At 45.3% G+C, this 72,089-nt stretch overlaps 1 protein-coding gene across 2 annotated transcripts; it reads left to right on the forward strand.

Annotated features, from left to right (window-relative positions):
* The first annotated feature begins 26,357 nt into the window (after positions 1 to 26,357).
* id4 (inhibitor of DNA binding 4) lies at positions 26,358 to 29,506 on the forward strand. 2 transcript variants are annotated; one of them, XM_054740489.2, is made up of 3 exons: positions 26,358 to 27,044; positions 27,687 to 27,752; positions 29,366 to 29,506. In XM_054740489.2, exons 1-2 carry the CDS (start codon positions 26,643 to 26,645, stop codon positions 27,732 to 27,734), a joined length of 450 nt encoding a protein of 149 aa, XP_054596464.2. In that variant the 5' UTR covers positions 26,358 to 26,642; the 3' UTR covers positions 27,735 to 27,752; positions 29,366 to 29,506. The 2 variants fall into 2 exon arrangements, with proteins under 2 accessions (XP_054596464.2, XP_015804829.3); XM_015949343.3 differs by having other exon boundaries at positions 26,384 to 27,044; positions 28,201 to 29,506.
* The last annotated feature ends 42,583 nt before the right edge of the window (positions 29,507 to 72,089 follow it).

Here is a 72,089-nt window from a genome sequence, read left to right on the forward strand (position 1 = left end):
GTTAAATCAAACACACATTTCTGGACTTTGTAGAAATAAAACTGCTGAAGGAGGTCCTGACAGGATCATAACAACAAGCATCAGCAGAGTAAAGTATGTGGGCCAAAGCTGGAGAGAGAACAACAGTGGGATGTAAAAGCCACTCGTTTCAAAGACGTAACATATTCTTCCATTGTTGTTGTTGTTGTGTGTGTGTGTGTGTGTGTGTGTGTGTGTGTAATAACACTTCATATGCTACATAAATATTGTAGAGGGTTCTTAAACATTCTCTAGAGCTCATTCTTGGCAACAGGAGGTGAATAATGCATGATGGAGATGCTGGAGAGATTGTGCTTTATTACACTGTTGAAGTCTAATATGAGTTGTTTGTCTCTAAAAGCGTTCAGAGGAGAAATGCTGCTATTCAATCTGAACCTTTTATGGGCCACTCCATTTTCTCTCTGCTTTTTGATATTTAACTATTCACTTCATGTCTCTTCCCTGAGCACGCACACACACACACACACACACACACACACACACACACACACACACACACACACACACACACACACACACACACACACTAGGATGAAGGATCACATCAATAAGGGTTGAAGCTCCAATCAAACCAACGTTTTCTTTTTTCTTTATTTCATAAACTTTTGTTTTCTTTATTGTCGTTTCCATGGTGATATAAAGATTTACCTCAACTTCACATCAGATATAATTGAGCTAAATCAAAGGAGCAGCTTATGAATGAACTACAAATTGTGTTTTCATGTAAAATAGAAAGAATGAAACCTGCTCAAAATGAAAGTCTAAAGTTTTACACTCAAAAATCTTTAAATGTATGAATTCAGGCAGCACGAATGAAACTAAATCAAGTGTGTAGCTTCCTCCTTCAGAAAATAATTACTGACGAGATAAATAAATGATTCTAAAATATACAGAATTATTTGTCTATTCAAGTAATCTCATTATCTATGCTCCCATTTATTTATTATGGTTCCACACACACACACACACACACACACACACACACACACACACACACACACACACACACACACACACACACACACACACACACACACACACACACACACACACACACACAAGAAATCACATTAAAAGCATGAAAACAGTTTCTTCTCTAAGACATCAGAAAGTGTGTGTAATGGGAAATGAAGTATTAGCAGGAGGCACAAATAGTTCGTGTAACTTGAAATTGACTGAGGCTGGTTGAGGAAACCCTAAGCAGAGAGGCCCGACCCCCTCTCAGCTCTTACGATGTGCCGGCTCTTTCATCTGGTAAACAAATGTCTTGGATCTAAAGGCTTTCCCATAGTTGTTATGCTAACCTTGGAGAGCCAAGCCACTCCATTAGCATTTGAAGGAGCTAAATATTAGCTAAGAAAGAGAGCGTTCCCATTTAAAGACATGAGAAAAAGACCAATGCCTTTGGTACCTAACCATCTGCGCTGGCGCCTCTCCCTGCACTGCAAATACAACTGCAGTCGCTGCATGGAGCTCAGAGCACTAACGCTGCACACTTTGAGCTCTGCCTCAGAAAATAAGCCATTCCTGGGCCACATCTATTAATTCAGATCGGCTCCGGCGCTTTACTCCAGCCCATTAAAGCTGTTTGGACTTGAGACAAGTAGGCAATTTTCCACGACAAGTCCGCTTTAGAAAATCTCTTGAGGTTCCTGAGTGATTCTTCATGGATGCTCTGCCAAAGCAAAATACCAGAGTGGTGGGATGGAAAACTCAGGTCTGTGATGACCCTAAAGGAGGTTCTGAATAGAAGAAAAGGTAACTGAAATCATTAGACCAGAACTAGGAGCACAGTAGACATCAGTAACAATGATAGCCTCATTATTGTGTTTTATTATAATTCCCTAAATCATTAGACTGCTATCAAACATACAGCATGAACAATGAGAGAAGGTGGAGAAGATTCTTCCATCTTTGTTTATGTCAATGTTCATTTCTGAATTTCGGTCATATTCATAGGTCAGGGTAAGAGAGGGGGAGGGTGCTGTTCCTCGTGTGAATCACACGTTTTCAGTCTTAACCGTAACAGGGCGTGTTTTCATCTGTGCCTGGTCAGCACGGCTCGGCTTGGATCGACTCAACTATACATACATACATACATATATATATATAAAAATGGCGGACGTAGCAGGCAGCGAGGCATCAGCTCCTGGTCCAGTTCCTAAACTATCTCGACTAAAACCAGAGGTGTATAGGACGACAGATGGCAAGGTGATTGTGGAGGATGAACTTCTTAATTTCCTTGCAGTTAAAATTAAAACCTTGAGCCAGGATGAAATTGTGTTGTTGGCCACGAACACATTTGAATCTGAGGGGATTGAAGCTTCAAAAAAAGTTCTGTTTGAGCTCTGCCCGAGTACTTCACAGCGGTGCGTCGGATATAAAGGGCAGCACAAAGACGCCAATAATATCAAGCTCTGCCTTAAAGTGCTGAATGAGTGTGGGGAAAATATCCCTAGATTTGTATCCCATCACTTGGAGGATTTACCACCTGTTACATTCTCCAGCCTGGATGTATGCTGTTTGCTGCGGCGGATGGAGCAATTGTGTACGGAGGTTAGTGCTTTGAAACACGTAGCCAAACTTCAGGCAGATGTCTGTGAGCAAGTTCGGGCTGAAGCTGGAGAAATTAACCAGCGAGTGGCCGCACTGGAGCGTCAGTCAGGCGACCTGGCTGGTTCTGCTATTCTAAAAGGGCAGGGACCAAGGACGGGTCCTTTTCTGCATCCGAGTAATAACTCAGAGGAGCGGCTGGAGAGTAATGGCGGCCTGGCCGAGAGGCAGGGAGTTGGCGTTTTGGCTGACCAGAGGATCGGGATGGGCCCTGTGGAGGCATGCGCCTCTGTGACTTCACGGAGTGGTGAAGATCGGACTCTGTTAGCGGCCTCTGGTTCTGCGTTTACAATGAATATGGTGGAACCGGAGCCTCTCACACGCTCCCCACAGTGGAGTACAGTCGTGAAGAAGGGCAGGCCTCGTCAGAAGCCGGAGAAGGTTGCTGCAGGGATGCATGTTCCTTCCGCGACTAGACATAACAAGAGGCGTGGAGCCGGATCTATTATTGGCACTGGAACTGTGAGTACTATAAAAACTGTAAAGACAAAAGTAGTGACTGTGTTCGCCACTAAATTTGCCCCAGAAGTTGATGCAGAAACGCTCTCATTGTATCTTAAAGAGAAACTTAACAGAGACGTCACCTGTCTGAAAATTGTTAATTTACGGAGCAGATTTGGCTCCTTTAAGGTTACGGCTGAGTGTGATGACATTGGTGAAATGTATAACCCTGAGCTTTGGCCTGAAGGGGCTCTGGTCAGACGGTATTATGAACCACGGAACCCCTGCTCTCTCCGCTCTGCTAATGTGTCTCCAGCAGGGGATGTTCCCCCTGGCCCAAGCACCTCAGCATAAGCATGTCTCTTCGGGTGCTATCCTATAATTGTCGTGGCCTGCGTCTGGGCCATGATGCAGGGGATAGAGCTCGACGTATTGTTGTGGACAGCTTGCTTGAAGAATGTGAAATATTGTGTTTGCAAGAGACTTTTTTACCTAAACAAGATCTGGACAAACTTAACTGCCTTAACTCTAAATTTTTCGGAGTGGGGGAATCAACTACTGATCTCAGCACAGCTATAGTCAGGGGTAGAATATCAGGAGGAGTGGCTGTGCTTTGGAACAAAAGAATTGATGCTGTAATTAAGCCACTTAGACTGGATGTAGATTGGTGTATTGGCATACAATATATCCAGAATAACATTAGTTTTGTTATCCTTAATATTTATACTCCATACGAAATTGCTGGAAATGAAGGGGAATATATTAGTAGGTTGGCTTTTATTAATGCATTTATTCAAAGTCACAGTACTTATAGTATATATGTTGTGGGCGACTTTAATGCTGATCTTTCAGATAAAAAATCTCAATTTGCTAAACACTTAATACAGTTGTGTGAAGACAATGATCTTGTTCTATCTAGCAAAGTGCTGTTGCCAAAAGACAGTTACAAATATATTAGTGAGAGTTGGCATACTACATCATGGCTGGATCATTGTATTAGTACAGCTGATGGTCATGCAGCTTTGGATAGCATGTCTATAAAATATGGGGTAACTGTGTCAGACCATATACCTATTGCTTTCTCTATAAATGTGGAACAACTGCCTAGTACAATGGGAGTTAATTATGTCAATAATTATGATAATATAAAATTAGAATGGGCAGCATTAAGTGACAAAGACATATCGGGTTATAGTTATAATACAGATCAATACCTGAACAATATCTCTGTGGCTAAAGAGGCTATCCTGTGTGAAGATGTCAACTGTAAGATTCTCAAACACAAACGTGATCTATGCTCTATGTATGAGGATATAGTGGACGCTTTGTATGAAAGTGGTAGACCTTTTCATGTCAAAGGTAAGAATAAGCAGAAACCTCATATCAGGCCTGGCTGGAAAGAACATGTTGCCATGTATCAGGATGAAGCGCGGGTAGCTTTTAAATGTTGGGATATGGTTGGGAGACCTAGGCAGGGTGTGGAATTTGAACAGAAAAAACGTGCAAATGCCAGATATAAGTATGCTGTTCGTTTCATATCAAAAAATGAGCAGATCATGAGGGCAGATTCAATGGCCAGGAAATTTATGAGTCATGATGTCAAAGGTTTTTGGAAAGATGTGAAAACAGTTAATAATTGCAAATCATCTCTACCTGGTGCTGTTGAAGGTGTTTCTGGGGAAGATAATATTGCAGCATTATGGAGACATCATTATTATGCATTGTTTAATTGTTTGAAAGGTGACCAGCATGAGGATGGCTCTGTAATTAATGATGAATCTATATGTGTAACGACCCATGAGGTGCATGATGCTATTCACAAACTAGCTGATAATAAGGCTTCTGGTCTGGATCACATTAGTGCAGAACATTTGAAATATGCTAGCCAAAGACTAGCTCCCCTTTTAGCTCTATGTTTTACAGGGTTCATGATTCATGGCATACTACCAGACTCAATGATGGCAATTCTGCTTGTTCCAGTCATTAAGAACAAATCTGGGAAGGTGACCAGTATGGATAATTATAGGCCGATTGCACTAGCCAGTGTTTTATCTAAAGTTCTTGAAAGAATCATATTTGATAGAGTCACTGTGTACCTCAGTTCCTTGGATAATCAGTTTGGCTTTAAGCCAAAACATGGTACTGACATGTGTATATACGCACTTAAAGAAATGGTCAATTGGTACAGAAATAGAAATTCTTCTGTCTTCATGTGTTTTATTGATGCTTCTAAGGCTTTTGATCGTGTAAACCACAGAAAACTTTTTATTAAGTTAAAGCTACGGGGGGTCCCTGGGTTTATTGTGAGAATCCTGTCTTACTGGTATGCTCATCAGAAGATACAGGTTAAATGGGGTGCCAGCATCTCTGCACCATTTGGCGTTAGTAATGGTGTTAGGCAGGGTGGAATTCTGTCTCCTATCTTATTTAATCTGTATGTTGACGATCTGTCTGTGCAGCTCAGAGCCTGTAACACAGGATGTTTGATGGGTACAACTTTGATCAACCATCTGATGTATGCTGATGATCTGGTGGTCTTTAGTCCAAGTAGTGCTGGTTTACAGCAGCTCCTAAATATCTGCTCTGAATATGGTGTGCAGTACGATATTCAGTATAATGCTGTTAAAAGTGCTATCTTGATATGTAGAACCAAGCAGGATAAAAAGCTAAACTTTCCTGTGTTCAAACTGTCTAATAGTGATCTTAATGTGTGTGAGAAGGTGAAATACCTTGGCCATTTTATAACTGATCAAATGCGTGATGATGCTGACATCCACAGACAGTGCTGTAAGCTGTATGCACAAGCTAACACTATAGCTCGTAAGTTTGGTTTTTGTTCACCTCCAGTTAAGGTGGCTTTATTTAAAGCATATTGTACTCCGCTCTACACAGCCCAACTGTGGTCATCCTACAATCAAAGCAGCATGAACAAGCTGCAAGTTGCATACAACGATGCCTTAAGGATCATACTTAAAATACCCAGAGGGGGCAGTGCCAGTCAGATGTTTGTAACAGCAGGCGTTTGTACTTTTAAAGCTCTTTTAAGAAAACTCATATTCACTTTTATAGGCCGACTGGATAGCTCTGCCAACAGTATAATTTTAGCAATCACTGATCCTACTGTGAGCAGTTGTCGCTATTTCTCCAGTATAAGGAAATACTGGTTGAAGTGTTTGTGTGGTTAACCTTGTGTGGAACAGTTTATAGTAAAGCTTTTAATTACATTTAGATTTTTATTCAATTTTATGCTGTTATATTTTTATTCTATTTATCTATTTTGTTTCATTGATCTGTTGTTTTATATGTATTTTATCTGGACCTAAGAGTCTGTCAATAAAGATTATCTATCTATCTATCTATCTATCTATCTATCTATCTATCTATCTATCTATCTATCTATCTATCTATCTATCTATCTATATATATACATATATATATATATATATATATATATATATATATATATATATGGACAAAGGGTTTCCATAGACTCCAATAACACGCTTTTGAGGAAAATTGGGAGGTGGCCACCACTGCCATTTTGACCGTGTCACAGGTTCCATCAAGCCCAGACAATTCCACAAAAGGGAAGAGAGGTGGAGCTGAGGGTGGGGCTGTAAGGCTGGGATCAACTGACGACACCCGGTCAAACTAGCTACAAGCTAACCTGAAGCTAACCCAAAGCTAACGCGGAGGCGGGAGCTAAGCTAATGGAGGTAGCTGCCTAGCTACAACAGGAGCTAACTCTGTGGAACACCAGCGACCTGAAGCTCACACGCAGTTTGTGTGGAGGTTTGCGGCGTTTTTCCATGAAAACTTTCTTTCTGTGAATAAAAAAGTATTAAATCAGTACGTTTACGTTATTTCCTTAATGAAAATATATTTTGCTTTGAGCAAGTTTTCAATATTTTTAACGTACGGTAGTTATTAGTATTTGAGATGAATTAGCAGACTAAATACATTTCATATATTTCTAAAACGTAAAACTTGTTTGTATCTTGTAAAGCCAAGTAGCCTTCATTCTGGACTCAGTACAGTTCTCCAAAAGTAAAGAGACATCATACAGATGAAGTAAGCACAAGATAACTTACTGGAAGAAACAGAATTATCATGAGAACCAGAACAAGAGAGCCTGATAACAGTCATGTGAAAATAATAATTAAAAAGTATGTATAATAGAAATTAAAATATATTAGAATTAGTGTAACTCACTGTGATCCAAACAATAAATCAGCCATTGCTTATTAGCAATCATGAAATGAGGTCTGGGAGTTTTTAAGTTTCATTCTTTTATCACATTTTTTTCCGAGATCTGTTAAAAGTTCACCATGGCAGCCTGTGTGTCTTCAACATCGGCTACACAAAGCAGCAAGTGTAAGTACCAAGTACCTGTCTTGACCACTTCTTGTATGGTTTTGTACTTTAAACAGCTAGGCCAAACCTGTTATTTTTTTTTCCATAGCCATTTGGATCATTGGAGACAGCTATGTGAGGCGTGGTGCCCAGACAGCTGCAGAGAGCCTCGGAGACAACCTTGGCCTCCCTGACCTCTGTGTCTCCTGGTTCGGTTGGGGCGGACTGAGGTGGAAAGACCTTCCCCCCTTCTTTTTCCTCTCCCTGTGAGGAAGAGCAGCTCCTGATGTCCTTCTCATCCACTGTGGCGGCAGTGGCATGGGGGTGGTCAGCAGTGTGAAGCTGGTCAACATGATGAAGGAGGACCTGCACCGGCTTCACCGTCTACAACCTCATATGATGATGATCATGTCATCCATTACCCAAAGGTGTAGCTGGAGGGTAGGTGTAAAACTTGCTAAAATTGAGAAGGCCAGGATGTTTGTCAACAGTGTTATGGCTACATTTATTTCTAGCTTAAATGGTGCAGTTGTTGTGCATCCTCACATCAGACATGACAGTCCAGGGACATTTTTGTCAGACAAAGTTAATTTCACAAATAGGGGAAATGATATTTTTTTAACTAATATTGCTGATTGTCTTAATGGCCAGCTCCAAAAGCAGTGAAAGACTTCCAGGTGGGAGTCTCACTGCTTTTGAATTTGGCCTTTAGGACAGGTTTATTTTCAAGCAAACAGGATAAACATATCCCTGACTGTTATAGCTAATGTGTTGTTGATATAATTTATCTATAGCCATAACACTGTTGACAACTCTGTTCTTCCTTCACAACCCAATGTTCCACTCACTCTGCAGCTCTCTGGGCCCCTTTTATTATTTTACGTTTTTTTAATGTACCAACACTTTGTGTCCTGTTATTTTATGAAATATAATGTAAAAAAAATAAATAAATGTTTTTGCTCAGTTACTGGAATTTCTTTGGTTAGGACAAAAAAGGAGGGAAGAATAATTTATGCCAAGTTATTTCTACAACAGGCCTATTTTAAGTCCAACATTTCCTTAGCAGTCAATAGAAATGGGTTCTTTACTAACTTTACTTGGTTTAAAAATCTTACTAAAATAAACCTTAGAGGCTGCCGTATTGCAAAACCCAATCATACTTGTTATGTAAATATTAGCTTTGTAGATATTTGTAGATATTTTTTACAGATAGATATTTGTGTGCAAAAAACCCCATAAACTTAAATAATTTGTCATTCTTTATTGAAAAACAACAAAATACAGGTATACGGAAAGTGTGGGAAAATGATAATGTGAAATTATTGCTCTATAAATGTAATACTATTCATCTTCAAAAAGAAAAACTATAAAAATGTCCTGTACAGCAACATGACAGACGAATGGTGGGCTGCATGTCACAATGTAGATTAGCTCTATCAAGAGGAGCCTTTTGTGTACGAGTTTATGTTATTGTAATATTGGTTTGGGTTATGTATTGCCACATTAGCATGTAAATGCTGAACCAATCTGGAATAAAAAGAGGACAAACAAGTAAATGAGAGAGAAATATAAAAACAACTAGGAAGCCAACATAAAAAATAGCAACCAGGTGCTGCACCTGTAAAGAAACATTTCTAAGAATCCTCAAGAAAACGTGGGATGAACAACTACAAACATGTAAACCATGAACGACAAACATCAACAAGCATGTGTTCGTGCGTGTGCTGGGATGTGAAGTGTGAGACCTCCAAGGATCAGGTGCACCCTGGAACCGCCCCAAGCACCAGGAAACCAGCAGCCACCACAGAGCACAGAACCAACTCAGACCACCTCCCAGATAGCCGAGCACCTTGCCACAGAGAACTCAGCAAGGCCACATCCAGAACCGGGCTGACACAGGTCATGGGCCACAGGACACAGGACTCACACAGCAACTCCACCTGAAACAGAATAATTAAAATTAGAACCAAATACAACTGTTGTTCAATATGACATAACTGTCATGATTATGAGACAGACTAAACAGACTTTTAGCCAGACTGAAAAAATGTTGCCATTTAGCCAAAGGTGGACAGTTGAGTTCTCTAGCATAGTCATAAGCCTTAGGAGAGTAAAAATGCAGTGTAGTTGCAAATTGCTTCAAGTTTTCAGAAAAGATGATCTTTTCTTCTGATTTCTTTTCTGAAACAACTCTTTTGGAACAACATCCAAACCATCAAGAAGAGAGGCACATTCAGTTGATATTAGAAGTTTCTTCTGAAAAATTTTGGTGACACTTTTCAAAGAAGAAATTCTTGCCTTCAATCCTCTTGTCTTCTGGGATTGCAATCTAAGCTTTGTCTGAACTACATGTACCTTTTCATTTGCTGACAGAACTCTCCTTTTACAGTTTTTCTCAATTGTTTACACACATTTTCTGGTACTTGAGACACAATTACCACAACATGTAACCAATTCACCAACCCCCTTAACCAATTCTGCTAAACTACAAGCACAATTCCTGCTTTGCACTCAAATTGCAAATCCTATACACACTTTTCTCAAAACACTACACACAATTCTCTGCTGTTGGCACAATGTTCATGCAGAAAATATCTTGTTTTCACAAGGAACACACTGCCATACAAATATGCACACTGACACATCACAAGGGCAAACACCTGTCACACAGTTTTTCAATCAGCAATCAGAGCTTTAGCATAAAAGGGCAACAGGTGAGCTCTTCTGTGTTGGAGCAATGGATGCCAACATTGGAAACAGAGGCAGAGCCAGAGGAGTGAGAGGATGAGGATGAGGATGAGGATGAGGATGAGGATGAGGATGAGGATGAGGATGAGAAAGAGGAAGACCAAGGACCGTAATCTCTGATGAGATCCGAGCCACAGGTCAACAGGGTGCAATTTGAAGGAAACTCAGAGTCAAAGAATTGCGATATAACTATGTGCAAGTGAGTCCCGCAATTGATGCATACACTCAACACTGTGTACAGTAAATTATACATATTTCAATATTGTTATCATAATGATTGTGCTTCACACTAGTGACCACTCCATGTTTATTTCTGATATTGTCATATGTGTTGCAGAGAGTCCTTGAGCTTGAGACAGCTGCAGTGGAGCACCAGTTCATCTTCTTTGATGAGGATGGATTCGACCTCACAAAAAGACGAAAGAGGGGAAGGAATATCATTGGCCAGCGTGCCATTGTTGAAGTCCCTGGCCAGCGCGGAGGGAACATCACAATGTGTGCAGCGCTTGGCTACCATGGCATCATCCATCACCATGCTACCCTTGGCCCCTACAACTCCGCCCATCTGATCACATTCCTGGACACCCTACACCACACACTCATTCCACCAGACCAGGTAGATGGTCCAGAACAGCCCAGGTACGTTATCATTTGGGACAACGTAAGTTTCCACAGGGCTGCTGTGGTCCGTAACTGATTCACTGGCCACCCACGCTTTTTAGTTGTTTATCTCCCTCCATATTCTCCATTCCTCAATCCCATTGAGGAATTTTTTCCTGCATGGAGATGGAAGGCGTATGACCAACAGCCACAAACCCGTATACCTCTTCTCCAAGCTATGGAGGATGCATGTGGAGATATAGCAGCTGATTCTTTTCATGGCTGGAATCGCCATGCTAGGAGATATTTCCCCCGCTGCTTGGCCAGGGACAACATTGCTTGTGATGTGGATGAGGCGCTGTGGCCAGACCACAACAGAAGAGAGGATGCAGCATAGTTTTCTTTTTTACTGTAACTGTATACAGTAAATTCTTCTGTTGTATGTAGTTTGTGTGTGCAACTTTGTGTTGGTTGGGAATGGGATAAACATTGTGTACATGTCACGGCTTGAGGTAAATTATTCTCCAGACTAACCTCTTTCCTGCAGGTGAGCGATGTCGGAAAGCTGCCCGGCTGCAGCCATTCAGCTGCAATCACTGTCTGGTATAAAAGGAGCAGTCTGAGACCTACACGACGTTGGATGATTAACTCGTTTGGGTACACGACCAAATCTCGAGCTCTCTTTGTGATTTTTTTGTACTTCTAGTGATCGCTAACTTTCCTCAGCAGATATTCACTCTCACCACCTCTCCAGCCATAACCTAAGGATTTTTACCTACCTCGTCTCGTTCTGCTCTGCCGGCCGGCTCTCCCACTCGCTCTCACCCCCCGCCTGCCTCGCTCAACGTCTTGAGAAATACTATCTCCATTACTCGCCTTCAAGATCTGGACCCTGCTTCAGCTCCCCTCCACCTCAGGCCTGACCCACTCCCTCCTCAGCATCTACGGATCTCCTCTCTAAAGTAAGACCGCTTCAATTTGCATCCATTCCTCTTCCATTACCAGCTCCTCATCTCCCTGATCTTTTTCTCCCATCAGATTCTGCCCTTTAACGTCAGAGCTTCCTCGAGAGTGACTCTCCGTTCTCATCATTATTTAATAAAAATTATTTTTCTTTCTTACCTTCGTCTCCAGCTCTGATTCTGCATGTGGGTTAGAAAACTAAACTCCGACATGACAGTACAATGTTTTGTGGGAAAAATAAAATAATTTCTACCATGTATTTGTGTGTTCAGAGTGTAAAAACAATATTCTGAAATAACAACACATGCATGTATATACTGTCTGTAGTAGGTGTGTAACACTAAACCAAAAAGGCTTTAGTCATTATGATGAATGGAGAAGTGTTTTCCATTCATCACAGTGTTTAACATTGAGCACATGAGTGTTCTGCTGGTTCTTATAAATGTCTATTCATATGATGGTTTGTGTGTCATTTGACAACAAAACCACATTGTGAGGAGAAATAACATTGTTTTGAATGTGAAGTTTAATTTTGCAGGTTAAGTGAGGGGTTTTGCCCATTGTGGTTTTTTTTTGTTTTTTGTTTTTTGTTTTTTTTTTTTATTTGTGTGTAGGGTTCTGAGAATATGGGGCATGCTTTCAGGAAATGTGTGTAAACAATTGAGAAAAACTGTTAGCATTTTGGGAGACTGTGATTTGACAGCAATGGTCACTCAGGATGCTATTTGGCTGTAATGGCACAGTGTTAAACTGACCAGAGTCTGAGTCATTCTGGTGTTGAACACTGTGACCAAAATGAGCATTATCACACTCAATTGCTTGCAGAGGAACAAAGACTCCTTGAGGTGAGTCTTCACACATTATCATTATATTGCTCAGATCAACAGCAACTTTTAAGGCACTGTCTTCCCCTGCTTCTACATCTGCAACCTTCTCAAAACTATTTACAAAACCAATGGGGTTGTCACTTACCTTGTCATTCCTACTTATCTGTACTTTTGGGAAGATGTTTATTGACCTTAAAGGAAGAGAAGATTGTAGGTACAGCTGTGTCCTTCAGGCAAAGTCTCCCCTAAAAAAAATTTTTAAATAAAATATAGAGATTCACATATACACACACACATCAAACAAGGTCAATTTCTGTATCTCAAAAACCCACTGGTACACCAGAGCAAGTACCAGAACCTCAGAAGAACTTGAGAAAGCCTGGAGGGTGAAGACATCGGTGGTACCCGTGGTCATTGGGGCACTCGGGGCAGTAACCCCCAAACTGGAGGAGTGACTAAAGCAGATCCCAGGAAACACATCAGACATCTCAGTCCAGAAAAGAGCAGATCTAGGAGCAGCTGAGATACTCAGGGTTCACCCCTTTTTTGGCATGATTTTCCAGGACTTTTTCAGGACTTTTTTGGGACTTTTTCAGCTGCTGCAGTAAGGATCAAGCTATTACAACTAGGGCTGAGTGGTATTATTTTCATATCAGGATGTATTTTGAAACAGATATGATACTGTACCTATACCGTTATATCGATTTTATAGTTCTGCAAAGACAGTTGTCTTACACTAGATGGGGCCTAAGTCTCTTCCCTCTCCCCAGCTACTTGGGCCACCTCTACCGGGGGAACCCCAAGACGATTCCTGGCTAGCCGAGAGACATAGTCCCTCCAGCATATCCTGGGTCTTCCCTTGGGTCTCCTCCCAGTTGGACTTGCCCAGAAAACCTCACCAGGGAGACATCCCGGATGAATCTTGACCAGATGCTCGAGCCACCTCAACTGGCTCCTCTCAATGTGGAGAAGCAGCGAATCTACTCCGAGTCCCTCCCGGATGACCGGGCTTCTCACCCAATCTCTAAGGGAGAGCCCAGCCGCCCTGCAGAGAAAACTCATTCGGCCGCTTGTATCCGTGATCTCGTTCTTTAGGTCACTACCCAAAATTCGTGACCATAGGTGAGGGTAGGAACGTAGATCGACCGGTAAATCGAGATCTTCAACTTCTGACTCAGCTCTCTCTTCACCATGACAGATTGGTACAACGCCCGCATCACTGCAGATGCAGCACCAATCCGCCTATCGATCTCAAGCTCCAGCTTTCCCTCACTTATGAACAAGACCCCCGAGATCCTCCACTTGAGGCAGGACCTCATCCCTGACCTGGAGAAGGCATTCCACCCTTTTCTGAATCCAGACCATGGTCTCAGATTTAGAGGAACTGATTCTCATCCCAGCTGCTTCGCACTCAGCTGCGAAGTGCTCCAGTGAGAGCTGGAGATGACGTTCTGATGAAGCTAACAGGACCACATCATCTGCAAAAAGCAGAGACCTGATCCTCAGTCCACCAAAACGGATGCCCTCAACACCTTGGCTGCTCCTAGAAATCCTGTCCATAAAGGCTATGAACAGATTCAGTGACAAAAGGCAGCCTTGGCGGAGTCCAACTCTCACTATCGACCGTAGACTTGAATTCATTTGTTCGTTCTTCCGGGGACCCATGGTGTGGAAGGGCGTGGCCCAGGCCCCCTATGTCACCTGCTTTCCTTTATTTGCAATGCAACAAAACTAAAACAGAAGTGATTCTCTACTTTAGTTCTTGCACTCTTATTTTACATACTGATAGTTTAAAAGTCAAAACTCTCACAGTCAAGCTGTATCAGTCACTAACTTTAGAAAATATGACCAAACTTTCTAATTAATTGCATTTGCTCACATCAAGATGCATGGTTTACATAATGGAATGAATTGATGAGTTATGTGTTTGGACAGAATTATTTAAATTTAACAAATCTTTAACTGTTTTTGTGTGTCAGTTATTTTGCTGAAATGGATATTCATTTCTGAATCTGGGTAAAAGTCCCATCTCCTAGTTTGATTGACAGCAACGGGCAGCTTTCTCCACAGAGTTTATGCAAGACTTAGAAACGGGAGACTGTCTATAATGCGGTACATGAGTTTCAATCTAGGGGACGTAAGAAAATTCATAAGAATGTGGGACTATCCTGCTCTGGTCACCATGGTGACGACATACTACAGCTCTCCGTTTGCTCCTCTATCAACAGAGAGAGGGAGAAGGACCTCTCACTCCATACACTGCGATACAGCAGCACTCTTAAACTGAACGTTGCTAGCTTTGGTCCTTCTTTGGAGAAATAAGCCTTTACTTGAGTACGAAAAAATGTGTAAATCTAGCAGCAAGGACAGATGGACTCGCTGGTAAGCAGAACTGTTCTAAGCAATTTGATTGGTTGGTAGCATCACATGAGCACTGTGCCAGCTGGATGCAGAAATGAAGTTCGAATACAGCCCGATACCCACTGAACACAGCTGAAAACAGAAATTCATGCTTAAATGTTTACCCGTTTGTATTTATTCACAAGGAGGGGAAATTATTTTCCAGGACAACGCAAACATTTCCAGGACATTTTCCTTTTTTTTCGCATTTTCCATGTGTTTTCCATGACTGGAAAATTGGTCTACCATTTTCCAGGTTTTCCAGGTTTTAAATGATAAATGACCCGCACTTGTATAGCGCCTCTCAGAGTAAGGACTCCAAAACGCTTCACACTACAGTGTACCATTCATCCATTCACACACTGATGGTGATGAGCTACGATGTAGCCACAGCTGCCCTGGGGCGCACTGACAGAGGCGAGGCTGCTGAGCACAGGCGCCACCGGTCCCTCCGACCACCACCAGCAGGCAAGGTGGGTTAAGTGCCTTGCCCAAGGACACAACAGCAGAATTCTCTGTCCGGAGCCGGGATCGAACCTGCAACCTTCCAATTACTGGACAACCCGCTCAACCTGTTGAGCTACTGCTGCCCCCAAACTGCTGTTTTCCAGGATGCTTGGGAACCCTAGATACTGCAGAGCCCCCAAACTCCCAGGCCTCTGGTAGAGGACCCGAGCTTGGAAGGATGGGACCACCCGCGGAGGGTGAGATTGGAATTTATATATATTTATTTATTTACATGGAAAAAAAGAACTATGAACTAGTTTATTTTTGGAACAGTAAACTTAGTTCAAAACATTTTAATGATGCGTTAGGGTTTGTGTAGAAGCAAACTTTCACAGCACTGGTGGTGATGCTGAACATTCTGCTCAGCCTCTGGGTTTTTGTCAGACTGTGAACCTGAAAACAGTAGCAGGCAGAAAACTCAACAAATGCAGCAACAAGTGACTCCGCCCCCTAGCCAGTCAGTGGCCAACAGTCAGTGACGTCATGTTTTCAGCCTGGCCCGATGCTCAGAACCACATCGAAGCAGGTTCTGAAAGGAGGGCAGCAACCTCGGTCGGACCTGTTGCTGGTAGAAACAGCTTCGAGTCGAGGCACTCTGAGTAGGTGGTCACTGGCCTCAGCCCTGTGTCTGAGGCCACTTTCTGGGCCTGGTAGGATTGTGACCCTCCTGCAGAGAAAAGTGTGTAGCTGGTGATTTTAAGTGAGACCTGAGAAAAGCAAAAACATCTAACAACCAGACTTTTTCATGTTTACCTTAAAGAGGACCACAAAAGCCCACTGACTTTCATCAGCTAGCAGCTTCAGTTATTTCAGTCTTCAAACATTTGACGTTTCCGTGGCCTGACTTTGGCCGGCCCATGTGGCAGAATGCTTCCCAACTGTTTTACGTGATTTTATTTAGCACAAATACATGATTTACGTTTTTAATTTGTTTAAAAATATATTTTAGAAATCGTCAATGAAACATTTAAACAGCTTCTATAGAGTAACATAAACCCTTTGATGTCATTACGCATGTTCTAACCTGACCTATGACCCCGAGCATGTCTGACCTTGCAACAGCAGTAATGGCAGACCAGAGATGTGAGTCCATGCTGCAGATCATACAGACTCTTACCTACACCAAGTCATCCAGCTACTCTGGGTCATAAGTTGTTTTTTTTTTTTTTTTTTTTTTGCAGTTAACGGACGAGATCCCAAACCTGTCAGACATCTTAAACAATAACGCCCCAGACAACACAGCCAGTCGTTTATTCCCAAAAGGCTCATGCATATTTGGGTACCATGGCATTGCTGATCTGATCTCCATTTAAGGCTGGTTCTGGATTTATGATGAAACAGCTTCCACTGCTGGGACATGTGTGTGTGTGCCATGTTTCTGTTACATTGGGATGCAGTTGGAGTACCTGGCTCACACATCTTTGCCCTTTCCTCTCAGAAGTGTCGCTGGAGCCATTTGAAGCTGGAGATCAGACTCTGATTTGACAGACCGATGGATGTTGGGACACAGCACCCGGAGGGACGTCCCTCTGTTCTGTTCTTGGTGCTGCTGTACTGGAAAACACACCTGTTCCTCTCTCCCAGAGGTGTGCAGGTAGAGGGCACAAATGCCCCGAAGCACTAAGATAACATCCTCTGCGTATAAAAGGAGGGGAGAGACAGCAGAACAGAATAGGCACTTCACTATAACAAACTCACACTAAAGTTGCTTTAAGATTTATTTTTTATATGTCACGATTTCACAGTTTTAAACACTTTTTCATCTTGGTCTGGTCCAGAACCGGTACGCAGCACTGGGATCCAGTTTACAGCTTTAGTTGGTTTTAAGGCCTTGACCCTCTCATGTGTCCCAGCTACTGGAGACCCAATCCAGCCAGAACTCCAGTCTACAGGCGTCTCATTTATAGCTTTTTAGAGAGACTTGAGTTTCTGTTATTATTTATTATTCTTTTCGTCCCAAACTACTTTCATTTGTGTTTTATTATTATACTTACTATTTACTTTGTTCTCGGAGTCTAACTTAATGCTGTTCAGATCAGGTGTCTTATTCTGTGATTCACAAGCTGTTGGAAAAGTGCTGTATAACACAAATAAATATGACCTTGATGTTTCACATAACATGGTATGGTAGTGACACATAAAGCTGGGGATCCTGGTCAGGTGACTTCAGGTACCAGCAGCTCCAGCTTCCTTTTGGGAGAATGGCAGCAGAAATATTTTAGGACTTATTGTACGTTTAAAACCAGCGCTCTGGGCTGTGGGATTCGTTATAAAGACACATTTCACTGCTGTCATTATCTGGGATGCCATGGGTAAGTTGTTCATACAAACTATTTAGTAGTTGGTTTTAATATTTATCTTATCTTTCTTACGTTGATGCTTGTGAACTAGTGTGTTTAGTTAAATATCTTAATTTGTTTTCAGTGCTGACAACGGTTTAGTCTGTTCAACAGCAGCTCTGCAGTGACAGATCTGTGCACAGCTCGTGCTCAAACAGAGTGAGAATCATCTAGATAAGATAGAACCTTATTGTCCATCATGGAAGCCTGTCTTGCTGAACCGTTTCCACTGTTACGCATAAAAGCAACAAACACAATAACACACCCTGCTCTAATCAGCGCAGGCAACACCTTAAAAGCTGAATCCTTCCATCATGCTACTGACTGAGTAGACTAATTGAATGTGGGACAAATGAATGTTTATATCTGTTCCTTCTGCACAATGGCACTCTTCGGCGCCTGCCTGGTGGAAGATGCTGCTACTCTCCATGGGGGTCTGCGGTTATTGCCCTTGTCAGTCTCAGGGTTTGTGAGGACCAACCGCTGAAAAAGGACCTCTCCACTTACTGACCCACTACTTTGGAGCAAATGTTCAAAAGTCGTAGAATTCTTGATTTGTCCTGGACATTGAAGTGACAGCGAGTATTTTCCCTGGCGATAGCGAGCAAGCAAGAATTATTTTTATGTTCAGGGAAGACCTTACCAATGGATGGCCATTAGGGTCAAAAACCCCTGGGAGTGCAACCTCCAGCAAAACAACAAGAACATCAGACTCCCTTTCATCACTGGAAACGAGTGAAGAGGTAAACGTTTAAAACAACAACGTTTATTATTGGTAAAAGTTTTGCAACCATTTGTTACGAATCAGTAAAAGTGTTTCATCCTCACGGGCTTCCGTAGAAGGAAACATGGTGTCCAATCAGGAACTGCGCAGCTTTGGGTGGCTGCATGTTGGAGTAGCTCTGTTAACTATATGTAAGTTTTGCCTTTTCTTGGACATTTTTCTTCTAGTTTCTCAAGAAAATTTGTATTTTTTTTTTTCTGATATTTTACTTTTCTGTTTCTGGTGCTGTGAAGCTTGGAGGATTTTTACTGCTATTTTTTCACTTTTTTCACTTTTTGAGCATTTGTTATTATGCATAACCATGGCAACAAGCTGGTTTACAATCGGGAGCAGCTGATTGACATCGGAAAGGCTGAAATAATACCTCAGCTGAAGCCACAAATCCCAAATGAACTTAAACGCAAGAAGCGTGGGTGCAGAGCGGGAGCAAAACGGAGACAGAGAAAGAGGAAATTCAAACCATCTCTTCAATCGATCATAATGGGCAATGTGAGATCACTGGCCAACAAGATGGATGAACTCCAAGCCCTTTCAAGGACTCAGCCAGAGTTTCGGCAGTGCAATGTTATGTGTTTCAGTGAGACGTGGCTGCAGAACCATATCCCCGATTCCAGTGTCTCTCTGCCAGGAATCCTGACTGTACGAGCAGACAGAGATCTGAAGAGGAGCGGGAAAAGAAAAGGAGGTGGAGCGGCAGTGCTTGTCAACAACAGATGGTGCCATCCAGGTCATGTTTCAGTGAAATGTCGTCTCTGCAGCCCAGATGTTGAACTCTTGGCAATGACTCTGCAGTTGTCGGGTGTATCAGAGATGGACAGGAAGCTGAGTACAGAGGGCTGGTGGAGCACTTTGTGGCATGGTGTGGAAACAATCATCTGACCTTGAATGTGAACAAAACAAAGGAGATGATTTTAGACTTCAGAAGAAACAGGGTGGAGTCAAACACTGTTTCCATCATGGGAGAAGAAGTGGAGGTGGTTGAGGAATACAAATTCCTTGGAGTTCACCTGGACAACAGACTGGACTGGAGAAAGAACAGCGAAGCCATTTACAAGAGGGGACACAGCAGACTGCACTTCTTGAGGATGCTTAGGTCCTTCAGTGTCTGTAGCAAGACGCTGCAGATCTTCTACAAGTCTGTTGTTGAGAGTGTAATCTCTTCAGCCATCGTCTGTTGGGGTAGTAGCATCAGAAGCAGGGACCTGAAAAGGCTCAACAGCCTAATAAAAAAGGCTGGTTCTGTTCTGGGGACGACTGTGGAACCACTGGAGGAGATACTGCAAAGAAGGATTCTCCAGAGAATCAAGAAAATTATGGACAACCCTGAGCATTCTCTTCACAAGACTGTTCAACAACGGAAGAGTGTCTTCAGTCAGAGGCTTCTTCAGTTTCGCTGCAACACTGACCGCTACTGGAGATCCTTCCTTCCAACAGTCATTGTAATATACAATAACTCTTTGATGACTTGATTATTATTATTATTCTGAGCTACTACAGCTATCAATTTCCCTCTGGGATTAATAAAGTATTTTTGAATTGAATTGAATTGAAGTTGGCGTCGCCCTGAGACTTAGGGTGTTTCTCAATGTCAAGGAGCCTGGCCTTGCAAAGCGATGTCTTGCGAGGCCAGGCTCCTTGCTTACGAGGACACTGTCCTTACTTGGTCAAAGAAAATGGTTAAATGGAACAGACTTGCATCACGTGACCATGGCTTCCACAGCGGTCACGTAACGTCACGTGACATGGGAGATAACGTTATATTTTTTACGTATTAGTTTCAATATAAATATATAACAAGTTTAACTTTTTAAATTGTGTGTATGTTTATTAAATGAAAAATATAAGCGAGTTACTACCCACTAGCCACCAAAGCTGCAAGTACTAAGCAACTAACCAACAATAGATAACTTCTTTGGATCTTTGGATCTACAAAATATATTTTAAATTAAATGACTTACTTTTAAACTTGAAAATTGTCCCTGAAGTAGCTGTCGGCTTCTGATCTGCTGTCCTTTTGAAAATACTGCAGTGTGTTGTGGGTAATTTTTGGCCAAGGGTAGGCTACAAGACACCTCCCGTGTGTCCTCGCTCAGCTAGCTAAACGGATAACAAACGGAGAACACATGCCTCAGTAGAACATGAACATTGGAACCGACTGGAACACGTCTTGGCGGCTCCTGATGACGCATCTCCTAGGCAACCGGGGCAGGGCCAAGACATCAAGGCGAGGTTCCTTGACATTGAGAAACACCCTTAGACCTGCTCCCGTGTATTTTAGACCAGATTTTTATGGTTATATGTTAAGAAACTGCCAATATTTTTCAACAACTGGGCATCTTTTCATTCATTTACAGCAACATTTGGACTGATTATTCCAGAGCTTAATGGTAAAAACTTCACATTGTCTCCTTAAGGCTGCACAGTCAAACCGGACGTCCATGCTGCAGGATGCTGAGCGTAGCAGCACTGAAGAAGCTCTGAAGAATCTGAAACTGACTCCACTTTTTCTGCAGCTGTGGTGAAACTCAGCCTGATTACATTTGGTTGAAATGCGCTTCTCTGGTGGATTTCTGTACCAACCCTCCTCTGAAGCTGACTTAACTCCACTAAACCAGGATTTTATTTTTGTAACGTTTCAGCAGTTTGTGTAAAATTTGGATGACAGTTTATGTAAAAGAGGAGGAGAGAGAGGCTGGGGGAGGAAAATCTGCACAATAAAGCCTGCTTCATTGTTTCTTTCTTTCTTGTTCAGGTCCTTCATCCTCACATCTTCTCCATGAAAAACATTCCAGTTGGAGTTCTGTAGCTGGATCATAGCAGCGCAGGGTCTGTGCCGGCTTCCAGGGTCGCTGACAAGAGAGACAAGGAGCAGATGGTGGTCTTTGTCATTACCGCTCCCTTTCAGCCTTCTTGTAAGCCCCACCACTCTCCCTCTCCTCTCCACAGCAGCAGTGCAGGCCCTGAATGGGCTGCGAGCATCGCCGTGCCGTGAGTACGGACCTCCACGACCAGATGGTGAGATTATTTGGAGCAATTAATTCTTTGAGGGAATCAGTGGGAACATGTTTGCAGCGTAGATTTGGGGGCGCGTGGTTGAATGTGTTGAAAGGCATTCCTCCTTAAACTTCTCCGAGAGAAAAACTAAAGGTTTAGTGTGGGTGAGAGGCGGGGGGGGGGGGGGGGGGGGGGGGGGGTGGGAGGCTCCAGGAAGGACAGAGTGAAAGGAACGGCTTTTATTCAGTCAGGAGCCAGGCTGGGTATGGGAACGTCGCCTAATGAAAGGGGACAAGGGTCCACTTTGGAATTTCACATTCCTCGGCCCAAAGTAAACAGGAAAACATTTTTAATATCAGCTTCACAGATGACCTTGTTTTATCAGCTCGCTGAAGCAGAATCTGGAGAGGGACTCCAAGTAAAGAAAAGCATTCAGTCATCAAAACAACGAACCAAGCCGTTCATTAGGTGCTGCTTTTTCAGTCAGACAAACAGAACCATCACAGAGCTCCTGGAGGTCAAAGGTCAAGTCTGCCTCTACCATCCCTCCTTTCCCGAGCACTTCCTCAGAGTAATTAGTTCCTTTTCAGTCGGATCCACTGATTTTCTGAAGCATTCGTCCTTTATCAGTCATCTACGCCCCTCCTGACAGTCAAACCTGATCTTTTCCTCTGTTCATGATGATATCCCGTCTACACCCAGGTAAATCCACGCTCAGTAAGCGTCCACCTTCATAGTTCAGTAGTTTCAGCAAGCAGCTCCAGGCTGAGCAGAGCATGCCCAGTCATCGTGTCTCTCTGATGTCATGCATCTTACTGTAAGGCTCAAACGGCCATTATTCTCTACACTCAGCCAAGCCTGGAAACAGCGGCATGGGTTAGAGTGGTGATCTCCTCCATGTTTCGGCTTTTTAGCAGAAAATGAAGAAAAGCCTTTAGAAACGTTTCCACCCTTTAAGAAAGGAACAACAATAATAATCCCAAATGTAGAAACATTTTTTGTTTTGTTCTGCAAATTAACTTTAAACGAACCTTCTTCTTTCAGCTCGTCTTCAGACGACTCGTCATGTGAAGTCGCCTCGGGTCAGGAGGCCCGATGACGGCATGCCGATGGGTTGTTTAGCGGGAAAACGCTAGGCCAATGATTCTTTCCCTCAAGCAGAATCCCGGGCAGCCTGCGAAAGTTTGAGCCACAGTTTTCTCTCGTGAACTCTGACCTATGACCTGTCCTCTCCTCTGTGATCATTAATGACCTAGGTTAGGACCATGTTGTTTAGATTAATAAACAAATTCAACTATGGCAATGAAGAGAACAACTACGGTAGGATAATTGTGCCAGTTTTGACCCTGATCACCATAACAGTCCTAAAGATAATCCTACCAGATATTCCTGCCGTGTGTAGTGTGTTAAGAGTACTCTGGTCTGCTCAGAGCACGTCGGGACCGCTCCGATCATAAATCAAAGGTACTGAACATGTTGGATAAACTTGGACTTATTCTGAGGACAAACAAGCGTGCTGTTCGATGACTGTGACCTTGTAGCCAATCAGAATGCGAGGCATGCTGCACGCTCCTCCTCTACCATGTTTGTTTACTCCCATCTTGGAATCTCTGTGTGAAAGAGGTATGTGTAGGATTTTCCGTCTGGCCGTACACACCACACACGTTTTGGGTCTTCATGCTTTGAAAATCATCCGACCATTTAAAACCGGGCCTGAGAATCTTGCTTCTCTTGTTCTTCTTCGTTGATTTTGTCACCAGCGCTAACCAGAAAATAATAATAACCCAAAGTGTCTGTCTGACGGTGCTGCTGATGAAGCCGGTACCACAATGGAACCAGACGTGGGTTCAGTTTCTGAGGAAAGAAGGAGCAGGGCAGCAGCTGTACAGGTGGATGCAACAAAGCTGCACCTGTTGTCACTCATTCACTCTCTCTCCTATCTCTATCTCTCTCACACACACACACACACACACACATACACACACACACACACACACACATACACACACATCTGCACCTATGTCACCAGTCACCACCGTTTGGAGGACAAACATGAGGATCCCAAACACCGGGTCAGGTGTGTTTGATTTGACATCGGTGGGAAACATGGAAGTGAAAGCAGCAGCTGGTGGTGTTGGGGGGGGGGGGGGGGGGGGGGGAACTCCCATCAGCCACAACCAGACAGTGGTGAATAATGCCTTTGGACTTGACTGAACTGCTGGTGATCTAAATGAGTGTGGCCCAGAACACAGCTCCCACTTTTAGCTCAGGTAATGTGAAAATAGATCACAGCCACTGAACACAACCACCACAGGTGGGCAGGCCCTTGGTGCGCCCGCCTGTGGTCACAATCACACACCAGGAGCTTCTTTAATTCACACACATCCTACTTCCTGTCTGAGAGTCAAAGCTAAAACGAGTCTCTCCTATTTGTTTAATGCCCAGATGTATGTCTTCGGTGGCTCTCGTGATGTTTTTGTGTGTGTTTCCAAGGTGTGTGAGTGTGTAGATGATTACTCAGGTCGCACAGTGTAAACAGTGAATGCACCTGTGTAAATGACACACTGAGCTGTTGTGTTTAGCCCGGAGGCCATCAGGGAATGAGGCATGTTGTGCAAACTGTGTCACCTGGAGAGAGCTTAGGAAAGCTCCGGTTAAGACAGACACATCTATCTCCAGTCAGCTCGTCTTCGCCCAACACAGCAGGTAGAACCCCAGCCCCCCCCCCCCCCCCCCCCCCCCCCCAACCCAACCCACCTGTGGGGGACTCTACTGGTTCAACACAGTCAGCTGGAAAAAGATAAAAAGACAAACGTTTCCCACCAAAACCACAACCTGTCAAGTGTGTTTGGAGACAAAAATATTCCACAGCGAAGCTCTCCTGGAAGATTCTTATCAAGTCATCGCAACCGGGTCAGGAGCACCTGTCAGCACCCAGAGCAACAGCCACAATGGTGGTCATCCTATCTGATGTAAACCCTGTGTGTGTGTGTGTGTGTGTGTGTGTGTGTGTGTGTGTGTGTGTGTGTGTGTGTGTGTGTGTGTGTGTGTGTGTGTGTGTGTGTGTGTGTGTCTGTGTGTGTGTGTGTGTGTGTGTGTGTGTGTGTTTCACCACCCTCAGCCACATCCCTGGCAGACACAAATGTGACCATCTTGTGATTTCCACTTTGTACTTTTTGCTGCACTTTTGTCACCATGACCGGACTCTGGTCCTAACCCACACCTAGTTCCTCTTTATGCTGCACACCTGTTTAGTTTGGTTTGTATTCTGGTTCTCTCTACCTTGTGTAACCACAACAAAGGGAGGCTCACCTGTAACCTGGCAGGTTAATGAGGCTCTAGTCACCAAGCCCCAGTCCCCAGTCAGGGTGACTAGAAACCTTTAGGGAAGTGGAGAGAGGAAAATCTCTAAAACAAATATGATGGCACATGGGTAAAAAGACAACGTTACAGCTGTTCAGAGTAACAGTACATCTACACCCTTACACCAGTAACAGAACATACAAAGGACACTGACCATGAAGAGTCAGAGCATCTGCTACACAGAGGACACAGCAGCCACTCTGGTCTTAACAAGGTTGTTCCTTCAGCCTTAATCAACCTTGAGCCCCTGTACAAATGAAGAGGGTGTGTGTGTGTGTGTGTGTGTGTGTGTGTGTGTGTGTGTGTGTGTGTGTGTGTGTGTGTGTGGAGGGGGGGGGGGCGTACCTGTGTGTCCTTGAATGTTTTACAAGCTCTGGGACATCATTGCAGTCTGAGAGTCATCTAAATGAGAACGGGAGCTAAAATGGTTCGGTTTGACAGGGGTGGTAGATGGTGGTCAACAAACAATATGGCCACACTGTCATGACTAAAGCAGGGGCTTTAATAAGCTAAACACCTTCTCCCAAGTTCACGATGCAAAACCATAAAAGCTCCATTTTACTGGATGAACATGAGCTGAGCATCAGTCAGAACAGCAGCAGCACACTCACCTGTAGGACAAACCTGGGCCTCTTTATGCAGAAGTAGTTCTGGGATCTGGACCTCCCTAAAGGTGATGAGATGATGTCATCCCTCCACAGGTTTGGCAGGAAAAACAGGGCTTGTGCTGATCTGAAGCGAAGGGGAAGCATCGGAGTTGCCTTAGCAACCTGTCAGTAAGAAAGAGAGAAAGGAGTAAAGAAAGAAAGCTGTGTGTGAATGGATGGATGAGGTCTCGGTGGCGCCAGGCTGTCTGGCCTGCGGGGCGGTTCGCCGGGCAGCTGAGGGAGGGAGCAGCGGAGCGGCCCGAGAGCGGAGGAATGTAGGAGGCACAATAACACAGCTGTGAGGAGGAATGCCAAGGAGGTGCTGCCAAAATGACCCATCCGGGCTCCAGTAGACTCACTTCTACTGCTCACAGACCTGTTTCTGAAAACCCAGAGGATGAGTGCAGATGTTTTTTAACTCGTAATTAAAATTAATAAATATTTTTATTTTCATTCATTTAAATATGTTGAATTAACACGACTGTTATTTTTAGAATTTTATTTTCCAAACCGCCAAAATGAATCTTTCGCTCAGGCACGCAGTGCGTAATTACGCATCAGCGTGCCACTGTTATCCAAGCGTTAGCCGCCTGCAGTACCGCCAGAGCCTCTTTATGGGCTTTAATCTGAGTCTGTGACACCCAGCCTGCATCGGCTCAGTGACGGGTTTTCCTTCACGCGCACAGGCAGGCAGCCCACCACCGCGCGCGTACACGGAGGCACGCCTTTTTCCTCGGTGCCGTTGTCGGGTTTGTGGGCAGCGGGCTGTCGGTGATTGACCAGCTTCTCCCTGATCTGTCATCCGGCTGCCTTGGCGCCTCCCCTCTCCTCTATAAATGAACTGGATCTGTTCACCGCGCTCACACGGAGCGGAGCTGTGAGGAAAGGCGGGATGCGCTGACAGACGTTCGGATCGTCTTCTCTCGGTTTAGATTGCGCTGTGGTTCCATCTCTGGTCCCTTCTCGTTAGTGTAACTGATTATTGTTTTTGCCGTTTCGCTGCCTGAGCCGCTGCTTGTCTAAGATGAAGGCTGTTACTCCAGTCCGCCCCCAGGACTCCTCCTCCTCCTCTCCCCTCTCCAGCAGCAGCAGCAGCCAGCTCTCCCTGCACTATCTGTCGAAGCAGAGCCTGAACATCGCCCGGTGCCGGATGGAGGAGGAGGACCTGTTCTGCCTGCAGTACGACATGAACGACTGCTACAGCCGGCTGAAGCGGCTGGTGCCCACCATCCCGCAGGACAAGAAAGTCAGCAAAGTGGAAATCCTCCAGCATGTCATAGACTACATCCTGGACCTGCAGTTGGCCCTGGAGACGCACCCTTCTCATCACAAACAGCAGCCACAGTGGACCGGGACCTGTCCTGCTCCTGCAGCCTCCAACCCCAACAGGACGCCACTGACGGTGCTCAATATCGACCACCACCAGGTAAGCTTCCACCGGAGGCACTTCGTCACCGGAGGGGGGAGGGGGGGTCCCCGGTTCCATGATCCAGACTGCGACCCCCAAAGATGGAGACAAAGCGCGTCATGCCCGTTATGTGTCACTGAAGAAACAAAATGCTGCAACCAGATTATTATTAAATCAACCCGCACGTGCAAAATGCAAGCGCTTTTACTCAGATTGCACATCTGATTGCGTTTTTTTTTTATCATTTGCATGATAATGACAGCGTGTCAGAGGCCCACCTCAGCCCGGATCGGTGAAGTGCCTCAGCCTGCAGTCCACTCCACTCCACTGCGCACAATAGGGCCAATTTATCCTCCAGTAAGAGGATTTATGACTGAGGCCTGCAGAATATCTGGGTTTAGGCCTGATCTCCAACAACTTGACGTTTCCTTCTAGTGCTCATCCAAACCCACCAATGTCTGCAGCTAAACATTTAAATATTGTTTTTAGTTGTGATTCATCCTTTATTATTGCACGTTTATCCTGACTATTCTATTAATTTTCTTCGTTGTGCACATCCTAAGAAACAGTTTGCACACCAGACAAATAATGAATCTCGATTTTTGCTCCTTTAACATCGTTGTTTACATGATGCTTTTCCTCTCTTTTATTGTTTTCCAGAGAACATCAATAGCCAAACAAACGGAAGACTCGATCTTGTGCCGTTGAGATGTCAGCACTGCATTGGTGAGTTGGCCTGAACCCTTTTTGTTTCTCCTGTGATGTGCTCAGAAGAAGCCACGGTTAGCTTCAGCCGGAGGAACCCAGATGAAGCGAGGGTTTAAATGTGTAAAACTAGTAGCTGTCACTGTTGTAGCAAAGTGAGCAGAACAGAGGGTGAACGCCTCAGCCTCTCCCACACACGTGTCCCACGTCTCTCAGGTCCATTCAGGACAGAGTCAGTTTCCTGTCCCTGGACCCAGACCCTGGCCAGGACTAGAGCCTGTAGCGGTGACTCCGGGAGTCTCCTTGAGAGTCTCCCAGCAGCCGGTGGAGCGCCGCCACGGTTGTTGTTTGACCGGGTTTGTTTTGGGTTGTTGATCAAGCATGGCCTCTGTTTTGTCGCTGGCGCCAGTCAGTCTGGAGCTCTGCAGCTCACCCCTCCTCCCTTTGCCTCTATTCATCCCCTCCACAGGTGTGCAGACTGTGCAGAGCCACTCCAAAGCCAGCAGCAAAGCTTCGCCAGGGACTCACACCCAACCGGAGGCACAATCACACGGGGATTTCAAAACCAGTGGGGGGAATTAGACCCAAATGAAACCACTGTTCATAGCAGCTGAACAAGGACGTCTCCCTCTCAATCTGTCACATGTTCTTCTCCTGAAAACATCAAATCTCTGGAAATCCATCTGCAACAGCTATTTAACATAAAAACCAGATTGTGAATTGTACTTAACGAAACAGCTTAAAGCTTTACTAAAACAGTTGTACATGTTACGAACATCTGTTATTTCAAATAGATGCTGTGTTCTGAGCAGAGGCATCAGCCCCGGCACCTCCAGGGCTCTGATCTGTAATTCTGATTTGAGGCTGTAAATATAGAGACAAATGTTCTATGAAGTGAAAAGAAGACGTATATGCTTAAATAGACTATTGCAATTCTAAGATATTTTTATTCAAACCCTCTTGTTGTTTTTATTTTGTTTCTTTCACTAATGTAAATAAATTGTTTCCACTTCAACATGCTAACATCGCCTCGTCACACGTGGATGACGACAAACTAGCAGCATTTTAGTCTGACGTGCAGCATGCTGGCTCGGTGCAGAGATACTGCTGGGTGAGCCCTCTGTGCTGGAGGTCACCTCCTCCCCCGTTATGCTCTACTTATTCACCACAGCTCCGAGGAATGGATCACTTTTGGAAAAGAACAAAAAGACTGTGTTAAACTGCACTTGTGTTAAACATTAAATCTAAGAGCACTTCGGACCGTTCAGCAAAATCACTGCAGCTTTGTTTCGCTGCTGCAGTCTGAGTTCTCCTTGAGAAGTTAATAATTGATGCTAGGAAATGATCAACCCTCCGATTTACTGTGTGTGCACTAACTGGTGGAAATCAGCTGTTATTCATGTAAAGAAAAGACTTTTGTGTCATCCAGCAGCGAGTTTTTCTCACCGCCCTCCCGCCAGTGCCAGAAGGCTCTTGTAGGCTTCTGGTGGACGGGTCCTCTGGTTTGTGAGGAAATGTCAAAACAATTAAAATGTGCAGGAAGAGTTGTGTGGTCGTGACTTCTGTCTCCGATGTGTTGTTGAGTGAGGAGCGGGTAACTCTTGGTTTAGGTAACCCTCAAACCTGCTTTACAGGATCCAGAGATCTTGCAGTAATCCCACGGCACGCACGAGGCCGGCCGCTCCCGCGGACTCAGCACATCTCTGGGATCATTCCCTCCATGTCTGTAACTGCAAGTGATGTCTTTGTGAACAATATTAAATTATTTCAAGGTGCTTTTCTCTTTGATACTTTTTATAAATGTAACTTCAATATTTTTTGTGACTGAGAATTTGAAAATTAAAACCAAAAGAAATATTTTCTTCCTGCAGAAAGAATGATTTCATTCAGGAACAGGAAACGGACTCGTTAGACTGTTTTAGTGTGAGTGAGGCCGAGAGAGCGGGGCTGACCGAAGCATGATTCAGTGTTAGCTTCGGGCTAACGCTAACCCTCTGACTACAATAAAACTAAACTTGAACACAAAAAGTTATTAAGTGTAAAATTAAAAAGTAACATTCCAACTAACAAGGTCAGAATAATGAGCTGTCAGCAATCAGCCAAGTCACACACACACACACACACACACACACACACACACACACACACACACACACACACACACACACACACACACACCACCTGATTCATCCAGTTACTTCGGATGAAACATTCAGACAGAATTTTAAAAAGCAGTTGTTTCATTTAAAAATAAATGCCATAAAAACGTCCACTCGGGTTTTATTGTGTGTGTTGCGGAGTGAAGTTAGAGGGGCTTGGTCCTGTGTAGACGCTCTAAAAGGAAAACACAAACATTTATGTTCATATAAAATTAGATTTTATTTGCTAAAATATGAACTCACCTGTCAAAAGTCACAACTGAAAATCCCGTTCAGCCTTTTCTGTGGCTGATATTAGTGAGTAGCTGATAATTATGATGCTGGAGAAGCAAAAACAAGCTGTTTTCTTTCTGTGATGTAGAGGATGTGATCCATGTTCCTGTAAATCTGCAGCGTTCTCACACACACACACACACACACACACACACACACACACACACACACACACACACACACACACACTTCCAACATGGCTGCCTGAGGAGTAGTGGGCCTAGCTGAGCGGGCCACCTGTGTGTGTTTATAGTCCACAGAGAGAGAGCCTGACCCCGATGACCTTGACGAGTTCTGTCCTTGTGACGTGAAACATGAGCGTGTGCCTTCCTGCATGAGCGGAGAACATTTTAAAAAAGGAGAAGGCGGTAAAACACAGGCGGCTGCCGGCAGGACAGTTAAACCTTCCTGACATGATTAAAGAGGCCCAGCTCAGCCACGGCCACACCACCCTCCTCTTTCACCTCTGAGTGGATCCACTCGGCTGAAGCCGTCCTCCTGTCGATGGCACAAATCCTCTGGAAACCTTCATCTCAAGAATTTTCTCAAAAATCCAGCTGCACTTGCAGAAAATAAAACATCCATTATTCAGATCAGAGGAAAACGGGGTTGGAGCCAGCGAAAATAACAAAACACAAGTGGATGTGTCACATCAAGCCCAACACATATACATCAGACCTCACCCTGACCCTGGCCAAACCCAGAGTCACACCAGAGCCAAACGCAAGCATTTGGTTCTGGTTGGAAATTCCCAGAATTCTGTTGCAGATCAGGAGCAGCAAATATTCCAGATGATCGGGTTTTGCCACCGAGTCTCACACTTGAGACTCGAGACTTCCCACTCTCCTTTGTCCCACCGTAATGAGCCCCTGTACCTGCAGCCTCCGGTTCTCCCTGTGGTCCAGATCGTGGGAAACGATGGCGTCTGTTTTCACCCTGGTCTGAAGGTGTAGGCATGCCGGCCTCGTGGCCAGTCATTTGGAAAGGTCATTGTGAACACAGTATTATTATTTCCACAACAACAGGACTGGTCAGGGTGCAACTGGAGTGTTTGCACAGGTGTGTGTGCGTGGGCACACATCAGTGAGCTTTCCCTCCAACGGTTTTTATTAAATGAAAGAATAAAACAAATTCCACGCGCTAGATAATCCTCCACTCCTCAGCCAACAGTAGCCGTGGATGGAGGAAAAAAACAATCAACAGTTGTTTTTCTTACAAAAACACCCAACCTCTAATTTCTCTCATTTGCACGTCGCACCGTGACACAAACACATAAACGAGGATGCTTGCTGTCGCCTCTGCCTTGAATTAACCTTGTGCATATGTTAAACAGCAATAACAGGTTTAGCTGCGGCGTCTGGCCTCCTTCTCCCCCTGATTTAACTCCACATTACAGCGTTCCGCGGGGGCCTATATCCCTGCGTGCTAATCACTGCTCTTCCCGCCACACACAGAATATATGGCGGGCGCTTGCAGAGGAACAGTGGAGGACAAAAACGTGCTCGCTCTTGGACACTACTTGATTACAGACTAATTGGTCTGGAGTGATTAAATATCTCATGCTTCTGGCTAATTGCAGCTATTTAAAGCAGCTATTAGCTTAAAATCCCTGCCACCAACAGCCGTTTACTCATAAACAAAAGCTGCAGCTCCACCCGTTTGTTTCATACTTAAAACTGATCTTAAATTTTAAGCCTTGTATTTCATCCTTGAATCGCTGCAGAGATGGATTATGGAAATAAGTAGCCATCAATCTTATCATCATCATTATTATGTTTTTATTTTTTCTATCTGAATTCCGACGAACAGATGTACATTTTTACTGTATTAATCACAATTAAACGCCTCACATTCATTTCACTTGTGATAATTGATGAGCAATTATTTTTTCATTTTACTTGTGTGTGTTAGCGATTTAAAATAAAATGTTTTCATATGAGAAAGAAAAAGTATGAATGGGAAAAATCCCTTTGTGAGTCATTTATTTTAATCCGACTCCCTCGTTTGGAGCTTTAGTGACTAAGGCGCTGAAGCACCGGGAGTGTTTCTGTGATCTGAGCCTGGAGCGGCCATCAAACACAGCGGAGTAAATGTGTGTACACCCACCAGTTTAGCTCCAGTCAACAACAACAACAACAACAGGGCTGCCATGAGAGAGGGAGAGCAGGGTTAAAAAGGGGCCGAAGGAGGAGGGAGGACTTGGCATCGCCGGTGCCAACCCCGGATCCCCGGAGACGGGCGATGAATTACACAAATGAGGTCTCAGACGAATGCCAAGCGTGTGTGTGTGTGTGTGTGTGTGTGTGTGTGTGTGTGTGTGTGTGTTTGTGTGTGTGTGTGTGTGTGTGGCACCATGACATGTCACACAACATGACCCTGAGGTGCAGCCATCAGACAGCCAATATGGCAGTAAAATACCGCCGCTGCATCAGAGCGGAAGGGCTCCAACTGGCACCAATCAAACAGGTTTCTGTTCGCCTAACGAGCTTCGTTAAAAACCGTCTGCTTCTACCGAGTTGTGATTGGACACCTTGGGTTAAATCTAGATGAACAAAGAGGGGAAAAGGAAAAGATCCTGTTTGCTAGAGGAACTGTGAGCTGATGTTTGGCTTTTACTCTGTAGGATAAAAAAGATCAGAGCAGTAAAAACAAGAGGATTTGTCTCTAGCAAAAGCAGCATCACAAAGGTTTTGTTTCACACTTTTCTGATAAACGGATGTTGCCTTGAACAGTATAACAGCAGCAACGATGACATCATCAACTGCAAAAGGTTTGAGCGTGGAATTAATAAAATACAGGAAACTCAGTTTGTTTTGGTGTTTATTTCAGAATTATCCAAGTCCACAGGTAAAAATCATTATAGTCCCAATGATTTTACTAATTATTAGTGACTGATTAATAAACATGCAGTTATAAGACACAACACTCCCTACCCTAACACTGATGCAGGCTCGTTTTTATTGAACGTATTAATAACTGGTAACAGCATGTGCGTAAGGTACCTGAAACAGCTATTCTCTGGACAATAGCTTAAGTCCAACTTTGAGTTTTCACAATAAAAGCAGAAATAACATCTCAGAGCTAAATATTGGTACGTTTATAAGGATAAACTCCTGCAATCATCAGGAGGGGAAATGTGTCTGTTCAGTAAAGCTGATTATAAAGAGAAGTTAAAAATGAAATAAAACAAAAATGTTCCCCTCTCATACGTCTTCTAGACCACACAGAAGGGAAAACGTGCCGACGTTAAGGTTGAGTAACAGAGAAAAGCCTGAAGACAGCCCTGCTGAGCTGCTGAAACTGGCTGAAAGTGTTTCAGGTTTTATTATTAATGTGACCGAGGGTTCTAGGTCACTTCCTGCTGATGAAACTACAAAATAAAAGCACATCTGCACCATAAGAGTCTGAAACACACATGCACCTGAAACACATCTGCAGATATTTATTAGTGTGGTTCCTCAGCAGAACTCATCCTGCAGCTCAGACCGAGAGGATTTCCTTCCAGCTGTTTGGGTCCAGATGTTTGTGTTTCTGAGCCTTTAGAGTTTATCAGACTTTAGTTTTAGTTTCTCTTCCTTTCTGGTTTATTCTTTAATTCTCTTTGTTGGTGATCCAATATTCATTTATAATTGAGCCTATTCAAAGATAAATAAAGAACAAAATATCTAACGTAGAACAATATGAACAGAGCATTAAAGAAATACTTGCAGGCAGTTTTATTCCTAACGTGGGCCGATCCGACTAGAAATGTTTTAAATATTTGACCATTTTTCTCATTGTTTCGTTTTATTGGAGATTTTCTGTTATCTATTTCCTCTGTCTCCCTAACCTAGGACCAGATTTATAGACACAGAATAAAACTCTCTGGTCTTTGCACTAATAAAAAAACAACCCTTTTCATTCTTTTGCAAGATTTTTTTAAATAGGTAAATAAAATGAAATAAAATAAAATAAAAACAGAATTAATTTTCTGTACAGATAATAATAACATGAGTGATACTGAGCATGCGTTTAGATTCTTTTATTATTCTAAACTCTTTAATTCTTTAACTATCTAAGGTAGGGATGCGAATTATTGAGTAATTCATTAATCAATAGTTGTTTCATCTTATCGATCGATGATCGATTAATTGATAAGCGGCAATTTTTCTGAAAAGTGGAACTTCCCTCTGAATCGGTTCCATCTACTGTATATGCAACATAAAATGCTATATTCTGTATCATGTAAAGACAAAATGCAAACCATATTCCCTAATCAAAGATCAATTGTCATGGTTGTTCTAGAGGGGATATTGTACCCCAGCTCAATGTACTTTATCACTTCTTGAAATCCCTGTCCATCAACAACATTTATCAGCAGCATGTCTGTAGTAACCATGTTACATATTAGCTGGGTAATGCCCTCTGCTTTCATGGAGTCACACACCCTTCTTCCCAACGCTGTGGTGAATGTAGGCTAAGAACCTCTCGCTGTTTGTAGCACGGCTGAATGTGGCACATTTAGGTGGTAATTCAACGAAGTTGTGGAATTGTTGTACTTCAAAATACTTCCACATATTGTGCATTTGGGGTCGTTATCGTTGACCACTCCATTTTGACGTCTTCATCCTCAGTGTACCGATCGTTTCTCCTTTGTCTGTTGTTGTCAGAGCCCAGCTTTGCTTGTGTTTCTGCGTGTGCGTCAACTACGTCTGGCGTCAAGCACACCCCGCGAGGACTGGTGCGGAAATATCAGACTCAAAATTCAATTAATTGCAATTAAATCATTTTACTTGAGTAATTTCTTATCGACAATTAATTGATAATCTATTAATTGTTTGCGTGCGTGCGTGCGTGTGTGTGTGTGTGTGTGTGTGTGTGTTATTGGACTGTCTTCCTGTAATCCTCCATCCACTCCAGGATGATGTCACTCTTCTCTCACCTGCTGAAACATTAGCAATAACAGCAAAGATAGATCAGATTCAAGTGCAGCTTAAAAACCAAAGATGATGTGTTTCCAATTACAAAGACAGGCAGACAGGCAGGTAGGGCAGACAGGCAGACAGACAGCCTGGGAAGACCGAGTCAAACAGGGATTTTATTGCAGCGACTGCCTGAAGGGAAAATATGTCGAAATGAACAGAAATCATATTGGAGTCCAGCATGATTAATGGAGACCTTGAATAACAGCTTTATTGTTATTATATTTGAAAATGTGAAAATTTAATTTCACTGCGACACAATGATGGTTTAGTTTCTTACAGATTGCTTCTCAGTCGGCACATATTCTGATCCAGATCCGTGTTTCATTAGGAAAACCTTTAGCTCCTGATGTTCATCCTGTAACATAGCAATAACTCTGAAAGCCAGGAATCAGGCAGGGAGAGATTCCCTTTTCTCCATGACACACAGAGAGGCTCTGCTTGAATACTAATGTGGATGTGTGCAGCCTGGGTTCAGATTTGGCTGTGAAACAGGATTCTCCAGACCAGGTTACTCTAGACATGATTTACTTCTGTTATTATGATGAACATCTTGTCACCTATTTCAAGGAGACTAAATAAAAGTAAGTACTTTACTAAATCCCTTCTGCTGTAGGAACATAGATGCCACATTAGATGCCTCTACAGCGGAGGACTAGCACTTGTTTCCAGATGAGTTGTTATTCAAAATGAGGGCAGCAGAGGGAAGCTTCACTCCTTTTGCACGTGAAATAATTCATCATTCTGTACCACGCAGAAGATCGGGCCTATTTCAGCAAATCATCACGTTTTACACACTAATCCTATGTTTCTGTGTTACAGCTTGTTTTTAAAGGTGGAAACCTTCAAATAATCAGCATGTGTGTGTCACGTTTAGGAGAGTAGGACCCAAATTGCAAAACCCAGGATGACACGAGGCAGGAGTTGAAATAAAGAAAATCCTTTTATTGTAGGATGTGTCCAAAATAAAGAATAAATCCAAGAACAGGGAGGGAGCCAAAATCCAGGGAGTCAAAAAACACCAGAGGAACGAGCAGACTGACAGGACTAATAACGCTGACAAACAACAATGGACCGACAAGAACAATGAGACAAGGAGGGCTTATATAGACAGGGAGGAGCAATTAGGGAAACAGGAAGCAGGTGTGTGGAGTGAGGCTGGAGGGAAGGCAGGTGACAACAATTATCTGGATGGAGAAGAGAACCAGTGGAGGGCAGATACACCTAACACTATGTAAAACACAAAACTAAACCTAAAGACTAAGGGAAGAACTCACACAAACACATACACATACTGAGACACACAAACTATGAACTGGGGAACAAGAGGCTGTGGCTATAACTTAAGACACACAACAGAGATGCAGACAAAGGACACATGAGGGCGCTAAGAGAACACAAAAGAGAATCCAGAGAGGGATGGAGATACATTAGGAGACACATGGGAAAAGACGCAGACAAAGGACACATGAGGGCGCCATGAAACACAAAAGGAGAACCTGGAGTGGGAACTGGAGGGCTGGGGAACTAAGAGACACAGAACATGACAGTGTGTGTGTGTGTGCGTGTGTGTGCGCGTGTGTGCGTGTGTGTGCGCGTGTGTGCGTGTGCGTGTGCGTGCGTGTGCGTGCGTGTGCGTGCGTGCGTGCGCGCGTGCGCGTGTGTGCTCGAGACGTCCACTTCAGAGCAGGGGCCGGAGACAGGAGGCGTCGACCTCCGGCCTGGAGGCATCGACGTCTGGACGGGGGGCTCGTGGACGGGCCGGGCCGGAGCCTCGTGGACCGGCCGGGCCGGAGCCTCGTGGACCGGCCGGGCCGGAGCCTCGTGGACCGGCCGGGCCGGAGCCTCGTGGACCGGCCGGGCCGGAGCCTCTTGGACAGGCCGGGCCAGAACCGGGACCTCTTGGACCTCATCAGTCAAAGCAGGATGTAACGATGCGTCCTCCGGGACCACCGCCAGAGCAGGGTGCGATGCTTCCCCCAGGACCACCGCCGGAGCAGGGTGCGATGCATCCCCCGGGACCACCGCCGGAGCAGCACGCAATGCGACCCTCGGGACCACCGCCGGAGCAGGACGCGATGCGACCCTCGGGACCACCGCTGGAGCAGGACGCGATGCGACCCTCGGGACCACCGCTGGAGCAGGACGCGATGCGACCCTCGGGACCACCGCTGGAGCAGGAGCCACCTGAACTGTTGCTGCTTTGGCCCCAGAAGACCTCTGACGGCGGCTGCGGCGACGTCGTCGACGTGGGGAGTCTTGGGTCAACAGAGGTGTGGAGGTGATGCTGGCAGGCACTGAGGATGAGATACAGCCCACCAGAGAGGAAGTGGTGGTGCTGTCGGGACCAGGTGAGGGTGTGGTAGAGCTCTCTGGAACTGGTGGAGGTGTGGTGACACAGACCATAGGAGGTTGAGTTATGGAGATGGCAGGAACAGTTGGAGAAGTGTGGTGGCAGCCCACCGTAGAGGAAGTGGTGGTGCTGTCAGAACCAGGCGGAGATGTGGATGCATGGTGCTTTTTAGACGCTGAGAAGGCAGCTCTTAATATGGCACTTGCTGAAGGATTATAATCCACAGAGAAGGAGGGAAACTGTGGGCTGCTGCAGGCGTCCAGCAGATCCTCTGCGAAGTCCCAAAACACCAACTCCTGAATTGGATTCTGATCAAAATATAGGCTGGCCCATTGCAGAGCTCTCCCCCTTAGGAGGAACACCAGGTTAATTACCAGATCAATGTCTGGCGTGTCCGTGTCATGAAGCATAACAAAGTCCAGAAGAAAAGTCTTACAGGAGTCCGGGTCGCCGTGGAAGGTGTACATCCGTGGCCGCTGGGTCCTGGTTGGTCGGTCCATTCTGTCACGTTTAGGAGAGTAGGACCCAAATTGCAAAACCCAGGATGACACGAGGCAGGAGTTGAAATAAAGAAAATCCTTTTATTGTAGGATGTGTCCAAAATAAAGAATAAATCCAAGAACAGGGAGGGAGCCAAAATCCAAGAATCCAGGGAGTCAAAAAACACCAGAGGAACGAGCAGACTGACAGGACTAATAACGCTGACAAACAACAATGGACCGACAAGAACAATGAGACAAGGAGGGCTTATATAGACAGGGAGGAGCAATTGGGGAAACAGGAAGCAGGTGTGTGGAGTGAGGCTGGAGGGAAGGCAGGTGACAACAATTATCTGGATGGGGAAGAGAACCAGTGGAGGGCAGATAAACCTAACACTATGTAAAACACAAAACTTAACCTAAAGACTAAGAGAAGAACTCACACAAACACATACACATACTGACACACACAAACTATGAACTGGGGAACAAGAGGCTGTGGCTATAACTTAAGACACACAACAGAGATGCAGACAAAGGACACATGAGGGCGCTAAGAGAACACAAAAGAGAATCCAGAGAGGGATGGAGATACATTAGGAGACACATGGGGAAAGACGCAGACAAAGGACACATGAGGGCGCCATGAAACACAAAAGGAGAACCTGGAGTGGGAACTGGAGGGCTGGGGAACAAAGGGACACAGAACATGACAGTGTGTGTGTGTGTGTGTGTGTGTGTGCGTGTGTGTGTGCGTGTGTGTGTGTGTGTGTGTGTGTGTGTGTGTGTGTGTGTGTGTGTGTGTGTGTGTGTGTGTGTGTTGGAGGGGGGGGGATCTCATTAGGTACATTAACCAGCCTATGACTGCAGACACAGTAGAACAAAGAACCGACACATTACTCATACATTAGAGCAAAAAGTGCCCCCTAGTGGTTGGCTGCAGTGCCGATTTTAAGCCCCGCCCCCTCCACATCAAGCAAAAAGACTGAACCTCAGATGAATTTCTTCCAGGTAATGAACCTATTGGGTCCTTACCTTAAGTAGATTACAGTTTTTTTGGATTTTTTAAGCACGATTTTCAAAACAGTACACACAATTAGCACAACCACACACCCAATTAGCAAAACACTATAGATCCTTTGTATGATTAAACTCTTGTAAAAACTATACACTTATGTTTAAAAACCACACTTTTTTATCATAAGAAACAAATGTTTCACATTTCCCATACTCTGTTTGCACAAGTTACACTCTGCTGTGATAAACCTAAAACATTTTTAGCACTTCTACTTCCCTATGATTAGAGCAGGGTACCATCAACAAAGTACAAATATAAAGTAAATTCACCAAACACTACACAAGACCAATGTTACACACTGAAGAAACCAAGCCCCGACAATGCGGCTCAAAAATTGGGCCCAACCCAGAAATACCAAAAATTGCAGTTCCACCCTCATCCGCTGGGGGCTGGTGTCAGAAGCGAGCAAATCCTCATTGACTCCCATGTTAAAAATACCAATTTCACAGCAGAAATAAACATGTTTACAGCCTGGTTCCAAAACAAGTTTTTGGTTTAAATTATCTAGTTTACACTCATGACAACTCTGAGGGGGGTGAATTTTTTCTCACTCTTCTGTTTAAGTGTAATAAAAGCCTAAAATTCTGTATAATTAATGAGCATCAAACCCACGTGACCACAGAGCTAGCTCCGTGGAAAGGCCTCAGTCTGAGCCTCGGTCTGGCTTGGAAACTGTTCCAGGATTTTGAGTCTCTGTGTTTGTGTATTCTGTTTTGGTTATTTTTTGTGCAATTGTTGGACAAAATGACTTGCTGTGGCATTAATTGCACTAATAGAGCGTCCAAGGAGTCTCTGCTTCATTTTTTTCGGTAAGTAAAATTATATTTATGTATTTTAGGTCACTGCCGAGCTGAGCTTAGATTTTAACATGTACTGTTTAACAATGAAATGTAAATGTAATAGGGTCAAACCCAGTGCATTTAACATAATGCTGCACTTTAGAAAATGGGTTGAAATATAACATGTTTGGTGCAGCTGGGTTTCCGACTATCGGCTTGTGGAGCTCTCGGGAGATCTGTTTTCCACCCGTTCTCCCCTCCCCGCAGCTCGGCGCATCTCTGTCTGATCGCGGCTTCTGTCTGCTGTGCGGCTGCTGGCTTTCAGCAGCTTTCGGGAGACCTCTGTGTTCCACCCGGTTTTACCCAGCGGTCAGCCCGGCGTATCTCTGACTCAGAAGCTCTGGTGTTGTAAACAGTTAACTCCGGTTGTAGCTAGGTTGCTACCTCCGTTAGCTTAGCAACCCCCTCCGCGTTAGCTTCGGGTTAGCTTCAGGTTAGCTTGTAGCTAGCTCGACCAGGTGTCGTCAGTTGATCACAGCCTTGCAGCCACACCCTCAGCTCCACCTCTCTTCGCTTTTGTGGAATTGTCTGGGCTTGACGGAACCTGTGACACGGTCAAAATGGCGGTGGTGGCCACCTCCCATTTAGCCTCAAAAACGTGTTATTGGAGTCTATGGAAATGAAATGTCCAGCATATACTGTATGTCGATGGAAGAAACTCATTTATTTCTCAACATCCCCAAAATGTTGACATGGAGATTCATAGTACTGTAACAATATGTCACTTTACATATTGTACTGTAAGTTTACTGTTACCAAAAAAAAAAAAACACACAAGACATTGTCTCTTTGCCTAGCTGGATCTGGCCAGAGAATTTCATCAACATCGCAGGCAATGTTGTCATTAGCAAGACACCTTGGAAATAAACGTTGTGAATGATGAATCCATCCTTGTATTACTGCTACCTCCTTCTGGTCACAGGCCTCCTCCATGGCTTGGATGAGGGGTACCTCAGCCTGGAGACGGAGATCATATACCTTCCACCGCCATGCCGAGAAAAACTATTTTATAGGGTTGAGAAATGGAGAGTATGGTGGAAGATATAGGATGATGAAATGTGGATATTGCTGAAACCAATTCTGAACCAGAGCACAGCGGTGGAAAGACACATTGTCCCAGACAACAATATATTACATATGATCGATTTGATTTGCTGCTGTTACTTTGTGCAATTGGTCCAAGAATGTAAGTATGAGTGCTGTGTTGTAAGGGCCCTTATGGGCATGGCGGTGGAGGACCCCATTCTGTGTAACGGCTGCACAGAGTGTTATTTTCCCCTGCGCCTTCTTCCCTTGATGACTCTCTGCATCTGAGAAGAATTATGATGTGGGAGACAGAGAACTGCTCGCTGTTAAGTCAGCGCTGGAACAGTGGAGACATTGGTTGGAGGGGTCGCCTCAACCGTTTGTGGTATGGACTGACCACAAGAACCTGGAGTACCTTAAGGGGGCTAGGAGACTAAACCCTCAACAAGCTCGGTGGGCTCTGTTTTTTGGCAGGTTTGATTTCACATTGTCCTATCGTCCTGGGAGCAAGAATCTGAAGCCGGACGCCCTCTCGAGGCAACACTGGACAGAAAGCCAATCCACTAGCCTGGAAGAACCAGAGTACATCTTGCCCTCCAACACCAGGTTAGCCCTTACCTCCCTAGAACGGCTACTTATACGAGCTCACCACAGTCAGCCTCCGCCAGCTCAATGCCCTGATAACCGTTTCTTTGTTCCTGCTAACCTGGTCTCTCAAGTATTACAGTTTTGTCACGGTTCCAAGCTGTTCTGTCACCCAGGAACCTCAAAGACTCTGGCAGTGGTAAGGTCGGCCTTCTGGGGGCCCACTCTCTGTGGAGACACCAGAGAATTTGCCACTGCTTGCCCCACCTGTGCCCGAGTCAAGGTCTCCCGCAGACATCCGGCAGGACTGCTCCATCCGCTCCCTATTCCCCGAAGACCTTGGTCTCATATCTCTGTTGATTTCGTCACAGGGCTACCAGGTGGACTGGTGGGGTTATGGCCCAGAGGAGCGGTCCTGGGTCCCGTCCTCCAGGATCCTTGATAGGGCCATGATCAGGGAGTTTCATCGTCGTCAACCCGATCAGCCCAGAGCCTTCCGTTGAGGGGCAGGGGCATGTCATGATCATGCCCTGATCTCTGTGTTTTCCTGTCTCCCTGCAGCAGCAGTAATCTAGCTGATTAATTCCACCTGTGCTGCTCCCTATTTAACCACCTGGCTCCTGCTGCTCAGTGTGAGGTCGTCTGCTGCCCTGCCACAATCCTTTGAGCAATTGAACCTGTCTGCCTGTTTACAGTTTTTTTGGATTGGTTACACACTAAAATTAAAAGTAGCACACTATGAGCAAAACCTCAAGAAGCAAAACATCACCCCATAGTTGCACAACTATAAGCACATTGTCAACCTCACACTTGTTGCAAAACTCTACACACAGTGGTTTGCAAAACACTAAACACACTTAACATACATCACACACAAAAACCTATCATGAAGTCACTTCCTTGCAATACCAAAGCACTGACTGTCAAATTATTGCACCAATTACCACACCAACCAATTGGTTCAACACAGTCATCAGGTGTGCAAACACTTGTTTGCTTAATTGTAGACACACCAATCAGGTGTGTAAGCACTATAAAAAGCAGCAGGTGGGTTCACTGGTCTTCAAGCACAATGGAAAGAGTCAGAGAAAGAGTAAGACGACAACGAGGAGGAGGACGAGGACGAGAAGGAGGAGGAAGGGGAGGAAGAGGAATCAACAGAGGAAGAGGAAGAGGAAGAGGAAGACAAAGACAAGAAGGTGCTCAAAGAGGACTGAATCTGACAAATGAGATCGGTGCAACACTGGTTGACCACATTGTCAACCACGGCCTGACGCTGAGGGAGGCTGGACGGCGAGTACAGCCAAATCTAAGCCGATACACAGTGGCAAGTGTGATAATAACATTTCGGCTTGAAAACAAGTACTGTACAAATATCACCATATCAAAAACATCTGCACGGTTTCAGTAACTGCTTTACAGTACTGTATTCTATGCCGTATCAGTGCTTCTGTGGCCACAGGGCTACAGTCAATGTCCCAGGGCAACGTGGGGGAAATCTAATACTCTGTGCAGCCATTACACAGAATGGGGTCCTCCACCGCCATGCCCATAAGGGCCCTTACATCACAGCACTCATACTTACATTCTTGGACCAATTGCACAACGTAACAGCAGCAAATCAAATCGATCATATGTAATATATTGTTGTCTGGGACAATATGTCTTTCCACCGCTGTGCTCTGGTTCAGAACTGGTTTCAGCAACATCCACATTTCACCGTCCTATATCTTCCACCATACTCTCCATTCCTCAACCCTATAGAAGAGTTTTTCTCTGCATCAAATCAAATCAAATCAAATCAACTTTGTTTATAGAGCACTTTCACATGGCCAGAATGGACAAACAAAGCGCTGTACATCAATAAAATGCCACACAATAGGACAGAGATATGACCATTAAAATACATAAAAAATCCATTAAAATACACTAAAAAATCCCTGTAAAATACCGTAATAAATCCTATAAAAATACAATAAGAAATCATTTTTAAAATACAGTACAAAAACCTGAGTGCCAGTTCACATTCCATATCCGGCCTACTTCCCCCAACTTCAACGTCCAAAAGCCAGCGAGAACAGATGTGTTTTCAGTCTTCCTTTAAAGGTTTCTAATGACTTGGCCTGTTTTACATCAGCTGGCAGCTCATTCCAGAGACTTGGTCCAAGTACTGAAAAAGCTCGACTACCACGAGACTTCAGGCTGTACCTAGGCACAGTTAGTAATCTCTGGTCAGCTGACCTAAGGGAACGCACCGGGACATGCTGGTGGATGACATCGGAAAGATATTTAGGAGCCCCTGTGTTTAACGCCTTGAACACAAACAGGAGGACCTTAAACCTGATGCGATAAAAAACAGGGAGCCAATGCAAGGCACGTAGGACTGGTGTTATATGTTCAGACCTCCTGGTAGATGTTAACAACCGGGCTGCAGAGTTCTGAACCGCCTGGAGGCGTGCTACTGGAGCTTGTCTAAGCCCCGCATATAGCGAATTACAGTAATCCAGCCTGCAGGTAATAAAGGCATGGATTACAGTTTCCAAATGATTATGGGACAGAAATGGCTTAATTTTCGCAATGCGGCGTAGATGAAAAAAGCAAGATCTCACAACACTGTTCACCTGAGCATCAAATCTGAGATCTGCGTCCAGTTTTACCCCTAAGTTAGAGACCACCGCCTTCTGATGCGGTGCCAGAGTGGCAAAATCAAGCCCTTGGGCACCTCCTGGGGTCTTTGGTGGCGTGAACAGAATAACTTCAGTCTTGTGTTCGTTGAAACACAAGAAGTTCTGAGCCAGCCATTGCTTGATGTCCTCAAGGCAGTCCAACAGAGGTTGAATGGTGCATAAACCACCATGCTTAATTGGAAAAATGACCTGGCAATCATCAGCATAGAGATGGAATGACACATTGTGTTTACGAAATAGTTCACCCAGGGGTATGAGATATAAGGAGAAAAATAGTGGGGCCAAAATCGATCCCTGGGGAACTCCCCATGGCAGCTCAGCCAGATCGGAGGAACAGTCCCCCAACCTCACACAAAAACTCCTCCCAGTCAGGTACGATCGTATCCACTGAAGTGCCTGGCGGTGGAAGGTATACGATCTCCATCTCCAGGCTGGGGTACCCCTCATCCAAGCCATGGAGGAGGCCTGTGACCAGAAGGAGGTAGCAGTAATACAAGGATGGATTCATCATTCACAACGTTTATTTCCAAGGTGTCTTGCTAATGACAACATTGCCTGCGATGTTGATGAAATTCTCTGGCCAGATCCAACTAGGCAACGAGACAATGTCTTGTGTTTTTTTTTTCAAAGAGGACTGAATCTGACAAATGAGATCCGTGCAAAACTGGTTGACCACAGTGTCCTCTTTTTTACCTGCGATGTTGATAAAATTTTCTGGCAAGATCCAGCTAGGCTAGTGTTATTTATTTTTACAGTTTTTCTCAATTGTTTGCACACATTTTCTGGTACTTGAGACAAAATGACCACAACTTGTAACCAATTCACCAACCCTCTTAACCAGTTCTGCTAAACTACAAGCACAATTCCTGCTTTGCACTCAAATTGCTAATCTAAAACACACTTTTTTCAAAACACTAAACATAATTCTCTGCTGTTGGCACAATTTTCATGCAGAAAATATCTTGTTTTCACAAGGAACACACTGCTATACAAATATACACACTGACTCATCACAAGGGTAAACACCTGTCACACAGTAATCAGCAATCAGAGCTTTAGCATAAAAGGGCAACAGGTGAGCTCTTCTGTTTTGGATCAATGGATCCCAACATTGGAAACAGAGGCAGAGCCAGAGGAGTGAGAGTAAGAGGAGGAGGACGAGGACAAGGAAGACCAAGAACCGTAATCTCTGATGAGATCCGAGCCACCTTGGTTGATCATGTGGTCAACCATAGTCTTACAATGAGGGAGGCTGGGCAAAGAGTACAGACAAATTTGAGCAGGTACACTGCAGCATCCATCATCCAGACTTTGCAAAATGAGAATAGGTAAGGAATCTTCTCTCACTAGAAAATGGCAGTACTGCATATCAATACAATCAGTATTCAATGAGTATAGTACTAGTATTGCCTGTGGACTGTTTTGTTGGACAGTAAAAATACTGTAAAGTATGTTTCCAGTGTTTAGGAAATGTATACCTACTTTGTATTCATAGTATTTTACTATTTGTTTGACAGAACTGAAAGATTACCAAAATGAGGAGGTCGGGAACGTCTTCTGTCTCCTGAACAGGAAACTGAAAACATGAACATTGTCCTAGAAAACAATGCCCTAATATTACGGCAAATACAAAGAAAAATAATAGAAAACAATGCCATGTTTCTAAATATTGGTAGGGTCAGCTTATCAACACTGGACCATGTTTTGTGCAGAAATCATCTCAGGATGAAGCAGGTCTACAGGGTGCCATTTGAACAAAACTCAGAAAGAGTCAAAGAATTGCGATATAACTGTGTGCAACTGAGTCCCACAATTGATGCATACACTCAACACTGTGTACAGTAAATTATGCATATTTCAATATTGTAATCATAATAATTGTGCTTCACAATAGTGACCACTCCATGTATTTGTGTGCTCAGAGTGTAAAAACAATATTCTGAAATATTTTACAACGCATGCATGTATATACTGTCTGTAGTAAGTGTAACACAGAACCAAAAGGGCTTTAGTCATTATGACGAATGGAGAAGAAGTGTTTTCCATTCATCGTAGTGTTTTACATTGAGCACATAAGTGTTCGGCTAGTTCTTATAAATGTCTATTGATATGATGGTGTGTGTGTGTGTGTCATTTGACAACAAAATCACATTGTGAGGAGAAATAACATTGTTTTGAATGTGAAGTTTCATTTTGCAGGTTACATAATTGAGGGGTTTTGCCCATTGTGTGTGTATTTTTGGATTTGTGTGTAGAGTTCTGAGAATATGAGGCAAGCTTTCAGAAAACGTGTGTAAACAATTGAGAAAAACTGTAAGTAACAGTAAAATTACAGTACAAAATGTAAAGTGACATGTTGTTACAGTACTATGAATCTCCATGTCAACATTTTGGGGATGTTGAGAAATAAATGAGTTTCTTCAGTGTGCAACATTGGTCTTGTGTAGTGTTTGGTGGATTTACTTTACATTTGTACTTTGTTTATGGTAGCCTGCTCTAATCATAGGGAAGTAGAAGTGCTAAAAATGTTTTAGGTTTATCACAGCGGAGGGTAACTCGTGCAAACAGAGTATGGTAAATGTGAAACGTGTGTTTCTTATGGTAAAAAAGTGTGGTTTTTAAACATAAGTGTATAGTTTTTACAAGAGTGTTTAATTATTCAAAGGATCTGCAGTATTTTGCTAATTGGGTGTGTGGTTGTGCTAATTGTGTGTACTGTTTTGTAAACACGGGCCCTGTTTTGAAAATCGTGCTTAAGCAGTCCAAAACAACTGTATTTTCTCATCCTTATACACATGTTTAAAGGTGTGGTTTACTTGTTTCTTTAATACATTTACAGTGTTCTCTCGTATAAAGCTTATGAGTCATGAAGTCAAAATGATGCTCCTGTTCTGAGATGCAGATGTTTGCTTGTGCAGAAGTGGGCTGCAAACAGCATGATTGCTCATTATCATTAATGATATGCACTCACCTCACTTCTGATTGGCTAACAAAGTCACTGTCACCAACACACTCTCCGCTCTCTCTCCTCACTGCAAATTGTTTTTCAAAGCCTTCCTGTAGGCGGGCGCAAGCCAAGATGAGCGAGGCCACGAATGCAACTTCACAGTGTGACATCACAATGTGAGGATTTTTCAAATCCTAACATTTCACCACCTGTTTTCTATCAGAAGCTACTGCAGGAGATAGGTGTAGGAGACTAGTTTCATGTTCAGCCTGCATGAAAAACTCAGAGTGACCCGTTAGAATCAGAAATGATCATTAAAACATGTTTTTTCAGTCAACCACACTTTTAATAAAAACTTTTGTTTTGTTTTGTAACACTGTTTTTGCTCTCAGAACAGCATCTGAGACTTGTAGTCTCATCCTAAATGTGAAGACTCTATTCCCAAAAACGCAATATGGCAGCGCATGTAAACAGGAACGTGTTGGCTTCACTTTTAAACAATAGAGGTAGACAGAGACCCTTTACTTGTTTGATGCTGTGATTGTTGGTGAGTCTTCTCCTTTAAGCCCCATGAGATGTCTAAACTGCAGCTGTTCCACACCTGCTTAGACTCCATTAAAACCTGGATGGTGGAAACGTTTTACAGCTGAATGAAGACAAGAGTGAGATCCTCATCTGTGCCCCAGACAAACTGGTTACCAAAGTCAGATGGCATTGTCATTATAGTCATTATAGTCTTTTAAAATGATTTTCTACATTTTGAATGCTTCTTGTGAAGCGCCTCATGATTCTTAACTTGAGAGGTGTGGCCAGTCTAGACTCATGCTGCTAGTCAGCATCTTGGTACGCCACACCTGTGAGGTGGGATGGATTATCCTGGCACAGGAGAATGGCTCACCGACAGATTTAGACAGGTTTGAGAGTAACGAGTCTTTTGTGTATTTAGAAAATGTTTCAGATCTTTGAATTCAGCTCATGAAAAATGGGAGCAAAAACAAAAATGTTGCGTTTACATTTTTATTGATATTTTACCCAAATCTTGTTTGCAGTTTGGTTTTGAACCCCTGCAAAAGTTGTCCAACAACCTTTTCTGACCACTTTGAGAGCTGAGACAGGAAACACCCTCCAGAATCGCTGCTTCATGCGTGTTTGGCTACAGTCGCAGGCCCGCGTGATATTGGCTCTGTCTTCCAATGATGCTTGAACCAACAAACCCACGAGACTCCCTATAGTCTTCTCACCGTTGTCCTGATTTACTCACACCCAGAAGAAATCTAAAGCCGTTTTTCTACAACAGCTATATTTTAGTAACTGTAAACTGATTCCTCTGGTTAACATTAACCTCAACTCCTCTCAAAGCCTTGTTTCTGTCCAAATGTTGGTTCTTTTGGGGTCTCTGGTTAGAAACCCATCCAGAGCTGGGAGACTGAGTGAAACTGGATCAGAATGAAGCAGCACAGCCTGCGTTCTGATCCCTCCCATATGTTTCCATGTATTTATTAAGCCATTGATTAGAGAAATGATGTCATCTGGTTGGCAGCTATTGGGCTGCTGGCTCTGGCACTGAGTCAAAACCTAATTCACATGCTAATGTCTTCCAGATCAGGTCTCGCCCCTAAACTGGTTCTCCTTATTGACTTGATTCCTTGATTGGACAGATGGCCACCTCTCAGTGCCACAGACGTCTGTTTGTGTTTGGCATTGGGCCCTGGTGGTGAGGGGCTGTCAGAAAGGGGAGGCAGGGTGTTGAGGATTCCCAGACTTATGAATAAACAACAAAAACAATCATCTAGATAAACAACAACATTATCTGGCATCTGAACCTTGACGACAATCTATTATGGCCATTACTGTCACATCATGTGCTACAGTTGGTTTTTAATTGCTCCTATTCCAATGGGTTTGGTGGTGGGGTGTGTGTGTGGAGTGTGTGTGTGGGGAGGAGGAATGGTATCAGTTGACGCTTAATTGATTTGTCCTCGTGCTTGCCAACACCGCAGTCACTACAGTCAAGTGTGCTGAAAGCTATCAAAGCAGAGCCAGGAGTGAAGGCACGAGTGCAGAGGACAAAACAGCTGTGTTGTGCAGGGAGGAAAGGAAAAACAGGGAGGGGAGGACAAAAAGAAGGAAAGCATAATTTGCATGTCTCCCTCCCCCTCTCCTCCCCCACACCCTCACCTCTTCCTCTACTCGTTCTCTTTCCAGCTCTCCATTTTCGTGCCTGGCAGCCGTCTCTCTCAGGAGGGTTCTCTGCAGTTGTGTGAGAACGTCAGTCTTGTTTAGCTAGTAGTGTGTGTGTGTGTGTGTGTGTGTGTGTGTGTGTGTGTGTGTGTGTGTGTGTGTGTGTGTGTGTGTGTGTGTGTGTGTGTGTGTGTGTGTGTGTGTGTGTGTGTGTGTGTCCACATCAACTGTCCCCTGGATGTGCTCATTAGCAAAGCACAAGTGCATACGGCTCCCCAGAACAAGGCATTCTGGGTACTGCCACAGTCCATCCAAGCTTTGTGGGTTGATAAGCAACTAATGAACAGTTGCAGATGTGAGCGCGCATCAGCGCACGTCTGTTGGTTCAGTTGTGAGGTCATTTGTTGTCTGGCTGTTTACCATCACAATAAGTAAGCCTAACTTTTACATGAATCCTCCAAAACCTAGCCGAGATTATTACACCTTTGATGCATGTGAGCAAACAGAAGCAAAAGATCCTCTGATGTCTTCCGATTATCACAAACACATGCACAACGATGCAACAAGACCATCATCTTTCTGCCTGGTGCTCAGTGGTTCAGACCTGAAAGTGTTGATTTGCCAAGCTAGAAGACGAGAACTTGACTGATGAAATCATTCCATTGATCAAAGTCATCTGCAGTGCAGGAAGTCCAAAACTCATCAGAGGTTCTAAATGAACACACAGAGAATCAACCTCATTTATCTTAAGTGTGAACTGAAACTACCTAAATGCAGAAAGGAAATGTCACCATGGAGCAGAGCCCCGTGTAGGAATATCGTTTTAAATCTGGTCCTGCTGATTTTCTGACCACCTGCTCTCATGGTTTGTCTGTTCTGCACGGTGTTTGTGTCCAGCTCCACCAACAGACCTACTGATGAAACAACATGGTCTAGGCGTTCATACACAGTGTTTTATTTTCAAAGGAAACTTTTCCATGTGTCATTTATGTCATTGTCTTTAGTTTTATACACTCTGGTCTTAACTTTATCACAAACCTCCCTCAAACTCTATTCAGCTTACAATCTTCAGAGTCACAGTCTGTTTTCAGTCACCTGCTCCTGCCCACAGCAGTATTACAACTCCCGGCATTCATTAGATTTGCATCGGGCCCTGTGAGCCTCCAGTCCTAAGGCAGGGCTCTGTTTCTTACATCGGTTGTTGTCACCATCCTAGTGGCAATCTTGGGACTTAGGGCCTGGTTTTTGCCCTTAAAATCCCCCACTCCCACCTGCAGGAGCCTTATGAACCCCACTCCCTCCCACAGGAGCCTTATGACCCCCCCCCCCCCCCCCCCCCCCCCCCGCTTCCACCTGCAGGAGACTTATGACCCCCTTGCACCCACCTGCAGGAGGCTTATGGCCCTCGCACCCACCTGCAGGAGCTTTACGACCCCCGCTCCCACCTGCAGAAGCCTTATGACCCCCCGCTCACACCTGCAGAAGCCTTATGACCCCCCGCTCACACCTGTAGGAGCCTTACAACCCCCTGCTCCCACCCACTGGAGCCTTATGACCCCCCATTCCCACCTGCAGGAGGCTTATGTAACGTCACACAATGAACTGATTTTAAAGATCCCACAGGTCATATGCAGCTAGAGCAAATAACCCTGGCTGCTACATGTTCTGCTGTATCTTCCCTTGTCAGGAGTCTGTGAGTCTGCAAAACTCAGCATTTTAATCAGATGACTTCATCAGCTGACCCCAGCTTCATCAGATAATAAAGATGAACAGTAGCATTCTTTTCCACAAGGTTCCTTTCCAAGAGAACTGTTTTAGATAAATCTTTATTCCCAGAAGAAAGAAGATTTCATAATTAAAGTAATCATTTTATAATTCAAAATAATCATTGAAGAAAGAAGATTTTATGATTAAAACTCATTACATATTGCCATGTCTAATTAAGCAATGAAATCTGCAGGAATCAGTATTAAATGATGGTTTTGTATGTTTACTAGATGAGGTCCTCACCATCTGCTCATTTCACCAGACAAGAAGTAAGGCTAAGATAAGAACGCATGACACATAACTAACCTTGTCCATAGACTCAGAGACTCTGCATCTCAGAGCGTGTGTTTCTGAGATTCTTGGTAAGTTTGGTCATAGATAACAGCGGGTATATAAGCCAGCCGCTCTGCTTTCTCGGCAGTCGAGAGAGAAAGCTATAGACTGGCCATCTCTTAGCAGATCTCTAGCTCAGAAAGATTTTGACACGCTGTCCAAAACCTCAAAGCTTTTTGCACCTGCAAAGCTGAAGAACAACAAGATAGTTTTCCTGCAGAACAAAGATGACTCAAACTCCTCCAGAGTTGATTTTAAGATGCTTGGTTCCATTCATCTATCGTTGTGACCCGGAGGCATCTGAGGACTGATTTGGTTGCATCAAGGTTTCTCTACAAACCAGGTGCAGAGGGGTCGTCGGCTCCTGGACATCTCGGATCCAATCGGAGGCTCCAAATGGGTGAGGTAGACACCACGAGATAGCGTCTGCATGAGGCTCTGATAATAGCAACTTAACCCTTTAAGCGCCAAAGTCGCAGAATTGCGACAAGCAGCAATGTTGGATTTAATAAGCCACAGCAGCAGAAATGAGCCCTCATGCAGTTAATAGGTTAACCTGCGGGGTGGCAGACACCTTTAACTCCAATCCAAACAGCATTTGTGGGTGTGTTACTATTGAAACTTTTCGAGTATTTAGAGCTTGAACCCCGCCCACCAGTGGTTGTCAGAGTGAGTGAGAACGAGCGAGTGGTACAGGAAAAAAAAACAATGCCAAGAGGACTGTTCAGTGCTGACGAAGCTCTTCGTGTAGTACTGGCAGATTCGGATGATCTGCAGTCTTCTAGCGAGACGGAAAGCGTGGCTTCAGCGCGCAGCAACAGGGAGTCTGTCAGCGATGACGCGGTTACACAAGCAGCCCATCCAGCCCTTACCTTGTCCGATGTCCCGCGTCACCTCCGTGGGGAGGGATGTGGTGACGTTGATTGGGCTGGTGAAAACTCCGCTGGTGATTGATTCAGCCCCGGGGGTGTAATCTGCGGGAATTGGAGCCGGAGGAGGAGAAACCACGGGATCAGAGAAAGACAGGTGGGTGGTGGGGTGGGGGGTGGTTGGCGCTCGAGCAGCCAATGAAAACTCCACTGGTGATCGATTCAGCCCCGGAGGGGGAGGAACCACGAGGGAAAAAATCACTGCTAGCACGGGGGTCAACACAGCCTCAGTGACAATAATAATGATGATGGCTGGGTTAGTTTGGGAGAAAAACAGTATTCCAAGTGGATCAGGCATTTTGATGAGCCAGTTGGATACTGTGGAGACAGGGATCTGTCAAATTCAGAACACACTGATTTTCTGTCAGTTTTTTTGGATGAGGAATTCTGGACCCTCATCACAACTGAAACTAACCAATATGCTCACCAGTATTTAGAGAGGGAGGAACTGAAATCTAGCTCCAGATATAATGACTGGTACGATGTAACTGTCCCAGAAATGAAAGCGTTCATTGCCATTCAGTTCTGCATGGGGCTTGTGGAAAAGCCTGAGATTGAGGATTGTATATATATTATAAATGAAATAAACCAAAGAAGGGATGAGTGAAATGTGTTCATGACACTGAAGCACCAAAAACAGTGTTCTTGATTGATATGCAGTAAACATAACAAAATACCAATAAAGTTACAAATATTATATCTATATAAATACATAGTTATACACGTCTACATAGGAATATGTATATTTGTATCGTAAACAATAACAACACTAATAAAATAAGACAAAAACATAAAAAAAAAACAAAAATCTGCAAATGTGATGCAATCCAATATGGCTGCCACCCGATGACGTCACAATATACAAATTATGTGAGTGAATTTGTTCCTATCACAAAATTTGACTCATACTGAAGATTTTTCTATTTTACAATATTCCTCTATCTCCAACCAGATTTAAGCTACAAGCTCTTTAAATAGTGATATAAAAATTCATATTTTACTGAAAAAACTATGGTGCCTAAAGGGTTAATAGTTGCAAACCAATTTTTTTTTATCCAGAACGCACCTCTCTGAAGATATGGAGATTCTGAATCATCATCTCATAATCACATATAGTTTTCAGACACCCATCTTTTAGTTCCATCCACTCACAGGATAATAGTTTAAACCATTTGTCAAGTCTTAATTGTTTATAAAATAAATTCTTATTTGTTTGCAAACACTGACTGGTTCTTGAATCATAAACAAAGTGTGAACGATCCCTTAATAGTTAAAAGAATCCTAGAACCTTCTAATAAATCATTCTAAGACCAAGCAAGGTGATATTCTATAATTAATGGAGTGTTACAGCTATTGGTCACAAGTATGAAAATAGAAATAAGTAGCTTTTAAAGCAATTTACTTAGCCCACATTACTCTACTATTCTCCATTACACTTATGTCCCCCGCTTCCACCTGCAGGAGCCTTTTGACCTCTCACTCCCACTCGTAAGAGCCGTACAACCACCTGATCCCGGTGCAGGGCTTCACTACAGAGTAATATACATAACAGAAACCAAAGAACAGCTACTGCAAACACAAAAACCAAGAAAAGTCAACATAAACCAAACAGAAATCCTTCATTATGACACTGATGACCAATCCAGCCTCCCATCTCAACCCATCAAGCTTAAAGAGAATGTTAAAGCCAATACGGTCGGCTACTGGCTACCACTCGTGGGATGGGCCAAAGGGGTCAGGGGCAGTGTGTGATGTGTGGTAGTCAAGGGCAAGGACCTTGGCGGTCTGATCCTCGGCTACAGAAGCTGGCTCTTGGCACATGGAATCTCACCTCTCTGGTAGGGAAGGAGCCTGAGTTGGTGTGTGAGGTTGAGAGGTTCCGACTAGATATAGTCAAACTCACCTCAATGCATGGCTCTGGCTCCGGAACCAGTTTCCTTGAGATGGGTTGCACTTTCTAGCACTCTGGAGTTGCTCCCATTGAGAGGGGCCGAGCAGGGGTGGGCATACTAGTTGCCCCCTGTCTTGGTGCCTGTGCGTTGGGGTTTACCCCGGTGAATGAGAGGGTAGCCTCCCTCCACCTACATGTGGGAGGACGGGTTCTGACTGTGGTCTGTGCTTATGCATCAAACTACAATTCAGACTACCCACCCCTTTTGGAGACCTTGGAGGGGGTGCTGGAGAGCGCTCCTTCCGGTGACTCCCTCGTTCTACTTGGGGACTTTAATGCTCATGTGGAAAACAACAGTGAGACCTGGAGAGGTGTGGTTGGGATAAACGACCCCCCTGATTTGAATTCGAGTGGTGTTTAGTTATTGGACGTCCGTGCAGGGTGTGTTCCATCTGCAGAGGGATCACACTCCTGAGCCTTCCTGGTAAGGTCTTTTCAGAGGTTCTAGAGAGGAGGGTCCGTCCAAGTGTCTAACCTCAGATTCAGGAGGAGCAATGTGGTTTTTCTCCTGGCCGTGGAACACTGGACCGGCTCCATACGCTTAGGGGGTCCCTGGAGGGTGCGTGGGAATTTGCCCAACCAATCTGCATGTGTTTTGTGGATTTGGAGAAGGCCGCGTCCCTCGGGGGGCCTTGTGGGGGGTACTCTGGGAGTATGGGGTACCAGGCCCTCTGATATGGGCTGTTAGGTCCCTATATGACCGGTGTCAGAGCTTGGTCTGCATTGCCGGCAGTAAGTCGGGCTCGTTCCCATATGGGAAACTGGGCAATTGCCCAGGGGTCCACGAACTCTAAAGGGCCCAGGCTCAGGGCAGCAAGGGCACGAGCAAAATACTGTATCTGTAATCTCCCGTTTTATATTAAACTAGGGTGACCATACGTCCTCTTTTCCCCGGACATGTCCACTTTTCACTCTCTGTCCGGGGCGTCCGGGGGGGTTCTTGTATTGATGAAAATGTCCGGTTTTTCATCCAGGAGCAGGGATCGAATTATGGGGGAGCTGGATATCCTACACATCCAGGAGAGAGAAAAACATTTCTACCTATATTACATCAGTTATGGACTCTCTGGGGTTCTTTAGAACGGAAAGCACTGAGAGCGGCAGTGCGCTGATCATTGGTGGGCGCCAGGCTGCTGTGTCCAGCGCACGGTCCATTCTCAAAGTGGCGCAACCAAAAAACTATTATTTACACGCGATCGTTCATGTCCACTTGTTCTCTACTTTCTGTCTTATTTGTGCCTGAAGCGCTCTGCTACTGCGGAGCTCATCACCTGTGCTGCGGTGATTTCACCTCACTGACGCAGCATCGAAACGTGCTCTCCGCTTTGCGGTCAGGAGATCCCGTTGATCTGCTCAAAAGTAACAGATCAGGTGAAAAAGTAAGAATCCAGGCAGCAGTTTTTCTGGAGAGTTTAGAGGAGATGCATTATCATTAGTTATACAGTGTTTGTAAAAGCCCCTCAGCCATCACTGACATGTTCTAATATTATCAGATGAAAAACTAAATTATCAGACATGCTGTCTCATCTGCTTCTTTTCTAAACTTGCAAAAAGTAACAAAACCATTTGAAAGCCACTATTTGTGGATTCTCTGAAAGTTTCCATGGAGTGTGTGACAACTTATTTTTTAATTGATCCTATCGTCTAATCTCACAGCTGAAACAAGCATCCTTAATAATCTGTGCACAGGAAGCGTACCGATGCTGTAGTAAAACAAAAGGTATAATAATTTATTATTAATAAAACCTTGTTGCAGCACTAAAGCAGAAAAATGAGATTTTGCAATAAATATGCTAAATATTTACATGTGAATTCTTTTAGAGCCCTTTTATTGACAGAATCTGATATTAATTGAGTTCTTACAAAAAAATGGGTCCCAGCGTGGTTTGTGTGGCGTTGCCATAGTGTGATGTCATAGGCACAGATCCCCTGTCCACTTTTTTGGAAATGGAAATATGGTCACCCTATATTAAACAAACTGTCCACCCGGGCTTTTGCGCTGCACAGAAACGCTTCGCTGCCTATGACTGAACGTCAGTTGAGAGTCAGTCTCATGCAGACTGACCAATGAGGAGAGGGTCTCAAGTTATGACCCTCTCCTCATTGGTCAGTCCACACAAGGTGTTATGATTCGCCCCTTTTTGTGTTTGTGTTTAACTTTTTCTCTGTTGTTTTTGTTCAGGTCAGCTGCAGCTCCTCTCAGGAATCCTCCCCTTCCCTGTGAACCTCCTGGAGTGCTGCAGCTGAACCACATCATCTTGATTGCCCTCACCCTATTTCAGGCCACTGCTGTCAGTCATCGGTGTGGAGTTGTCTTTGCTGAGTTGTACTTGTATGGATTGAGTTTGGTTTTGGTTTTGGTTCCCACAGTCAGTGGAGGAAGTTTTGTTTATTAAATCTTTTTTGAACTCTGGATAAAGGATCTTTATTCCTGCAAATGGGTTACTGCAGAGGCAAACCGTGACATTACAACTCCACCAGATATCTGACCCAGCAGGAAGAACCCAGAGACAAGACCCTTCCTTACCTGCCTCTGGTGAGGGTGCTGCAGGAGAAGCCAGCCTTCCTGTTCTGACCCAGGAGCTCCTTAGCTGCATGTCAGGGTTGCAGCAGTTGCATGGACGTGTAGCCAGACTGGAGCAAGCGCCTGCTCCCCCTCGACAGGTTCGTTTGGGTCGTCCTGAAACTTTTTCTGGTACCGCAGAGGATTGTCGACCATTCCTCACCTCCTGCCGGCTCCATTTTGACTTTAATCCAAGCGAATTCCCCTCGGAGCAGAGCAAGGTGGCTTTTGCCTTGAGTTTCCTGACGGGCAGAGCCAAGAGGTGGGGGCTGGCTGAGTGGGATCGTGGAGCGGAGGTGGTTCGTTCCTTCCGGGCCTTTTCCACTCAACTCCTCGTGGTGTTTGATCCCTCAACACCGCACCGCGCGGCTGCTTCTGAGCTGCTCCGGCTCAAACAAGGAGATGACAGCGTGGCGTCCTATGCAGTACAGTTCCGGACGCTGGCGGCAAGCTCCCGCTGGCCTGATGATGCACTGGTCGACGTCTTCCTTCAGGGGCTCTCCAGCGAGCTCAAGGACGAGCTAGCCGCGAGGGAGGTTCCTGAGGAGCTGGAGGATCTTATCGATCTGGCTGTACGCATCGATCGGCGGAGGATGGAGCGTCTTCATGATGAACTCCGCCCACTGACTTCTTCACCTCGTCCTCACCCGATTTCTGTGAGTGTTTCTCACCTGGGCAGTGACGCCCCGCCCTCGGAGCCCATGCAGCTAGCGGGTCGGGTGTCATCCTTTTCTCCGCCCTCACGACCGCCCACCAGTGTGCGGTTGACATATGGGACGAGACACGGTGAATATGACTTCCTTATTGATTCCGGCTCTGATGGGGATCTGATGTCCCAGGCAGTGGTAAGCGAACTTTTGATTCCAGTCGAGGAGGTGTTTCCTGCATTGTCCATCCATGCTGTAAATGGTTCCCTTATCCACAAGGTGACTGCACGCACTGTTCCTGTCACTGTGACGGTCTCTGGGAACCACACAGAGCGGATGTGTTTTTTTGTGGTTGACTCTTTAGTGCCTCCTGTGATCCTGGGTTACCCCTGGCTAAGCAAACACTGTCCCCATATTGACTGGGTTTCTGGCCGCGTGTTGACGTGGAGTCCTTTTTGTTTATTGAACTGTTTGTCTGCTGCTCCTGTTCGCCCTGTTTCTAGCCAGCCTCCCTTGGAACCACCTGACATCAGTAATGTTCCCCCCGAATATACAGACTTGGCTGCGGTGTTCAGTAAGGTTCGTGCTAAGAACCTGCCCCCTCACCGTCCTTACGACTGTGCTGTGGACCTCCTTCCTGGTGCTCAACCTCCTAAAGGCCGTCTCTATCCTCTGTCCATCCCTGAGACAACAGCCATGGAGGAATACATTCAGGAGGGCTTACAGGCAGGCATTATTCGGCCATCCTCATCACCTGCGGGGGCAGAGTTTTTCTTTGTGGGCAAGAAGGATGGGGGTTTACGGCCGTGTATTGACTACAGGGGTCTGAATAGCGTCACGGTTCGTAACACTTACCCCCTGCCTCTCTTGCAGTCTGCCTTTGACCAGATTAGAGGGGCTCGGGTGTTCACTAAGCTGGATCTACGGAACGCTTATCATCTGGTGCGCATACGGGAGGGGGATGAGTGGAAAACTGCCTTCAACACCCCGTGCGGCCATTTTGAATACCTGGTGATGCCTTTTGGACTGACAAACGCACCAGCTGTGTTTCAGTGTTTTATTAATGATGTGTTGAAGGACATGATTAACAGATTTGTGTACGTCTATCTGGATGACATTTTAATTTTCTCCCCAGACCGTAAAACACATGTGCAGCACGTCAGGGCCGTTCTGCAGCGCCTACTTGAGAACCAGCTCTTCTGTAAGGCTGAAAAGTGTGAGTTTCACACCACCAAGACTAAGTTCTTGGGGCATGTGATCACGCCTGGAGAGGTACAGATGGACTGTGACAAGGTCAAAGCGGTTCTCGAGTGGCCTACACCTACTGGTCGGAAGCAGCTTCAACGCTTCCTGGGGTTCGCCAACTTCTACAGGCGCTTCATCAGAGGTTTCAGTGGCGTGGCTGCACCCCTCCACAGACTCACCTCGGTTAAGGTACGTTTTGTCTGGGACACTGCTGCCGACATGGCCTTTGCCGAGCTCAAAAGACGGTTCTCTGCGGCCGCTATCCTGACCCAGCCTGACACCTCCAAGCAATTCATTGTGGAGGTTGATGCGTCTGAGTCAGGGGTGGGTGCTGTGCTGTCACAGAGAGCGTCTGATAATAAAGTACATCCCTGTGCGTATTTCTCCTGCAAGCTCACTCCTGCAGAGAGAAATTACGACATAGGGAACAGAGAGTTGCTAGCTGTTAAGCTAGCACTCGAAGAATGGCGCCACTGGTTGAAGGTGCTGAGCAGCCGTTTTTGGTGTGGACCGACCATAAGAACTTGGAGTATGTACGGACTGCCAAGCGCCTTCACCCCCGCCAAGCACGGTGGGCTCTGTTTTTTGACAGGTTTAACTTCAACCTCTCCTTCCTTCCGGGCAGTAAGAACATTAAACCTGATGCCCTGTCCCGCCAGTACCAGCAGGAGGGTGAGGCTTTGGGGTCAGAGTCCACGTTCATCGTGCCGCCCAACTTGGTCCTTGGGGTCTCTCGTTGGTCCTTGGAGCGCGGGATCAATGCTGCAGTCCGAGACCCCACTACCATTCCGTCTGGATGCCCCCCGCACTGTTTGTTTGTTCCCCCAGGTTTTCGCCCGGCGGTGTTGAAATGGGGGCATTCATCACGCCTGGCCTGCCATCCTGGGGTAACCAGGACTGCCTTCCTGGTAGCGCAGCGGTTCTGGTGGCCTACGGTGTCGTCTGACTTTCGAGCTTTTGTCTCCTCTTGCCCAGTGTGTGCCAGCGTCAAGTCACCCAGAACTCCTCCGGCTGGACTCCTGCAACCTCTACCTGTTCCCTCCAGACCTTGGTCCCACATTGCAATGGACTTCATCACTGGACTACCCGACTCTAAGGGTAAGACTGTGATCCTGACTGTAGTGGACAGGTTCTCAAAGATGGTGCATGCTATACCCCTGCAGAGATTGCCATCGGCTCAGCAACTGGCAGAGGTGGTGGTGCGACATGTTTTTCGGCTGCACGGACTTCCGGAGAACATCACCTCGGATCGAGGACCCCAGTTTGTTGCAGCTTTTTGGAAGGAGTTCTGCAGACTCCTTGGAATAACGGTCAGTCTGAGCTCTGGTTTCCACCCTCAGACAAATGGTCAAGTAGAGCGCTTTAACCAGGATCTGGAGACCACCCTGCGTGCTATGTGCCTGAAGAACCCCCAGACTTGGTCCTCTCAACTCCCCTGGGCTGAGTATTCGCACAACACCCTGGTTAATTCTACTGGCTTCTCCCCCTTCCAGGCTGCCTACGGGTACCAACCGCCTCTCTTCCCCCATCAGGAGAGGTCGGCTTCCACCTCCGGTCCTGCAGCATTCGTGAGGCGCTGCCGTCGTACATGGACTGAGTACCGTTCCCGACTGGTTCGGAACCAGGAACGGTTCACCTCCGTGGCTAACCGCCGGAGGTCTGCTGCTCCGGAGTACAAGGTGGGTGACAGGGTTTGGCTCTCTTCGGCTGATCTGCCACTGAAGGGGGGTGCCAGGAAGATGCGGCCCCGATTCATCGGACCCTTCCCCATCACCAAGGTCATCAACCCAGTAGCTGTCAGGTTGGAGCTCCCTCGGGCACTGAGAGTCCACCCTGTGTTCCATGTGAGCAAGCTGAAGCCTGAGAAACTCTGTCCCCTGCAGACGCCACCTGCGGCCCCTCCAGCTCCCCGCGTTGTGGATGGCGGTCCTGTCTACAGCGTGAATAAGCTCTTGGCCTCGAGGAGAGTGGGCAGGGGCGTCCAATACCTCGTGGACTGGGTGGGTTACGGCCCGGCGGACAGGCAATGGGTCCCAGAACGCCACATCCTCAGCCGTGAGCTGATCGATCAGTTTCACCGGGAACACCCCACCCAGCCGAGACGTCCGTCTGGGAGCCGGACTTTGTGAGGGGGGTTATGTTATGATTCGCCCCTTTTTGTGTTTGTGTTTAACTTTTTCTCTGTTGTTTTTGTTCAGGTCAGCTGCAGCTCCTCTCAGGAATCCTCCCCTTCCCTGTGAACCTCCTGGAGTGCTGCAGCTGAACCACATCATCTTGATTGCCCTCACCCTATTTCAGGCCACTGCTGTCAGTCATCGGTGTGGAGTTGTCTTTGCTGAGTTGTACTTGTATGGATTGAGTTTGGTTTTGGTTTTGGTTCCCACAGTCAGTGGAGGAAGTTTTGTTTATTAAATCTTTTTTGAACTCTGGATAAAGGATCTTTATTCCTGCAAATGGGTTACTGCAGAGGCAAACCGTGACACAAGGTGGGTCAAAGGTTACCCTGAGCGGGTTACGTTACGTCAGGCATTCATGTATTGAGTATATTTACTGCATATTACAGTAAAATATGCTGTATATGACCAAATTATGGTGATCCTTGGGTCGTGATGGTGGGGCCCTTGAATATTGATGCCCAGGGCACAACAAAGTGTTAATCTGGCCCTGGTTCCCAGTGAGAGTTGCACTCTGCCAAGGCTGCCCTTTGTCACCAATTCTGTTCATAGCCTTTATTGACAGGATTTCTAGGTGCAGCCAAGGTGTTTAGGGGATCTGTTTTGGTGGCCTGAGGATCAGGTCTCTGCTTTTTGCAGATGATGTGGTCCTGTTGGCTTCATCAGAACGTGATCTTCAGCTTTTGCTGGAGTGGTTTGCAGCCGAGTGTGAAGCAGCTGGGATGAGAATCAGCTCCTCTAAATCTGAGACCATGGTCTTGAATCGGAAAAGGGTAGAATGCCTTCTCAGGGTCAGGGATGAGGTCCTGCCCCAAGTAGAGTTTAAGTATCTTGGGGTCTTGTCCACGAGTGAGGGAAAACTGGAGCGTGAGATCGATAGGCGGATTGGTGCTGCATCTGCAGTGATGTGGGCGTTGTACCGATCTGTCGTGATGAAGAGAGAGCTGAGTCAGAAGGCAAAGCTCTCAATTTACCGGTCGATCTACTTTCCTACCCTCGCCTATGGTCACGAGCTTTGGGTAGTGACCGAAAGAACGAGATCATGGATACAAGTGGCCAAAATGAGCTTTCTCCGAAGAGTGGCTGGGCTCTCCCTTAGAGATAGGGTGAGAAGCTCGGTCATCCGGCAGGGGCTCAGAGTAGACCCGCTGCTCCTCCACATCGAGAGGAGCCAGTTGAGGTGGCTCGGGCATCTGGTCAGCATGCCTCCTGGACGCCTCCCTGGTGAGGTTTTCCGGGCACGTCCAATCGGCAGGAGGCCTAAAGGAAGACCCAGGACACGTTGGAGGGACTATGTCTCTCACCTGGCCAGGCAACGTCTCGGGATTTCCCCAGAGGAGCTAGCCCAATTGGCTGGGGAGAGGGAAGTATGGGCTTCTCAACTTAGGCTGCTGCCCCTGCGACCCGACTCCGCATAAGCGGATGAAAATGGATGGATGGATGAGTTTCTTACAACACTAAAGAGTTTTTAACACTTTAAGCTTTTGCTTTCAAACTGGTTTCAGTGATTCATGAGCCAGAAAGTTGAGCAGCTTCACACTGGACAGCCATCTGCAGCCTTCCACTGACCAGAAACTGCACTCAACAACTTTTGGTGATCGGGCCAGCACCACTGGAAAACTCTCTTCTTTAACAACAGCAACAGCCGTTTACTGTGACGGTAGCTATAAGGGCTGGCAGTTAGCTTATTCAGTTTTCTGGCCATCAATAAAAAGTGAAAAAGGAAGAATTGTACAAACAGCTGAAACCAGAGTGATGCTTCCTACACTTTCAAGGGAGCTAAAGGAGGCTACAAAACATTGACTGATGGTCACCTGACTTTGTTGCTACTGGACTTGTAAGTAATAATTGAATTTTTTAACAGTTTTGATCTTTTTACGTAGTGAGTTATTTAATACCTGTTGGCTCATGTTAGTGTTAGCTTGTTGTTAGCATTAGCTGCGGCAGGCTGCTGCAGGGTTGTTTACAATTGTTGTAATTCCACTTTCAACCAGCAGGGTGGAGGAACAGAAAACGTATTTAGTGTCCAGTCCAGTTTTTAACCCCTGTAGTTAACAACGTGTCCAAACTGCTTCTGGATTCATCTCCAGGATCTGATCCTAAAGTTAAGGAACAAAGACCTTCACTAGAGAGTGTGATTTTTAACAAATACAAATATTTCACTGAATTATGGGAACACGGATAAGTAATTCAGTCTTCATAAACATTCTGACCAAATTTTCCAGGTGCAGTGATTGATCCGTGCAACCGAATAAAAGAAAATAAATCTCATTGCTGTTTGTAGGCTGGTGAGGCGAAGCATTATTTTGTTACCTGTTTTCAGGTTCACAATAGGCCCTCATAAAAGTGCATTTTCATGCACAAAAGGAAACTGTTTTTACCCGGTCACGTTCCCTCTGTTCAAAACTAATCAGCAAACGGCTACAAACGGGAACGCTGGAATCTCAGATGCAATAAAACTCTCTGAAATGAGCCGAACAGGTGCATAGGTGAACAAAGATAAATATAGCCTGGCTTGATGAAATAATTTCTCTACCTGTCCTGGATAATAACTCATTATGTTAATCACGAGCCCTATTAATCATTTTCTCATTTGAACTGTCAGGATGTGATTTTCACGAGGAGACTACGAGAAGTACAATGAAAAGATTCGCTTTTTGCCATTTATCAAAGTCGGGGGGGCAACAGGAGAGGCAGATTTTCACCAGAGCCTTTCACAGTCAAACACACGTCTGCAACATTAGCAGCTATAAAACCAGTATGACACACTGGTTCTGACCCAAAGCAGGCTCCAGCTGGTCAGTCAATGGAGGTCCACGCAATCATGTAAATAGCAGTGTTTGTGTGTGTGTGTGTGTGTGTGTGTGTGTGTGTGTGTATGTGTGTGTGTGTTTGATGTCCATGCATGTGTGTGTGTGTGTGTGTGTGTGTGTGTGTGTGTGTGTGTGTGTGTGGTACATTGTGATGGTCTCATTGTGAAAATGCCATACTGGGGTAGCCAGCTGTTCCCTGTGCCCATAAAAAGGAGGCAGGAATGTCTGGTGGGATGAAGGAGAACACAAAGACATGGAGAGAGACACACACACTTTGTTTGGAGGAGCAGATGTGTGACACACACACAGTTTAACACACAAGGGACACACACCTACAAAGCAACACACACTCATACACTCTAAAGGGACACAAAGTTATATTCTCAAAATCAAACACACGCTAAGGAAGCCCAGCAAAGACACACACACACACACACACACACACACACACACACACACACACACACACAAACACACACACAGTGCGTGGAAGCAGCAGCAGACGAGGTGGTGGAGGCGTTATTGGTTCATATCTATGCTTGGAGCCATGGCAGTCTCCAAGGCTGCTATCAGCTCCCTTATTATCTCTGTCTGAAAGTGTGGAGGAGGAGGCCAGCGGTGAAGCTACAACACAGACACACACACACACACACACACACACACACACACACACACACGCACACGCACGCACGCACACACACACACACACACACCATCATCTCGTTAAGACAGCGGAATTGAAATGTGTGTCCCCAGAGTCGGTGGAGAGGTAGAGCTGTGCTGGTGTGGCACAGCTTTGGTGACTTCAGCGGTCATCCAAAAATAAACTAAAGACAGGAAACAAAAGTAGAGAGAGGTGGCACGGACAGCAGAGGAAGAATACTGCAGATTATGGAAGAGAGAGAGTGATAAGAAGGATGGAGAGGGGTGAAAACAGGAGCATCCTGCTGCAGCCACCTCTATATGGGTTTCCACTAACGTAATGGTCTCTGTGGAAGGAGAAGGTCTGTGGAGCTCTTGTGAGGAGCTGTTATGTGCTTTGGTTTTATCTGCATGCCGCTTTAGAAACTTGTTTAATCTAATCCAGTTTGACCCCACAGCCGAGTCTTGATCATTTAGTTTGATACAATTAGGAAGGGAAAAGCTGCTGCGAGACAAAAGTAAGAATGTCTGAATCCCTCCCTCCCAAGGCATTCTGGGTCAATGAGCATCTGTCTCCTGACGGGTCAGAGCGATACTCGAAACGATGGCGGAGCTCCTCTCTACCTGTTCTGATCTGTGTCATGGCCGCCAGCACACCACACACACACACACACACACACTGGTTTCCAAGGGCGTCAGTTTGTTTTCAGAATTGCTGGGGACAATAGCCATACACTTGAGTGGGGTTTAAAAATTGCTGGGGACAATAAAGTAGGCTAGCACAGGGGTCGGCAACCCGCGGCTCTGGAGCCGCATGCGGCTCTTCCATCCATCTGATGCGGCTATCTGTGCTTGTAAAATAATGAATGGATATTTAAATAAAATGCTTTATATTTTACTGCATTAATTTTACACCTGTATGCCAATTCTAAATGTAAAGATTGTCTGCGTAAACCTGAACAGGTCCAACCCGGTCTTACTGTGAGACCGGGTTGACGCGTCACGCTTGTGCGTAATCATATAGGCGCTTTCTGAGCTGAAGACAATGTGAGATTCTGGGATTCTCCTCAGACGGCTCCTGGATGTGTCGCCACATTGGAGACAGGAACAAGCGCTATTCAGCCAAAGTTTCATAATCAGGGAACATTTTCTGAGTGACAAGTCTCTCTGAGAGACAGGGTTTGGAAAACACTCGCTTCAGTGGGAGGAATCTTCCCGCATGCGCTCTGGTTCTCTGCGTGGCTCTGGGGTTAATCAGGTTTAATTGTTTCTCTTTGCAACAATCTTCACAGGAAGGCAAAACAGTTAAACGGCAGGTTACAGATATTTCCATTTGACTGTTTATTTTGACAGAAGAACTCAGCTGATGGTGCTTGGTTTGAAAGAATTACCCCGACGCACACTGTTGCGCATGGATGAGCTGACATTTTAATCGTTAACGCACATCGCGGAGGTAAATTATTCCCATCAGAACATCAGAGCTTTATACTGGACACTGTGTTCAGCGCGGCTCGGAGCGCCCACGGTGGAGAGTGAGCTGAAGATCTGGGGTTCGCAGCGCAGTGCAGAACCACAGCGCATGCGATAAGATTTCCTCCCACTGAAACAGTCTGGAAACCCGGTCTCTCTGAGGGATGTGTCACTTGGAAAAATGTTCTTTTTATGAAATTATGAAACTTTGGCTGAACAGCGCTTGTTCCCGTCTCTAATATGGAGACGCATGACGCGTAGAGACATTTGATCACGCACAAAGTTTATGTGGAGCAGAAGCGGTCGGGCCACGGCAGGTGAAAGGTTCCTAGCCTACATGAAGTGAAACTGTTTAATTGTAACATTAATGTGTTACTGGACACGCTGGTCTGGTTGGTTAGACCAGTGTTTGAAGTGGAAAACACACACACACACACACACACACCAATTAAAATAATGCTGATAGCATGGACTAGAAGCCAGGTGATGGTTTACGTATTTAAATGATGATCAGGCTGCTGTAAAATGTAATCTCCATCCACATCCAGACAGAATTATCCTCTATTCTTTCTCTATTTGCTCTGCTCTTGTCTGGGCTGATCAGCTGATGGAGCGCGCGGCGCGCCTAACTAGCGGCTGATGCACATTTTACGCATTTGGAGAGGTGGGCTGGATGCTTTGCTTTTACTGGAAGATGGTCCACTTAACGCACGGGTGTAGACTACATATTAATGACAAATGAATGAAAATTAAATTGTGAGTTTTCACTTCATATTTTATAAATAAAAAGGACGGGGGAACACATTTATGACATCTTTTTAAACTAAATTTTCTAGCGCGACCTGCCTGCTTCACTTAAGTCACTGCTTATTAAGGTCCGTCCAAAATTACCGTGGGAAATGGGTAATAATGGCTCTTTGATGGGAACAGGTTGCCGACCCCTGGTATAAGATCTGAGCTGGTAAAACAAAAATCCTCATCAGCAGGCGTTTTTGAAAGTGGGGGGGACACAGCTGCCAATCACAAATTTTGCCGGGGACATGTCCCCGGCGTCCCCGGTTAAAATGACGCCTATGCTGGTTTCACACACCAACACTCAGAGGTCAGATGGGGAATCTCTCACAACCTCTCGAGATCAAACAGGAATCTTAGAGCAAACCAACATGGCGGATGAGGAAGAGGATTTGGAATGCTCACTTTCTCCTCGTCGTCGTCGTCGTCTTCCTCCGCTTATCCGGGTCCGGGTCGCGGGGGCAGCATCTCAACTAGGGAGCTCCAGACCGTCCTCTCCCCGGCCTTCTCCACCAGCTCCTCCGGCAGGACCCCAAGGCGTTCCCGGACCAGATTGGAGATGTTACCTTTCCAACGTGTCCTGGGTCGACCCGGGGGCCTCCTACCGGCAGGACATGCCCGAAACACCTCCCCGGGGAGGCGTCCAGGAGGCATCCTGACCAGATGCCCAAACCACCTCAACTGGCTCCTTTCAATCAGGAGGAGCAGCGGTTCTACTCCGAGTCCCTCCCGAATGTCCGAGCTCCTCACCCTATCTCTAAGGCTGAGCCCGGCCACCCTACGGAGGAAACTCATTTCGGCCGCTTGTATCCGCGATCTCGTTCTTTCGGTCATTACCCAAAGCTCATGACCATAGTGAGGATTGGGACCGACCGGTAAATTGAGAGCCTGGCTTTCTGGCTCAGCTCCCTCTTCACCACGACAGATCGGCTCACTTTCTGATTGGCTAAATGGCAACAGGTGACAGGCTTTGAGTAGTAGTAACTGGTCTGGTTACTCACAGGCAGAGAGGCACATGAGGGGCGGGACTAGCCAGCTCAAAATTAACCAATCAGAAAAAGGCGGAAATGCCGACTGTACCGCATGACGCCATCGTTTTTTTGCTGTTGTCACAAATGACGTCTGGTGACGGTGCAGACATGTTTCTTTAGAAGAAAGGCTTTTGGTGCTTCATCTTGTTGTGGTTTTAAAGACACGTCCAAGTCATTCAGACCAGAGGAAACACACACAGCGACCTCCACTTCAGACGCCATGTTAATGAGATGCTCAGCGTCGCGGTGTGTGACGTAGAATCCTCAGGGGGTGGGGTTATCTGAATCAGAGAGTTCCCAGACCCAATGGGGCTGGCTGGTCAGGCTTGTCTAGGGGAGTGATTCATCACCAAATGAAACCAATCAGCTGTTTTCATGATCTAAACACGCAGGAAACGTGCTGCAGACAGCAGAGCCTGGTAGGTCAGCTCAATCCCAACAGAGCGGCCCGGCAACTGTCAAGCTGGTACATTCTGGCCACAGGGAGCGAAAGGATCTGGGCGGCCTTTCATCAACCCCAAAAGGTCATTTTAGCACAACCTGGCCCAAGAAAACGATTTACAAATATAACAAGTTGTAATGTATCCCTTTAAGGGACTAAATGACTGAAAGTCTGATCTCACATATGAACAACTGTCTGACCAGCTCAGTTAAAGGTTTCTGAAGCAAAGTCTGGTCAAGGTAGGCCCAGTATGTGATCAGATGTTCCTGTTGGCACTGTTCAGATGTCATTCATCTTGATTACAAGCTATTATTAAACCTGGAAATAAAAGGTTAATTTCAGTGAAACTCTGCCAATGTCCACTCCGACAAAACATGCCTTCAACTGCATGTTAGGCAGTTGCTGTACTGGCTATGGTAGTCCCGTGGTTAAGGCGTCTATGGGCACTAACCACTGGACTGCCAAGTCTGTTACAGGAGGAGATAAAGGTGTCAGACCAGAGACCGGCTTCTGGGAGAGGAGCAGCGCCTGATGCGCTTTACAAGATTTTCAAAGTAAAATTCTAATTTGCAGCTGAGACAGGAAAATGCAAGAATGCAACCAAAACAGTTTGGATTTTTTCATGAGGGAACAACAATATCACATTGTAAAAGGCTCCACAAAGGGAATTTAGCCCCTTATTATAACTGTTTTATATTAAAATCAGTTTACATCTCTTAATGTGAAATAGTTCCCTGAATGGATGATGGAACAAAAACTGATTTTCTAAACGTTCATTTGAATTCTGCTGCTGTCGAGGTGGAAAAAGGTAGAGAAATAAACTGTTGATTCATGAGACTTGAGCTGGGTGAGGAGGAACACTTCAAACCCGCTGCTTTGTTTAATGACACAAAGAAAAATGATTTGGATTTTTACGAAGTTATCGGGTTATAGTTACTGTAAAAAGGACGTAAATCATCCAATATTTCTGCTCCCTTGTTCCTCTCGGCTCCATCCTGCTGAGTAGCACTCAGTTCTGCTGTGTTGGTGACATCAGCGTTGACAGGATGTCAGTTGGTATCGTCTGGACGGTTTTCTCGCTGGCGCCGCTCTCACAGGGCCGTCTGCACCACCTGAGCTCACGCGTGCAGACAGATAACAGCAAGGACCAAGAACGCACAACAAAACTTTGGCTGCAGCCACGAATGTGAGTTTAAAGAAGTTGTTTATTCTCCATTCAGCTGGGAAAGAACATGAAACAAACATGCGTGAGGTTGGCTGCCATCGCCTACTGAACTGCACCTGCACCACGAAACACTCTATTAGGACCCCGGCTGCCCTCAGTGCCTGTCTAAAGTCGTAAATAGAACTCCCCTTTAGCGTAAAATATGCAATAAACAACCTGAGCTGAACTGTAAACACACTTAGCCTCACGTCAACAAAATGATTACACTAAATGTTCAAATGGGGGGGTTGTGACAGGTCACATTCTCTAGCCCATTGACTTGAACTGGTTCCCTACACCTGTTAGAAGTTTTATTATTCAGGTCTAAATATAAAACCTGACTGAAGCGAAACAGATTAGGAGGAGTCATCAGAATGAACGAGTCTGCTCAAAAGACCTGGAGGTTTCTGCTTACGTGCAAGTGTGTGTGTGTGTGTGTGTGTGTGTGTGTGTGTGTGTGTGTGTGTGTGTGTGTGAGTTTGTATGTTAGCAACCTTCAGATTAAACACTGAACAGATCTCAGTGAAACGCTCAGAAAGTCTTGTTTAGATGTTCATCTATGACACACTCTGTCCACCTTCCTCATAAACATGTTCTAGTTTCAGGCAGCCGTCAGTGAAATTGTTATCCATGATTCTAGACGTTGGTGTCCCCTTGCTTTTGCCTCTTATTACTGACATCATTCACTCCTCTCTCACCTCCAGTTGTTCCTGAAATGTTCACCAATACTTATTTCAATTCAATTCAATTCAAAAATACTTTATTAATCCCAGAGGGAAATTGATTGCTGTAGTAGCTCAGAATAATAATAATAATCAAGTCATCAAAGAGTTATTGTATATTACAATGACTGTTGGCAGGAAGGATCTCCAGTAGCCGTCAGTGTTGCAGCGAAACTGAAGAAGCCTCTGACTGAAGACACTCTTCCGTTGTCGGACAGTCTTGTGAAGAGAATGCTCAGGGTTGTCCATAATTTTCTTGATTCTCTGGAGAATCCTTCTTTGCATTATCTCCTCCAGTGGTTCCACAGTCGTCCCCAGAACAGAACCAGCCTTTTTTATTAGGCTGTTGAGCCTTTTCAGGACCCTGCTTCTGATGCTACTACCCCAACAGACGATGGCTGAAGAGATTACACTCTCAACAACAGACTTGTAGAAGATCTGCAGCATCTTGCTACAGACATTGAAGGACCTAAGCATCCTCAAGAAGTGCAGTCTGCTGTGTCCCCTCTTGTAAACAGCTTCGCTGATCTTTCTCCAGTCCAGTCTGTTGTCCAGGTGAACTCCAAGGTATTTGTATTCCTCAACCACCTCCACTTCTTTTCATCTGAAGTCTAAAATCATCTCCTTTGTGTTGTTCACGTTCAAGGTCAGATGATTGTTTCCACACCATGCCACAAAGCGCTCCACCAGCCCTCTGTACTCAGCTTCCTGTCCATCTCTGATACACCCGACGACTGCAGAGTCATCTGAGTATTTCTGTAGATGACAGGTCTCGGATTTGTACTGGAAGTCTGAGGTGTACAGGGTGAAAAGTAATGGTGAGAGTACAGTCCCCTGTGGTGCTCCAATGTTACTGATCGCCTGGTTTGATGTGCAGTTCTTCAGCCTCACAAACTGTGGTCTGTTTGTCAGGTAGTCTTTAATCCAGGCGATAGTTGAGGTCCCCACCTGTGTCTTCTGGAGTTTCTGGCAAAGTACATCAGGCTGGATTGTGTTAAATGCACTGGAGAAATCAAAGAACATGACCGTGACAGTGCTGCCTGCTTTGTCCAGATGACAGTGGGTTGGTTGAAGCAGCTGGATGATGTCATCTTCAACTCTAACTCCATGGCGATAGGCAAACTGCAGCAGGTCCTGATATGTTCTAGTTTGCTTATTCAGGTGGACCAACAGGAGTCTCTCCAGGACCTTCATGATGCGGGATGTCAGGACAACTGGTCTGTAATCGTCACTGACTGATGGGCAAGTTTTCTTTGGAACTGGAACAAGGCAGGATGTCTTCCACAGGACTGGAACCTTCTCCTGGGCCAGGCTGAGGTTGAAGAGGTGCTGCAGAATCCCATAGAGCTGCTCTGCACAGGCCTTCAGTACCCTGGGGCTGACACCATCTGGACCTGCAGCCTTGTTCCTGTTCAGTCTCTCCAGCTGCCTCTTCACCTGACATCTAGAGACAGATAGGTGGGAGGGGGAGGTAAATGGGGCAGCAGCATCTCCTGACTTGGTTGAAGACAGATTTATAGAACCAGAAGAGTCCATGACTGTGTTAGAGGACAAAAGAGCAGGCATGTGACAGGAACATGTTGGATCAGAGGAAGATGGGATGTCTGATTAGCTGGGGACAGGTGAGGAGGATGCTGGGTTTGTTCCTGAACTGAACCTATTGAAGAACTTGTTCAGTTCATTGGCTGTGTCCAGGCTGCCATCTGTGCAATCCTTCCTCTGCTTGAAGCCTGTGATCTTCATCTTCCCTGACCAGACATCTCTGATATTTTTCCTCTGTAGTTTGTTCTCCAGCTTCTTCCTGTATGCCTCCTTGCTGTCTCTGATCTTGATCTTCAGTTGCTTCTGTGTACTCCTCAATAATTCCCTGTCTCCCTCCTTGAAGGCTCTTTTTTTCTCATTTAGCAGATTCTTCAGTTCACTGGTGATCCAGGATTTGTTATTAGCGAAGCATCTCACTGTTCTGGTGGGTATGATGTTGTCCACACAGAAGTTTATATAGTCAGTGACACATCCAGCCATGGCATTGATGTCCTCTTCATATCCTTGGCAGAGAGTCATCCAA

Source organism: Nothobranchius furzeri, chromosome 5 (genome assembly GCF_043380555.1).
Source record: "Nothobranchius furzeri strain GRZ-AD chromosome 5, NfurGRZ-RIMD1, whole genome shotgun sequence".
In the NCBI taxonomy this organism is placed as follows: domain Eukaryota; kingdom Metazoa; phylum Chordata; class Actinopteri; order Cyprinodontiformes; family Nothobranchiidae; genus Nothobranchius; species Nothobranchius furzeri.

Excerpts from the sequence above, each read along its gene's own strand:
- id4 (XM_054740489.2), top strand. The coding sequence starts at position 26,643 with ATGAAGGCTGTTACTCCAGTCCGCCCCCAGGACTCCTCCTCCTCCTCT. Across the intron at positions 27,045-27,686 it reads TCAATATCGACCACCACCAG|AGAACATCAATAGCCAAACA; the intron begins GTAAGCTTCCAC and ends ATTGTTTTCCAG.